This window comes from Pseudopodoces humilis, chromosome 8, assembly GCF_049639895.1.
Source record: "Pseudopodoces humilis isolate 2021_Gansu_Grassland_sample_001 chromosome 8, ASM4963989v1, whole genome shotgun sequence".
NCBI classification, from domain to species: domain Eukaryota; kingdom Metazoa; phylum Chordata; class Aves; order Passeriformes; family Paridae; genus Pseudopodoces; species Pseudopodoces humilis.
In genome coordinates, this window is record NC_142207.1 from 37,205,191 (window position 1) to 37,274,179 (window position 68,989).

The 68,989-nt window shown below is 46.1% G+C and overlaps 2 protein-coding genes and 1 long non-coding RNA gene across 5 annotated transcripts; all 3 read left to right on the top strand.

Moving 5' to 3' along the window:
- Positions 1–761: 761 nt before the first annotated feature.
- Positions 762–25,193, top strand: USP40 (ubiquitin specific peptidase 40). 2 transcript variants are annotated; one of them, XM_005532696.3, is made up of 32 exons: positions 762–830; positions 2,472–2,688; positions 2,918–2,985; positions 3,752–3,865; positions 4,653–4,817; positions 5,251–5,397; positions 6,931–7,074; positions 8,063–8,191; positions 8,445–8,546; positions 9,116–9,223; positions 9,755–10,070; positions 10,489–10,570; positions 11,377–11,548; positions 12,030–12,114; positions 12,889–12,959; positions 13,766–14,085; positions 14,575–14,701; positions 15,038–15,095; positions 15,388–15,441; positions 15,849–15,937; positions 16,351–16,437; positions 16,879–16,915; positions 17,408–17,472; positions 17,568–17,642; positions 18,035–18,161; positions 19,259–19,353; positions 20,492–20,610; positions 21,103–21,168; positions 21,384–21,594; positions 21,718–21,813; positions 22,586–22,680; positions 23,181–25,193. In XM_005532696.3, the coding sequence occupies exons 2-32, from the start codon at positions 2,490–2,492 to the stop codon at positions 23,284–23,286; spliced, it is 3,729 nt and encodes a 1,242-aa protein (XP_005532753.2). In that variant the 5' UTR covers positions 762–830; positions 2,472–2,489; the 3' UTR covers positions 23,287–25,193. The 2 variants fall into 2 exon arrangements, with proteins under 2 accessions (XP_005532753.2, XP_087915142.1); XM_088059016.1 differs by lacking the exons at positions 21,103–21,168; positions 21,384–21,594; positions 21,718–21,813; positions 22,586–22,680; positions 23,181–25,193 and adding an exon at positions 19,449–19,483.
- A 3,001-nt stretch (positions 25,194–28,194) lies between these two features.
- On the top strand, positions 28,195–55,140 carry IFT54 (intraflagellar transport 54). 2 transcript variants are annotated; one of them, XM_088059270.1, is made up of 16 exons: positions 28,195–28,425; positions 29,297–29,365; positions 30,704–30,865; positions 31,696–31,833; positions 31,967–32,343; positions 32,374–32,479; positions 33,139–33,216; positions 37,586–37,661; positions 39,589–39,687; positions 41,353–41,434; positions 41,776–41,859; positions 42,176–42,287; positions 42,796–42,832; positions 43,360–43,436; positions 52,913–53,136; positions 54,593–55,140. In XM_088059270.1, the coding sequence occupies exons 1-16, from the start codon at positions 28,303–28,305 to the stop codon at positions 54,756–54,758; spliced, it is 2,010 nt and encodes a 669-aa protein (XP_087915396.1). In that variant the 5' UTR covers positions 28,195–28,302; the 3' UTR covers positions 54,759–55,140. The 2 variants fall into 2 exon arrangements, with proteins under 2 accessions (XP_087915396.1, XP_014116705.1); XM_014261230.2 differs by having other exon boundaries at positions 31,967–32,479.
- An 8,517-nt stretch (positions 55,141–63,657) lies between these two features.
- Positions 63,658–68,974, top strand: LOC106628693 (uncharacterized). Its single transcript, XR_001332142.1, has 3 exons — positions 63,658–63,742; positions 64,271–64,451; positions 68,739–68,974. It is a non-coding gene; the product is annotated as an uncharacterized LOC106628693 (long non-coding RNA).
- The last annotated feature ends 15 nt before the right edge of the window (positions 68,975–68,989 follow it).

The window sequence follows — 68,989 nt, forward strand, 5'->3', positions numbered from 1 at the left end:
TTGGATATGGTACAATTTGTAACTCATTTTAGCTCCTTGTTAGTGCAACACAGTCTATTAGTTTTGCACCGCAGAGCTTGTAGAAATAGTGGTGTGATGAATGTATTATATCATAGGCCTTAGCAAAGCACGAAATGTTAAAATGCTCCTATGTAACTAAGAGAATAGTGTAAAGAAATTATGTTGTTTCCCCCACATCTGCTGACCAACCTCTCTAAGTGATAACAGTGACACAAACCAGGGCAACGGAGAAGAATTATAGAAGAAATCCTTATCAGGGAGTGTGAAACAAGACAGAAACACAAGAAAAAATTAAATATATAGACTTAACCCAGAGGATGTCTGCAGATAAATCAGAGTGTAAAATCAAACAAAAGAGCTCCTGAAACATCAAAAAGCTCACAAGAATGTTTGAATAGTGTATGAAATAGATGAATATGCATGTACCTCAGTATGTAACAGTATAAAGATAACACTGTCTTAATCTGCCGGTGTGCTCTTTGGCCAATAGCCAGAAACACCCCAGCGCTGGACATTGTCCCTTACTAAACGTTTAAAAATTCTAAAGAGTCAAGTCTGTTTTTCACATACACTTTCCACCATCCCAGGTTGCTCCAAGCCTTCATCGAGTGTGTCCTGGGACACTTGCAGTGACGAAGGTCCCACAGATTCCCATGACAGCCCCTGCCCACACGCCGGGAAAACTACAACTCCCAGCGTGCTCCGCGCGCCCCTCCGTGGGCCGCCGGTCCCAGCGTGCTTTGCGCGGCGCCACACAACAAATATGGCGGCGCCGGAGGGCCCGTGGCGGTAGGGCCTGGCTCGGCACGGTGAGTGAGGGGCCCTGAGGGGCCGGGGATCGCCGGCCCGGGATAGACTGTCCGGCTTGGGGGGCTCCTGGCACGGCTTTGTTAGAGGGGCTTGGGAATGTCCCGCCGTGGGTTTATTCGGGGGGTTTGGGATCTCCTTTCACAGATTTATTAGAGGGGTTTGGGATCTCCTGCCATGGGTTTTTTGGAGGGCTTTGGGATCTGTTCTCATTGATTTATTAGAGGGGCTTGGGATCTCCTGCATGGATCTAGGAACTCCTGGCATGGGATTATTAAAGGGTTTTGGGAACTCCTGACATGGTTTTATTAGGGGAATTTGGGATCTCCTCTCACAGATTTATTAGAGGGGTTTGGGATCTTCTGTTGTTGGTTTTTTTGAGGGCTTTGGGATCTTTCGGCATGGGTTTATTAGAGGGTTTTAGGGACTCTGGGCATGGGCTTTGGGAATCTGAGGGCTTTATTAGAGACTTTTGGGATCTCCTGCCATGGTTTTATTAGGGGGATTTGGGATCTCCTGTCAGATTTATTAGAGGGGTTTGGGATCGCTTGTCATTGCTATCTTAAAGGGTTTGGGGGATTTCCTGTCATGGATTTATTAGAGGGTTTTGTGCTCTCCCGCCATGGATTTATTAGAGGGCTTTGGGAATCTCATGGGTTTAGTAGAGGGATTTGTGGATCTCCTGTAATGGAAATGTTAGAGAATTTTGGGATCTCCTGTCATGGATTTATAAGAGAGGTTTTGGGATCTCTTGCCGCGGATTTATTTCTGGATTTTAGTTTCTCCTGCCATGGATTTATTCCAGTTTGAGGCCCTGTGCTCTGAAAGCACTGGGCCATCCAGAATCCTTTCCAATTGCTATTCCTGTGTGGTTTTTCAGGGAGAGAGGGAGGCTGCCAGCAGCAGTGCTCTGCTCCCAGGCTCCAGAAATAAGGAGCGAGGGAGGATTTGGCACTCTCTGGAGTGCTGGGTGGGTGGTGTTTCCTGGATATGGCCCTTTTTTGGGACAAACCATCCACTCAGGAGCTGTTGGGCATTCAGGGAGGAGAAGAATCTAAATGCTAAAGTGCAACAGGCCTGACTGGAAACAGGAACAAGGACTGGGAGGCAGCTGGGAATGAGTGCCAAGCCCAGGAATTCCATCCAGCAGCTTGGGAGGAGGGGCCTCTACAGAGATTTTAAGGCAGTCAAAAGCTGCATTCACAGGGGAAAAAGCTGATGCAAAGTGATTTATTTCCTATTTATGTTCATGGGGAAAGTAAAACTTTGAAATCTTTCTGCTTTAATGTCTCAGATGAAAAAGTTCCAGGGGTTTGGAGGAGGTGGATATGGATATTCCAAGGTAGGGGATAGTTCACTTGTGGGAATAAACAGCTTTGTGCAAAATGGAATTGTGGTGGGTTTGATCCTGGTGAGAAGTCTGCTCAGATCTGTGGTAACAGAAGTGCTTTTAATTCACCCTTTTTTTTATTACATTAATTTACACTTTGACACGGATTAATTGTTAGAATGACCAGAATAAGGTGGAAAAAAACTATAAACATATTTTTCAGTCAGGGCTTCCAGGTTTATCTGGGGGGATTTGAGGTGGGTGGGTCCAACTGCATTTTTTAATAGTAAATGCTTATTTTGTCTTTTTAAAGGAGTCTTCTGCCTTCACAATGTTTGGGGACTTATTTGAAGAGGACTTTTCCTTTATTTCCAACAATCATTGTGGGAAAGGGAAGAAATCAAAGCCCAGAGAGTCTGAGCCTCCAGCTCCCAGGGATTTCACCAACCTCAGTGGAATCAAAAACCAGGGTGGGACCTGCTACCTCAATTCCCTTCTGCAGACTCTGCTTTTCACACCTGAATTTAGAGGTGAGGTGCTCAAAACCTTCTTAAAATGTTGTTGGGATTGATATTTCGGTAAGAGTTGCACTTCTGGTTATTTATTTAAGAAACATGGTGAGCTCAGGTGATTTTGGGACACACTTAATTTTACATAAATTATTGCAGAATAAAGTCATAGTGTTTGACATTAAAATACATTAAATTTTTAAAGAGGGGATGTTGTCTTTTTAAATAATATTTTTTTTACCAATTGCAGAGGCTTTGTTCTCCCTGGGACCTGAAGAACTTGGGACTCTGGATGACAGCAGGAAACCAGATGCAAAGGTGCTGGGAATTTTCTTATTTGCCACTGTCTGATGTTGATTTGGAGGAATATGGTTCATGTGGAACTGATGAAAATGAGTAAAAACCTGAATTTGACACAGAGAGGCAGTTTGGTCTGGCTGATACTGGATTTTTCACACCATTCTAAGCTTTCATTGCTATAAGGTTTTGCTTCAGAAATCAGATACGGAGTCTCTTTCTGCTGAGATGTTCTCCCCCCCACCTCCTTCAACCACACTGCCAAGCCCTTCAGGAGAGCTGGGGAGGAACTGAGGACAAGGGATGGAGGGACAGGACACAGGGAATGGCTTCCCACTGGAATGGCTGCCAGGGGGCAGGGATGGATGGGATACTGGGAAGAAATTCTTGGCTGTGAGGGTGGGCAGGCCCTGGCACAGGGTGCCCAGAGAAGCTGTGGCAGCTGCTGGATCCCTGGAAGTGTCCAAGGCCAGGTTGGACACTGGGGCTTGGAGCACCCTGGGACAGTGGGAGGTGTCCCTGCCATGGCAGGGGTAGGATGGGATGAGCTTTAAGGTCCCTCCCACCCCAAACCATTCTCCTTGGCTGTGTAAGGTGAGGCACTGTCGATTTTTGGGAAGGAAATGTGATTGCTTGGTGTGAGCTGAGCAGTGTGTGTTATGAAATAGTCAGGGGTAGTTTATCACCAACTTTGTACTAAATTGCTTCTGGTTTTGTTGAAATGACTGGTCTGAAGGCGAAGGCTGTGCCTGACGTGCTGGCTGTGTTCCCTTGCTGTTGTTCCCAGGTTCGGATAATCCCGCTGCAGCTGCAGCGCTTGTTTGCTCAGCTCCTGCTCCTGGACCAGCAGGCTGCATCCACCACAGACCTCACTGAGAGCTTCGGCTGGAGCAGCCACGAGGTGCCAATCCCCATCTCCACACTCTTCTCCCTGGATAGAGATGGGTTCTGGATGGCTGACATTTAGGAAATATCTTAAAATCCTTCACACTGCGAGATGATGTTGAATTGGGTCAGATCTTGGTGTATATTGTTGGATCTCCACGTGGAGTCCATGGCAGTTGTTTACAGGGAGGAACAAAAGATGATTTCTCTCTTAGATACAATTCCCGTAGCTTTTCCTTTGTTTTTCCAGGAGTGTTTTTCCAACAGGCTTCTTGTCCTCAGTTACATGGATTCTTACTCAAGTTGAACTGTGTCAGTCAGAGATTAATCTAAATCTAGGGAGTGGCTTCAAATTGACAGAGGGCAGGAAATTTAAATGGAATGTTAGGAAGGAATTCTTCCCTGGGAGGGTGGGCAGGCCCTGGCACAGGGTGCCCAGAGCAGCTGTGGCTGCCCCTGGATCCCTGGAAGTGTCCCGGGCCAGGCTGGACATCGGGGCTTGGAGCAGCCTGGGACAGGGGAAGGTGTCTCTGCCCATGGCAGGGGGTGGAGCAAAATGATCTTTAATGTCCTTCCAACCCAAACCATTCTGGAATTCTGTAATTACACCCAAGTGAAAGTGTCTTAGGTGGGTTGTAGCATAACCAAATTACAAATAACAATAATAAAGGTAGTACTTCACTACTCAAGGAGTAAATGTATGAGTAGCCATTGAGACACTGGGACACTTGAAATCTTATTTTTAAGCTACAAGACAAGCACAGCAGTGTTGCAGTCCTTCCTGTTCGGTTTTTCTCTTGCAGGAGATGAGGCAGCATGATGTGCAGGAATTGAACAGGATCCTCTTCAGTGCTTTGGAGACTTCCCTCGTGGGGACATCAGGCCATGACCTCATCAACCGCCTGTACCATGGCATTGTTGTCAACCAGATTGTGTGTAAGGAGTGCAAGAATGTCAGTGAGAGACAGGTAAAGCCAGGGATCTTCCACTGGGGGGTTCTCTTTGGGCTATTGGCTTTAAATGTTCTTGTTTTTAAAGTCCAAAAATAATGTCATCCCTGTTGAGTGCCTTGTTGAATCCAGGTGGTGAGTGTTGGACTTTGTCTTTGGCTGCATTTTCTACATGGGAAGTAAAAAACCCAAATGTTTTGCATCTTCTGAGTTCACAAGTCCTGCCTTTGATAGATGTAGTTAGCACAGAGTGCAGTGAGGTAATAGCAAAATATATCTTTACAGTCTGTTATGCTCTTTGTAGTTTAAAACAATCAGTTTTTAAAAATCAATTTCTGTGACTGTACAGGGGTTTTTTGCCCATCAGTGTGATGAGTAGGATGGGTATCTTTCTAATCACCACAAGCTTAGACCCCTCGGAACCTTGTTTCTTCTTGTCCTTTCTGCACAGGAAGATTTCTTAGACCTCACGGTGGCAGTGAAAGGTGTGGCTGGCTTGGAGGAGGCCCTGTGGAACATGTATGTGGAAGAAGAATACTTTGAGAATGACAACTTGTATCGATGTGGAGCCTGTGATAAACTGGTTGAAGCTTCAAAGGTAACACTTTGGGGTGGGATGATGTAGGGCTAGATGGGATATTTGGAAAAAATTCTTCCCTGTGAGGGTGGGGAGGCCCTGGCACAGGGTGCCCAGAGCAGCTGTGGCTACTCCACCCCTGGGAGTGTCTAAGGCTGGGCTTGGAGCATCCTGGGGTGGTGGAAGGCCCCCTGCCCACGGCAGAGGGTGGCACTGGATGGGTTTTAAGGTCCCTTCCAACCCCCAAACCATTCAGGGATTCTATGGAACTTCAGCAGGGATGTCAAGGAAAGCTCCTGTGGCTCATTTTCCACATGTTGCAGTTTTTTTGTCCCTAACACTGAGTCTGGTGTAATTTGAAGAGCGTTGACTCATTCAACACCTCTGCTACACCTTGCTCTGGGCATTTTGGGGGATTGGCTAAAAGATGAGTTAAAGCATAAAGTAAAAATATGCAATGAGAGAAATCATGGATGCTCACTTCTAGAGAACCCAAATGAGAGAGAAGAACAATGAGCAGCTGTTGCTCTGTGCAGGGAATGGGATCTGTTGCTCTGTTTTTGTGGAGGGAGGCAGACTCAGGCTGCTGGTGCACTCTGCCCTGGTCACAGCCCCTTGGCCTCCTGCAGGATGGGTGAAATCCAAACCTGGCAGCCTTCTGGATACTGAGGGAGTAGTCCAAATGGAAGCTGAGGTCAGGCCAGGTTAATCAGTGACTTGAGAGCTCAGGAACACTCAGCAGTGCCTCACATGTCTTATTGCAAGAGCTGGCTGGGGTTTAACTGGACTGGGTTCACGGCAGTACAGGATAAGTTGTCTGCCTCTCACAAGTGCTCATCCATGCAGGAGGAGAATGGGAACTCTGAATTTTGCTAGGAAATCACAGAGATGAGGGTTGCCAGGCTGTGGATGCAAATGGAATTCCTAATTCAGGGGATTTCTTAAACCTTGTGTGTGTTCCTATTATGCCTCTGCCAGTGGAGGGGAGGATGGAGATGTTGGAAAGACTTGGAAATGTGGCCATGGAACCCACACCTGCTGTCACAGGTGGTAGAAGGTGGTTAGTTTTATTTCTCAGGAGGGTTCTTGATGTACTCACTCATCAAGTGGTTGGATCTGGATTAATCTGGAGTCATTCAAATGGATTTTCCTGACTTTCCTGTCTGGAGGGTGCACCCCTGTGGAAATGAGGGACACTTTAGCTCCTGGTTGTTCTGTGGCTGCCTGTATAGAGCCCATGGGCTAGGGAGTTGTCATTACTGACTGGGTTTCACCAATGTCCTTAATTTGCTGTGGCAGGATCAAGTATGGGACTGGTGATCACCAATCAAGGAGGATGTGGGGCTCAACAAGGAGAGAAGATCTGGGTGGCTTTCACGTTGTGTATTTGGAAGGGAAATTGAGAATCAGGGAAGACATTTCAAAAATGAGGGCACTGTTCTTGTCTCTCTGGTGATAACAAAGCTTTGGTGGAAAAGGATTTGACCACAGCAGGGTGGAAGCACAATTTTGTTCTAAGTCTGTGCTTAAAGTGTTTTTTAAATCCCTTCCCAGTCTGCTAAACTACGCAAGCTGCCTCCCTTCCTCACCATTTCCCTCCTGAGGTTCAACTTTGACTTTGAGAAGTGTGAGAGGTATAAGGAAACGAGTTGCTACACATTCCCCATCCAGATCAACCTGAGGCCTTTCTGTGAGCAGGTGGGTACTGGTAACGTTTGTTAAAAGTTTCTGTATGCTCAGCAGAGAACCCACAGCTCAGGGTTATCTCTTATTTTGCATTTTGTCAGGTATTTGAGTAACTCTGTGGTGTCCTCCTTCACTTTTGAACTGAGCTACCTTGTAGCTACAAGGGGGAAGGGTAAAATAATTACCCAAAAGTTATCTAACCTTTCCTTGACAGGAAGATTATCTGGAAATGGAAATTTATTTTTGTGTGGTTATTCTCTGATAGCATCATGTATAAATTGAGCTATATGTGCTTTAGGTGCCTGTAGTTATTCCATTTTTCTCTGTGTTTGCATTCATAAATATGTTTCTGGTTATGAACTGAGTTATGCCATTGCTCAGTGACAAATTTTGGTCCTTCAACAACATAACAGAGGCACTGTTATGGAACAGACATTTTTCTTCTTGAAGTGTTGCAGTGCAAGCTTGGAAATTTCTCAGTGTTTGCATTTGGGGAGGCATTTTCTCCCCCTCCCCAGTTTTAGTGTTTCCAGGTGTTGCTGCTTCTCTCTCTCCTCTTTAAAACAAAATAAGCTTGGTTGTGGACAAGCATTGAAATTGAAAATATTTTGAATTTCCAGAATGGTTCAGAATCCTACTTGTTGAATAAACACAGATTGCCCAGGGAAGTGGTGGCTGCCCCATCCCTGGAAGTGTCCAAGGCCAGCTTGGACAGGACTTGGAACCACCTGGGCTAGTGGAAGTTGTCCCTTCCCTTGGCAAGAGCCCAGATGGTCCCTCCAACCCAAACTGCTCTGAGGTTTTATGGTTTATCAGCCTGTGCCTTGCTCCATGGTTTGTGCCAGTCCTTCCTTGTGTCCCCAGCCCTCAAAAGCTGTTTCAGTCTCTGCACATGCAAACACACTGAGAAATGTCTGAAGTGATGCTGAAGGTATAAAGCTGGCCTTATGTGAGAGACTGACCTCGGTTGTTGTTACAATTATTGTTTTTCTTTTTAAAGACTGAAATGGATGATTCAGAGTACATGTATGAGCTCTTCTCTGTTATTATACACAAAGGTGGCTGCTATGGAGGACACTATCATGTTTATATCAGAGATGTGGATGAATTAGGAAACTGGCAGCTCCAAGTAAGTCCTAAACATTTTTCTTCCTTGCTTTTAAGATTGTACTTTTAAGAAAAGCATTAAGAGCTACTGGATGAATCTGCATCCAGACTTAATTAATGTTTTGAGGCTTTGTGTGATTTGCCTCATTGAGAAGGGCAGTTTATTAGAATGTCCTTCACACTCTGAAATTGTGCATCACGATGTCAACACAGAATAATCTAACCCTCTAATTGTGTGTGGAACCACAATATTTGTGAGTGTCTTTCTTACCCAGGAGGAAGAGGATGGGCTGATTGAAGAGAGGGCTTTAGGAGACACTGAGAATGCCAAAGAAACAGAAAACCCACTGGCAGTCTTGAAAAGGATTTTATCAGAGGTATGGTATGTAAGGAGTTCATTGCTTTGGTTTTGGAGCTAGGGAACCTGCAAGGGGTTGGTGTTTGGGAGAGTGGGCAGGCTTAAGTGTCCAGAGCTCTTCTGAACTTAGTGTGAAGCATTTAAAACTTGGCTTCAATATTAACAGTGACTCCTCATATGGAGAAAGGTCCTTTTGGAGCATTCCTAAAGCTGCTCACCAAAGCTGTTGCAAAAGAAATCAGAATATGCAGAGTTGGAAGGGACCTACAAGGATCATTGATTCAGCTCCTGGCCCTGCACAGACACCCCAACAATCCCACCTGTGCATTCCTGAGAGCGCTGTCCTGGAGCTCTGGCAGCCTTGGGAATGTGCTCATTCCCTGGAGAGCCTGGGCAGTGCTCCACCACACTCTGAAAGAAGAACCTTCCTCTGATATCCAACCTAAACCCCCTCTGACACAGCTCCAGATGATGCTACAGCAGCTTACTAAAAACCAGGAATGATTAAAACACTTCAAAATTGGCTTCTTTATGTTGACCCCTTGACTTCTGTAGCTTATCTTACCTTAGATTTTCGTTTCTCTGCAGGAAGAAGCTAAACAAATTCCTGTAGATCAATTAGGGCAGAAATTACTGGAGAAGAAAGGGGTGTCCTGGAATAAGAAATACAGAAAACAATATGGAGCATTACGAAAGGTAATCACAGGTTTGCTAGTTTTGGTTTTAGATAACTTTAATAATCATTCATTTTCTTATTGAATAGCCAGGAGGATGATAATTGAGAATATGGACCCTTGGATTAGCATGTGCAAGGAGAGGTTTGTAATGTGAATTAGAAGGCTGGTGAACATAAGATTACCAAGGAATTGTCTGCCTGAGACTTTTAGTATTTTTTTTTCCCAGTAAAACAAATTTTCCAATTGGTTGCTGTATTTTATGATGTCTTAAGGAAAAGGCTTCAGCATTTGTGTTGTAGGTAGGTGGAAAACTGATGTTAGCTTGTTTTTTGAAGGGACCTCCCTGCAGTTTCCAAAAGAAATATTTAAATGTAGGCATGAAGTGTGGATGTGAGGCTTTTACAGAGGTAAACATTAGGAAGCACCATAAAATGAGGGTTGAATTAATGGGGTTTGTGTTTTACTTTGAGGAGAATCAGGTGGAGCAGCTTCCTGCAGGCTGTTGCATTTAACACTTGGCATCTTCATCCTGTTCTTGCTTCTCTTTCAGTATTTGCAGAATCATCCTCAGATATTTCAGCTCACTCCTGATGGAAGTAAGGTTGGCCTGAAGGAAGCACACAAGTTCAGGCTGGATTCTCATGGACAAAATCTCCAGAGCCCTTCCCAGAAAAATGATGTCCAGTGGAACTGTGAGAAGAACCCCCCAAGGCCAAGGGCTGCTTCTCTTGGGTGCCACTGGTTTGATCTGAATGATTCCAAAGTCCAGCCCATCAAGGAGAAGGATATTGAGAAGCAATTCCAGGGTAAAGAAAGTGCCTACATGCTGTTCTACAGAAAAGCTCAGCTGAAAAGGCCCCCCGAAGGTACAAAAACTCTTATGATTCTGAGAGGGCTTCCTGTTTTCACCTCTTTTTCTAGGGGGCTTCTTTGTCCTTTCCAAGCTTTATTTTCCCCAGTTTTCCTTATAGTGATCATTTGAAAAAAGAAGTAAATGAAATACGAGGAGGTGGTGACCTCTTAATTGGCTGTAGCTGACTAATTTGTTTTTAGCATGCTCCACAAATAATGGCAGACCACCAGCTGGAACAAATACAATTTATTGTTAATGGTATTTATGTGTTATGTTCCCTTAAGGAAAGGTTGATTGGAAGGAGTAAAAGCATTTGTTTGTTCTTTATATCATCTTGCAGTTGAGCTTTCAGTGATTACTGTAATGTCTCCTCTTGATCACTTTTCTTGTTTGCCAAACCACATTTTAAGCCTGTATTATTTTTGTTGCAGCACGAGAAAATCCAAGGTACCAAATTCCTGAGCACCTGCTGAATGAGATGAATGCTGCTAATACAGAGCTGCAAAAAAAGAGGTGTGTTGGTGTCACTGGACTCAAACAGCTCTTACCTGCAGGACTCCCAAGGGATTCAAAAGGAAAGAAATTCCTTGAGCAGAGTCAGAACCCAAATGGTTCAATGTCATAGAGGTTAATTGAGGAATGTAATTTCTATATCCATATTCTGCTGGTTCCCTGCCTTCCCTGTTAGCAGGCAGCCTACGGAATTTCAAGGGAAACATACAGTTTCAAATTGTACCGTTTTCTGCTGAAAATCACTGCAATTCTGGAAAGAGAGTGGAATGCATTATCTTAACTGTGTTCACACAGGGAGTTCTGCACAGGGAGAAGGGGGGAAGGGCTTGGTTTATGGTGAATTTACAGGTAAGTGCTGTTCTCTGCCAGAAAAGTGAAGAGCTTGTGTTATTCAGGTTGGACACACAAGTGCAGATACACCTGAATCACAGTTAAGATATCAAAATACAGACACAAGAGTGACAGTTGATGGGATATTTCACACAAGATGGTGGCTGCCCCTGGATCCCTGGAAGTGTCCAAGGCCAGGTTGGATGGGTCTTGGAGCAACCTGGTGTAGGGGAAGGTGTCTCTGCCCTAGGGGTGGAGCTGGATGAGCTTTAAGGTCCCTCCCAAACAAAACCATCCTGGGATTGTGTTTCTGAGTGAATTCCACTCCTTTATTGTTTTAAATGTTTGCTGCTAGAACTAGGGACAGGTATAAAGGAGAGGAATGTAGCCCTGGGGGGGGATCAGTTCCAGGACAGCTACACAAAAACACCTGTTTGGTGTTAAATTCACCAATTTGTTGTGCTGTTCTCCCAAAGAGCTGAATGTGACTCAGCAAACAATGGCATTGATTTACATCTCCACCTGAGCTCCTGCTACAAATTCCACAACGGGGCTTTGCATCCTTCACTTTCTTGGAAAGAGAGTGTGGTGGATTTGACCATTGACAGAAGGAAAACACTGGGAGAACTTCGGCAGGCAGTGTTCCAGGTACCTGCTCTTATCAGATGAATTCAAACATCATTTTTACTTGAGCCACTGCAACCTTTGCAAATATATTTATGCTGCAATCTTTGTGTCAACAAGAAATTTTCGACAGCAGATGGAGCTTAGGAGACTATAAACTTCATGTGGGTTTACACAGGAGGAAAGAGTGGTGTGGGGTCTGTTCTTGAAGCCATGAAATTGGTGGAATTTTAACTATGGAGACTTCAAAGTTCACATGAGCTAATTAATTATATTTGGGCAGCATGTGCATGGCCATGGATTGACACTTGCAGAGCTCCAGGCTTATTCTCAATATTTCATTCTGTGTCAGAGTTGTCTTTGTCTTTTCAAAGAGTCACCAGTTAAATGTCAGCAAGTGAGCTTGGGAGCCAGGCTGTTCAGCAGATTGTAATTATTGTGAGTGCTGTGAGTTACTGCTCACTGTCATTTTACATAATTTTTCTGGTTATTTTTTCCCAATTAGATGTTGGAATCTTGGGAAGGTGACATGGTTCTCAGCATGGCCAAGCCTTTACCAGCAGGATTACACCTGTACCAGGTGCTTGATGGTAAGAGCACTGCATGCCAGGCTTCCATGCTATTGCTGTACTTTAATTCCTGCAGGCATCAAAGATTTCATCTATAAACCATCCTGGAGATGTGTATTTCTGAACACTCTTCCGGCTCATACTCATGTTATAAGTTATTTAAATTACTTATTTCGCTCTTATTAGTGGAATGAATGATTTTGAGACTTGGCTGTGAAATCTTTGTTGTGAAATGCAGTAAGACTGCAGATCTTAAGCAAGTTAAGCACATTTGCTGATGAGAATGTATCAGTCTGTGTTTCGCCCTTGATTTGCTTGTGGATGTTTGCTTTCATAGGATTGGCCTAATAGGTGGAGGAGAGGATAGAAGAGAGGAGCCAGGGTGACATCAAAGGAAAATGTAGGTTAGACTTCAGCTGAAGTAGGAATTTTGTAAAGGGAACTGCTCACATAGAGTTCATTAATTTATTAAGGGTACATCAGTTTTTCAAACTGTCATTTTTGTCTCCAGCTTTGCTTTGTTAGGCAGTTCTAAGTGTCAGTCGTTAAAAACTTACTCAGGAACTTTAAATTTTATGTTCTCTGTGGTCAGCTTCCGAAAATCAGTGTTGAACCAGAACATAACACAACTCTCTGTGATGGTGACATCAAAATAGAGAGTCACTCAGAGCTGCTCTAAATATTCCTCCCCCTGCTTGTACAGTTCTTTAAGTGTAGTGACTTTTAAAAAGTTGCTGACCCTGTTTGTGTGTTTTGTGAGGAGCAAGAACTTGATGATTTGCTCCTCATTTTTAGGAGATGAGCTGACCCTGGATGGGATTGGGCTGGCTGATGGAGCAGACATCTTCGTCTGGAATGGGAAAGAGGTAAAGGAACCAAGCACTTCCTTCCCTGTCAGCTCTGAAGAGATAAGACTGTGCAAGGTCTCCTGGAAATCCTGTGCTGCTTTTGTAGTTTTCCATCTTCCTTTAAGGCTTCTGCTTAACCCGGGAGTGGTTGTCAAGCACAGCATTTTATTCTGTCTCTCTAGTGGAACAAAATGCTACTTTGGAATTATTTTTATTGTAAAAGTATCCATTTTATTTTGGCTTTCTCACAAAAAAAAAAAAAGACCCCAAACCAAACAAAACCACCCAAACATGAAGTAACAGAGTCAGGTTTGTCTTGGTTTTATTTTGGTATAGTTTTTTTTATTGCGGTTTTTGTGCCATTAAATTTTCTTCAGCAAAGAACTAGGGTTGAATATCAGAAAGACCAAGATTTTAAAATGTAAAGTCACAATGTTCAGTAACATTTGGGCTAAATTCCTGTGTTCTAGATTTTGCCAAGTGTCCACTGGATTCCCAGCTGCTGTTACCATGGAATGGTTTGGGAAGGGACTTAAGGATCTCATTCTCCCCCTGCCATGGGGGTAGAGCCTTCCACTGTCCCAGGTTGCTCCAAGGCCTGTCCAGCCTGGCCTTGGACACTTCCAGGGATCCAGCCACAGCTTCTGTGGATAACATTTTGCCATCTCTTCCCAACACCTGTGGTTCCTCCGGTTGTTTGCTCAGTACAAATTTGGTCTGAGATGGTTTGTTTGTGAGGGGAGAGTCTCAATCTTCTCGCTGCCCGGTCTCTCCTGTATTTCCTGGATCACACAAAGCTGGCATTCCTTCCTCCTTTCCCTCAGGTTGGAGGCACAAAGGTGCTGACGGGCCCTGAGCATGAGCCCGTGGTGCTCAACGTGCTTCGCTTGGCCGAGCACAACGAGGGTGGCAAGGGGCAGCATTTCAGCGAGACCCAGCTCGTCGTCCCCTGCAGCACCAGCCTGGGGCAGCTGCACTCGGCCTTGGCTCCAGCAGGGGGTATCATACTCAAAAATGGCTCAGGAGCAGACAGAGAAGCCAAGAACTGGGAAGTTTTCCATGAGGAAGACATGAAGGAAACAGCCCGAAGCGTTGGGCTCAGGGATGGGTGCTCCGTGCTGATCTTAGACAGCCATGACCAGAGGTAAGGTTTTTGATTATGACTATGATTAAACAACAACAACAAAAAAAGCAATTTTGGCAAAACCTTTTAGTTCAAATGATACTAACAGCAAGTAAATGATGCTTACAGCAATATTCTTGTAACTAGTTATCACTTTGAGCTTATAAATACAAGTATTTTCATAAGTTTTGCAGACCAGCTATTTTTCAGCTGTTAGATTTTTCTTGCCCTCAAAATGTAGCACCAGTCACAACTTTTGATTTACACTTGTAAAGGGGGGAAAAAACCTGGTGGGGGCAACTCATGCTTAGTGAATCCAAAGGTGCCAAGGGCAAATCTGGGGTCTCATGACACTCTGTGCTCCCTGAGGCCTCTGCTCTGTGGGATGGCATCACCATGAACAGCTCTAGCATCATCCATTTATTTGGGAGCTGTGCTGGTGAGTGATGGAGCCCTGCCAAGGTTTGGTTTTCCCATCTCTGACTGTCTTTGCATTGCTGGTTCCCACAGCTTTGTCAACGTGGCAAGTGGGAATTTGACTGCCTTCACCTATGACATCAGCTGGCTCCAAGTGAAAAACTTCTGTGGGGAGGAAGATGAGGAGAAACACGTTAAAATCACTGCCACTATTGACACGGTAAGGACTCTGCTTTCCTGAACAGCTTGGCCACTGCACTTGGCCCAGCTCATTTGATTTAAGCCTCAGGGATGAAGTTTTTCCCTGCAGAAATTAGTGTTGAGCTCAGAGTTACAATCCCTGGGATATTTGCAGGCAGTGCAAAGTGCAGTGCAGTGTTTTAGTGTCAAACAGTTTTCTCTTTCTCTTTCTTCCATTTGTAAATGGAAGTTTGAGGTGGTGTCAGTAGCCAAAGCTAAAAGAGAAGGATTATCTTTGTGCACTGCACTTGAACAAGCAGGGGTGTTGGTGGCATTCCAGGCTGTTCATATCCCTTTTAATGTCCCTGTCTTTTAGGTGATGTCAGATATCAAAATTAAAGCGATCCGGGAGCTTCAGCTGGAGGAGGAGCTGGGTAGGTGTGCAGCTGCTTTGTCAATCTGCTAATGTTACAATTTGCTGGCTTTTGAGCAGGTTTAGTGGTATAATTCTCCTTTCAGTGAAAGAATAAAAGCTGAGGCTGTTGATGGAGACGCGAGGAGTCTCTCTCCAGTAATATTTTTGATGTCACAGAGAGAGGCCTCTAAGATAAACCTGTTGTAATCAATCTTAAAGGTGTTACTTGTCTGAAATTCTGAGCCAAATTCCTATTTTATTCCTATTTGAATTACTTAATACTTCTCTCTTTCCTGCCCTTTTTGCTGCAGCAACCGAGAGCTGTCTTAGACCTGTTAGTGGCAATGGGAAACTTCTGTCTCCAGGTAAATTGATTTATTGCGTAACTGTTCTGTAAGAAATCCACTGGGGAGATTTTGAGCCTCTGTTTGTCCTTTCCTGGCAGAAGTACCTGCACATAACTCCACTGTTTCCCAGGCTTAACTGAACCAGTTCTGTGGGGTTTGTTTTCCCCCAGTTTAAAGTTAATTAAAAGTACCAATACAGATGTAGGGGTTAAACTGAAATGTCCAGCTTGGTTTTACTGCTCACATCCCTAATCCACCTGTGCTTCTGATGGACTCTGGGAGATCTCCATGCCTTTGTTCTCCTCATAGGACACTCACAGATCTGCTGTCAGGGCTGAGCAAGTTAAGCTCTCCAGAGGGTACTGAAGGTTTTTAGCTTGCTCTGAGGATGATAAAACTGATGTTTTTATTTGTCCTCCCTGAAGTGCCTGAGGATTACACAGTCAAGGAAGCAGAACTGAAGATGGGAAGCTTGCTTGGGCTGTGCCGTGGGAAAGCTCCAACTTCCACTCAGGTACAGCAGTGTGGGATGGGAGGAGCCTGGTGCAGGGACTTTGCTAAAGAGAGTAAAGGAAAAAAAAAGGGGGATACTGCTCTTTGACTGTGCAAGTTGTAAATATCCCAGAATGGTTTGGGTTGGAAGGGGCCTTAAAATTCATCCAATTCCACCTCCTGCCGTGGGCAGGGATGCCTTCTACTAGCCCAGGATGCTCCAAGCCCCAATGTCCAGCCTGGCCTTGATGTGCAGGGGAAGGAGTAGTTGTGCATTTCTGGAGACCAGGGGTGGCTAATGAGGATCTGCTGATGGCCATAACTCAACTATCTTGGCTTTTTGTGCTGTTGTAGTGCTGTTTGATGACATTCTTGCCACAGGAATTGTTCTTATACTTCCATATTTATTCTGATAGTTAGCGTTTGGGTTTTCAGCTCTTCCTGTACTTCGTGGTTGGGAGTGACCAAAGCTGCAGCCCAGAGATGGAGATAGTTGTGGAGGAGACTGCCTCTGTCAGAGAGGTAAGGCTGGCTGCTCCCAAGCTCCTGGACAACATTCCTTGCACAGAACTGGAGGCTGAGGAGTTGGGAAGAGCCATGCACAGAGTGAAGGGAACTTTGGTACTACCAGTCCTGTGTTGAATTTGCAGCTTTAACCTTTAAAAAAGTTACATCTGCAAACTCCAGGGCAGAATTTATTCAAGTCAAGGAACAAACTGACATCACCCATTTAATTTTTTACCAGTTTGGGAAAGCTGGCTCAGCTGATGTGGTGAATTTTTTGCCTGAAAGCCATCTCATCTGTAAAGCCCAAATACATCTTGTCTATCCAATTATATTGTTTTAAGAATTGACCAGCAATCAGTCACTCTTCATGTCAGAAAATTCTAACATAGATTTGCTGAAAGATTTATTTCCCATCTTCAGCATTGACAGCACTCTCCTCTGTGTTTATTTTTTCAGTGTCTCAATTTAATGCTAGAGAAATCTGGATTGTCAGGTTAGTTGTGCTATTTACATATTTTAAAGGAATTTTTAATATTTTTAAGACAGCTCTTTCTACCCTAAACCTTGTAAGCGTGTTTCAATGATCTGTGTGCCATTGTAATGTGAGGAGGGGAAAGAATTCTAAATGTGAAGTCTTTATAATATAGTTTTTTAATCTAAGGAGCTTGTCATAGATTCAAATGATAATTTGACACATGGGAATTCTCTTCTGAAACCATGGAAAATAATTAGATAGGTGAGGAAAATAAAAGATTATTTTCAAAATAAAATATAATAAAATAAAAAGATTATTTTCATACAGCAAAAGGTCTGGGAAAGATGAAAGTGATAATTCATTTAGTCAGAGTTGTGTTTAAAAGGCAAATAAAAATAAAGAAGAAAAGAAAAAGGATCCTTGATGCTTGTTAAGAGTTTTGTAATATTTTCCCACAGTGCCATTATTGACTACTTAGTTTTCTGTGTGTGTCTTTTTGGGTTTTGGTAGGTGACAACTGGCATTTGAGAAGGCTTGACTGGTGCTACGAAGCAGGGGAAGCATTAAGTCAGGAAGTAAGAGGAGCCTGTTTTAATCCGTTGGTTCTTTGCTCCCTGGGGACAAAGGCAGGTGTGGGCTGATAGGGATCCTGTGCTTTCTCTTCCTGCAGAATGCCACCCTGAAGGAACTCAACGTTTGCAGAGGAGACACTTTGGTTATAACCGAAGGGAAGCTTCCAGGAAAGGTAAAAGGAGGTTGGGCAATGTCTGCAGACTTGGAATTTCAGAGTGCTTTGGGTTTGGAGGGACCTTAAAGCCCATCTAGTGCCACCCTGCCATGGTAGGGACACCTCCCCCTGTTCCAGGTTGCCCCGAGCCCTGTCCTACCTGACCCTGAGTCCCTTGCAGAATTGTAGCATTGTTACTTTTGCACCATCACTATGTTCCCCGTGAAATCACATCCCCAGCTCATTCACATCCACTCATCCTTTGGACACTTCCAGGAGTGGTGACTCCTCCACTTCCCTGGGCAGCCTGTTCCAAAAGCTTAGTTCTAAACAAATCTCTCTCTTCCTGTGCTAAAGGTGAAATTTCTCCTTGTCTGCACACTTGAGCCACTTGGTATTTTCTATTCCAGGGTTTCCTGAAAATCCCCATCTGGTGGCTGAAGCCTTCAAGCCGTAAGAAACATGGAGAAAAAGCACATGACCAGGTGAATGGGATCACCTGGAAGATGGAGGCTTTGCAGGTGTCTGCTGCAGCAGGTGAGCTTGGCCAGGCTTTGAAAGGAATATTCTGTGCTTGCTCTTTGAGTCAAACCCAAATTTTAATCCAAAGCCTTAAAAACCTCCTGAAATCTAGGAGGGGCTGCATGACTTGCATCAAGGTTTTGGTGAAAGGACCACTCAGGAGACAGATGCAGTTTTGGACGTAAATGCTGGATAATCTTGTTGTGGGGATGTTCCTCATCTGGGTTTGCTCAAAGCACCACTAAATCTTGTAGCAGGGGCTCTTTATTTGTCAGTCTCTGTACTGAAGGCAGTGGCAGCATTGTAAAGCATCTCCTTCATGAGCACAGATGTGATTGGCCTCAAATGCCAGACTCCTGAAGGCACATTTAATTCCCTTCAGGCTGTGTTGCTTTTTGGGAAGCTGTAAAAGGAGGGATGGGTAAAATTTGCATAGTATCCAAGACCTGAAATGTAGTGTTTTAACATGTTTGTTCTCCTAAAGGTCAAATCCAAATTCAAAACAAGCCAGGGCAGCAAAATCAAGTGAGGGTTGAGAAGGGAGAAGAAGATGAAGTGGAAATAAGAGAATTGGAAAATGGGGAACAAATTGATTTTTCATTTTGTATTAAAAGTAATTTTCCTCTGGTGCTGAGCTGTGCTGCAGGGCAGGACCCCTCTCTTTGTAGAAGTTTTCTTTGCATTTTTCTCCTTCTGCCTCAAACCTTTTCTCAGTTTTCACTTTTTCCCCTGTTGGTTTCAGTAGTGGAGCTAAGAGAAATTCAGCTCTGCTTGCAGTTGGTTTAACCAGTAAATAACACTGTTTATAGATGGGAATAACTGCTTCTAGTCCTGAAATTTGCAGGATTGGAGCTGTGTAGGAACTGTTGGGAAATTACTGGGATGTATTTTGTGTGCTGGGTATGGCCATGGCAGGGGGTTGGAATGAGGTGACCTGTAAGGTCCTTTCCAACTCAAACCAGTCTGGGATTCCTGGATATTCTAAGTGGACTCCAGACTCCTTCTCTAAGTCAAATGTGACCGTGAAGTGACTGTTATCTCTCAGGACTATACAAATCATGTTGACTCTTCTGTTATTTGTTTCTTCCTCTTCCCTCTCCCCCATTTCAAAGCTCCACCAGAACCTGCCCACCCAGGCCTGGATCTCTGTTATGCTGGCAGGATAGAGATAGCAGGAGAGGCATCTCTGGAAGACCTGAAGATGCAGGTTAGATGTTCTCCTGTGTTGGACTGTGCAGCAGCGCTATGATGACTTGAGCTCCATTAACAGCTCTTTTTTATTTCCTTTTCCCCTGTCTCCAGTCTGTTGTGCCATGGCATTTATGCCATGGTCACTGGTAAGTACCAAGAGGCAGCTGGAGCACGTAGCTCAGACACTTCCTTAGTGTCCCTGCTGTCCCCATCCTCCTGTCACGTGTCCTGGCCTGCGGGAGCCTCGTTGCACTTCAGCTGGAGCTCTACCTTGCAGCTTTTTGTCTTCATTTCAGTGTAAAATCTCTCCATGGGAAGTACACACATAACAAGCACCTTCTAAAAAGCCACTTTGTCATTTCCACATTGTTCCTGTATTAGTTTTATGCTTTTTTTTTTTAATTTCTGTATGTGGAATCTGATGAATAAAGAATTGCTTTGGGGTGCACAGGTTTGTCAGCCAGGGCTGTCTGGCTCATTTTGTTTGGCCAGAAATTAAAATACCTTTGTATGATTTTAATAAACTAAAAACCAAACCAAGCAAAACACCCCAAAAGAAAAAACTAAACCCAAAACCCACCCCAAACCCACAAAAATGTCCTCCACCTCGTCCTACAAAAAGGCTTTGTGTGGTTTAAGCAGTTGATTTTCTACTTGGACTGCATGGGGAAGGATCTCTCACCTGATTCTGCTTCATACCAACACTGATTTTTTTTTGGGGGGGGTATAACTTCAGTTTTGGGCTCTGCTGGGCTACTGCTGTGGAGAACTGTTTGCATCTTGAATGAGGAGAAATTGGCTGAGCATGGGAAGTGCTGTGTCCTTGGGAAGAGTTTAGAGGAGCTCAGCACTTGGCCAGAGACTGGGGCAATGATTGCAACAGCCTCATTCCCTCCCAGTTGTTCAGATTTTGGTTAAATAAAGAAATTGGGTACTTTGGAAATGGAAGTTGAGTTGAGAATTGTTGAGAGGGAGGGAAATCAAACTCCCTTTGAGGTTGAGAAGTGAATATTTTGCTTATAGCCACAAGCAACAGCTGGTGTGGAATAAATCTCAATACCTTGCCCTCTTTTTTGAGAGTTAATCTAGTGGTGTTCTATTTTTCCAGGGAGACTGGATGCTAAAATTATTGATGCAGTATTTCTGTTTTTCAGGCTCTGACCTTACCCTGCTGCCAGGAGCAGGTTGTGCCCCTGCCCTTGTTCCTCAGAGCTTGGACGATGGACAGCAAACGCCCTGGGAAGCTCCTCCGGGACAACAAGCGGAAACTCAGGTGGGTTTCCTGGGGAATGTGCAGCAGGCTGGATGTGGGATGGATTGGGGTGGGGGGGTTCATCAGCTCAGTCTGGGGTAGAAAGGACCTTAAAGATCAGCAAGGATCTTAAAGACCACCCCCCTGCCGCAGGCAGGGACACCTCCCACTGTCCCAGGCTGCTCCAAACCCCGGTGTCCCACCTGGCCTTGGACACTTCCAGGGATCCAGGGGCAGCCCCAGCTGCTCTGGGTGCCCTGTGCCAGGGCCTGCCCACCCTCACAGGGAGGAATTCCTTCCCAATATCCCATCCCTGTGGCAGTGGGAAGCCATTCCCCCTTTTGCTGTCCCTCCATCCCTTGTCCCCAGTCCCCCTCCAGCTGTCCTGGAGCCCCTTTAGGCCCTGGAAGGGGCTCTGAGCTCTCCTAGGAGCCTTCTCTCCTGCAGGTAAGCACCCCCAGATCTCCCAGCCCGGCTCCAGAGCCACGTAGACAATCTCTGTTCTCTTTTCAGTGACTACAGGCTGGGAGCCAGAGTGGAAATCTGCATAGAACCCTTGCAAGAAGAAGAGAATTTGGGGTAGGAGCTCAAGATCTTTATTTCCCTTGTTTCTTACAGCTCTGCATTTGAGGGAAGCTTTAACTGAGCAGCATTTGACTTCAGGGCTCTCAGGATGTGGGAAAGCCTTGGAGGTTGTTTATTGTTTTCCACAAAGTGAGGGAGGAGAGGGGGGAAGGCTGGGAATTCTGAAAGCATAGTTCACAAGAATTTCCATTCTCTCATCCTACTGCCAGCCCCCACGAGCTGCTGCTACGAGTCCAGATGGGAATACCAGGAGAGAGGGACTACTTCGACTCCCGGGATTTGGTGTGGGATATCTCCAAGGAATGCACGACCTGGGCTCTGAGGCAAAGAGTGGCTTCTCACTATTGCCTCCCTGTAGATAAAATTGAAATAGCCAAATACTTCCCTGAGAGATTTGAGTGGCTGCCAATATCTAGCTGGGTAAGATCTGAAATGACAGAATCCAACAGTTGTTGGAGAGGAGCTTGTGTTGCATGGACTGCAGTTACTTAGGGATTTAATTTAAGGAGAATTCCGAACTCTTCTGCTTTTGATTTTATTCAGACACAGCAAATCTCCAAGAGGAAAAAGAGGAAAAAGCAGGAGAGTTTGCAGTCAGCACCTTATCACCTGAAGGATGGAGACATCATTGGGGTGAAGGTAAATTTCCCTGGATTTAATTGTTGCATGAGGATTGGGTTCAGGCAATGTCCCCTTTACAGAGTCTTCATTTCTTCCTGGTTTTCTCTCATCCTTCTGCATTTCTAAGAGTACTGGGATATGGGTTTGGACATTACATTGTGTTGATAGGAAATTTCTTGCTGCTGCTGCTTTTCCTTTTTCTCCTGGGTCTTTTTTCTTGCCCTCATTTTTAGACTTTTTTTTTTTTTTTAATTCTGAGTAAAATCCAAGGAAGTGCCCTTTAAAAATCACAATATAGATACAAACCTTTTACTTATTACGGGTTACTGTACTGTGACAGTTCTATTTTAATGTGTGAAAAGGAATTATTCAACATTGAACTCTGAGCTAGAAGTCAGGCTTAGTTAGAAGGAAAGAACGTTCCGGCTGGGTTTTAGAGCAGTAGGAGAAAAATGTCATGTTCTCTCCTGCTGTTTTAGCCTATTGGAAAAAATCCATCCCTGGAAGTGTTCCTGGCGAGGTTGGATGGGGCTTGGAGCAACCTGGAATAGTGGAAGATGTCCCTGCCCATGGCAGGGGTGGGACTGCATCATCTTTAAGTTTCCTTCCAACTCAAACCATTGCAATTCTAATTAACTTGAAATGAATCAGTGCAAAACTGGTCAAAAGGAACAATCTGGAAATTTAATGTGTCAGTCAAGGAACAGCTGGGAGATAGTTTGACCTTCTGACTTGGATCTCTCCAGTCCAAATCTCCAACCTAATCTCTCCAAACTTTTTTTCATAACAGAACCTTCTCCTTGATGACACCAAGGACTTCAGCACCATCAGGGATGACATTGGGAAAGAGAAGCAAAGGCAGCTGGCTCTGGAAAAGAGGAAAAGGTAGTGAGCACTTAGTTTCATTTTTCTTCTGAAATACCCAAAATGTATACAGCTTCTCAGAGGATCTGTGGCTGCCCTGTCCTTGGAAGTGTCCAAGGCCAGGTTAGAAGGAGTTTGGAGCAACTGGGATAGTGGAAGGCATCCCTGCCCAAGGCAGGGGGTGGCACTGGGTGGTCCTTAAGGTCCTTTGAAATCCAGATCTTTCTGTGATCCAGGCTAATTGGATAGTTTTTGAGGCCAGTGGTAGCTGGGTGCTCTCAGAGCACACGGTTCCAGTAATCCTGCAGGGAGCACTTGGATAATTCAAGCTCCTGGCTCTCAGTGTTCCTCTCCCTGGTGGTTTTTCTTCCTGGGATGCACCGTGGAGGTGAAAATGAACCCTTGGCTGGCCTGGCCTTGCACAGGCTGTTTTCACAGCTCACTGGAGCTCAGAGTTCAGGCCAGGCTCACCCTGCTAAGGCCCAGCACTAAACATTAACCGTGTCATTTCTGTTTTCCAGCCGGCAGGAGCGTGTCCAGGATCCCTTTTTCCCGGAGGAGAAGCTCCCCACGAAGCCCCGCAAACCAGAGGTCGCTCTTTCCATCAACGTGGGGGTTTTCAGATAGCACCATGAGCTGCTCTGCCCACACCACCCTGTACTAACCTGGCCTGCAGGGCCTCAGCTCCAGCAGCAAGAGGGGCTTTCCCCAAGTGTCTTCAAGGATCCCTGAGGCACAAACTGGCTGTAGGACTCAGGATAACTCGGATTTTCTTCTGCTCTCTCTTGGGGAAGTGCTTTAAGGTCCCTTTCTCAGTGTGGTACTTACTCTCAGGCTGAGTAAATGCACTTTATGGAGGAGGAAAAGGATTGATATATTGTATAACCCCTCAGTGACTCTTTTGTAACCACCCCAAACACTTAGTTGGGTCAGATGTGATCTCTTGCACCATCACTACTGAGATTTAATGCAGTCATAATCATCTCTTTTTAGAATTTTTTCCCATCTCTGATCACTGAAGTTGCTGCTGATAACAGAATTTGCTTTTCCCTCTTTATCTCTAAACCTAAGTCTGTAGAAGCTGGAGTCAGCCATAAGATTGAAGGGAATATGGAAATCTCTGAGCAAAGTGTAAGAAATTGGCTCAAAAAGAACAAGTCCAGGATCTGTCAAGATGTAAAACCTGGAGAGACCTGTTGTGATATGGAATAACAGGGACAAAATCTTAGATTTTGCAGTTTCTGGGGCTTGTTTTGTTGCCCAGAAACTTCACTTTTCACTTTCTAGGGTGTTTTTTTTGACCCTAAACTTCATTAACAGACAAAATGGTTGGAACAAATGGACAGATCTGATGTTTGTTCTTCAGTGGATTTTACTGTACTCAGGAAAAAGGCTTGTGTTTATTTTCAGTGCTCCTCTTCAGAGGAATTTCCCACATTTCTCATCTTTCCAGCTGTCCTGGTACCCTGTTACGCTGGAGAACCTGTTTCTCTTGGTGTCCTGAGCTGACTTTGAGCAGCTCACTGAACTGGGCTCCAGGTCAAAGGCTCTGAAGTATGAACTCCAGAGTGAGGCTGATTATCCTTAATTAAATCTGTGCTCATGACAGGACAAAACAGAAGCTTGCTTTTGGGGGTGGCAGTAAATATTTGACCTATTTGCTGTATGTGTAGATTTTGTAGCAGGAGCTGCCAGTTGAGCAGATTCCTCAAATTTTGGCTAACATGAGATTTTTTCATGTACCTTTTATAGGTTAACACTATTCTGGTATTTCAGACAGCATAAAAATAAAAAGTGACACTGCTATCAGCAAAAAAAGAAGTGAAAAACACCGTGAAACACACAATTATTATTTATTTCTCTGCATATCTTTAGAGTTCAGCAGGTGCTCCTGTGCTTGATGCTGTGCAGAAGGGGCTGTTTGATGTCCTCACTCACTTGAATCCTGAAATCCCAGTTTCATGGATACATTTTCTGCCCGAGGGAGGGCAGTGGATGTTTTCCCATCTTAATTTGTCGCCTTCTTTCCATATCAGGTGTTCTTGGGAGCCTGGGTTTACAGTAGGGATCAGAGGTGCTGATTCCAAAGGTTTATGTTCCCATGTGGTTCCAGCCCATTAGATTTATTTACTGTCACTTTAGTTCCTCTGGTTCTTGCTGGACTCAGCTCAGCCTTCTCCTCTTGAATAACTCTGGCCTCTGCTTGAGAACACCAAGTTTGGTGAAACTGAAATGCAAATTCCAAGTGGGAATTTTGTGCCTTTTGTTCAAGTGTAATGTAGCAGCGCCTGCACTGAACCAATCTTTGATCATTTCTAATGTTGGCTCAAAATGATTTTTGGGTTTTTTTCTTAAAACTCTTGTGGGCCATTCCACAATGAGAGAGTTCATGGAAAACAAGGCTGGGGAGAGGAAACACCTTTTGGAAACTGAGTCTTTGTGACTCCGTGGGTTCTGATGGTTATTTGCAAAGCCTGGAAGAGCTTTCATCTTTCTTTTTCAAGTGTTCTTCACAAAATAAAATGTCATTTTTATCTGCCTAGTTGGGTTGTCTCTGGATGTCTTATTGCTTGGGAATGGTGCAGAATGGTTTCTGACATTGAGTATTAATTAGCTTAAATTTTCTAATGTTCCTGAACCAACATTCCCATCTCTGGGGGAGGATTCCCCATTCCTTGTGTCTGTTGTCTTTTCCTGAGGCTCCTGGCTTGGTCCTAGCTCAGGGCTGAGTGCAGGAGCAGCTTTGCTTTGTCCCATGTTTCCAATCCCTGTGGAGGAAGGACTGAGGATGGCAGGGAAGGTTCCTCCATCAGGACACAAATTAAAGCCATGCTGGAGACTTAGAAAAAGCCTTGGAAAGTTTTTTTTTTTATCCCAATTTTAATGTATTGTTTGGACTGGTTATTTTGAGCAACAGGTTTTGACTGAAATTAGCAGTTAGCTGCTAGAGACTATCAATCCACTTTCTGGGAAATTAATTCTTTTTAGGGTTCTGTTTGTTTCATTTTTTTTTTTCTTTTTGGTCATCTGCTCATCCCATCTTGCTCAGACCTTTCTGGGATTCTAGACCTTAAGACTGGGGATTTCCAGAAACCAGGAATTTCTCCCAGGAAATCTCCCAGAGCTGAGCTGAAAGATTCCTACATTTCTCTCAGCATCCTTCCAGACAAGGGTGATGCAGAGTTCATGGCATTTCCAAGAGGTTTAGCAGGGTTAAATGGGATATTGGGAAGAAATCCTTCCCTGTGAGGGTGGTGAAGCCATGACCCCTGGCTTTTGGCTCTTCAGTTAAATGGAGCTGTGCTTCCTTGGGGTGCCTCTGCAGGACAATGGGCAAATGAGGCCAAGTTTAAACTTCCCCCCCAAGATTCCTCCTCAGGCATCTCAGATGCTTCGTAGAGAGTCAGTGGAAAAAGATAAACCACACAAACCCAAAATAAACGTCCCTCTTTGCCAGAGCAGCTTCTTCCCACTTGTTCTTGCTTCCTCTGAGGCTTCTTCCGCTGCCCTCAGATGTGGAAGCTGTCAACATCTCCTGTCCTTCCCAGGATCACCAGATCCTGGAGTCACAGCCTGTCTGGGAACCTCAGCAGCGGTGGCCTGGGGCTGATATAAAATTCCCTTCTCTCGAGCACCTGCTGGCAGGAGCCCAGCTGAAATTACCTATTTGCCATGGAAGTGTCTGCTTCCCTTTTGCTGGAAAAATTTCAATACCTGCACCACAGCCAGAGCGATTTGCTTTGTAATGCCTCTCTTTATTCCCAAATCTGATTCTTTAAAAGAAAGGTGTGGGTTGGAATGAACAGGTGAACCAGTGCCCCCCCCCTGCCATGGCAGGGACACCTTTCACTGTCCCAGGCTGCTCCAGTGTCCAGCCTGGCCTTGGGCACAGCCAGGGATCCAGGGGCAGCCCCAGCTGCTCTGGGCACCCTGTGCCAGGGCCTTCTCATCCTCCCAGGGAACAATTCCGTCCCAATATCCCATCCAGCCCTGCCCTCTGGCAGTGGGAAGCCATTCCCTGGGTCCTGTCCTGCTCCAGGCCCTTATTCAATTCCCTCTCTATGTTTCTTGCTGGCTCCCTTCAGGTGCTGGAGGGCCTTCTCAGAGTTGGAAGTGGATGGCGTTGAAGGTCTGTTCCAACCCAAATCTGGGTCCCAAGTCTGGGGTTCAAGGATTTTAAGTCTTAAACTGCCTTGAGAGCCACCTCTTCCATTGCTTTCCCTTTTGTTGTTATTCTAGTTCCTCTGTGCCAGGGTCTGCCCACCCTCACAGGGAGGAATTCCTTCCCAATCTCCCATCCATCCCTGCCCTCTGGTACTGGGAAGCCATTCCCTGTGTCCTGTCCCTCCATCCCTTGTCCCCAGTCCCTCTCCAGCTCTCCTGGAGCCCCTTTAGGCCCTGGAAGGTTTCACTGGAGCCTTCTCTCCTCTCCATGTGAGCACCCCCAGCTCTCCCAGCCTGGCTCCAGAGCCTTGGAGCATCTCCCTGCTCTCCTCTGGGTGTGCTCCACGTGGTCCCTGTTTCCCATAGAGTCACTGTTTAGTGATAAAGCAAAAATAATAAAAAGAAAACTTTTCCCCATGTGATTCACCTCCCACTCACACGCACCATTTCTCCCCAACACATTTTATCCGCTGCCTGTTGTGTTGAGGGGCGGGCAGGGCGGTTTTGAGGCTTTTTCCAGGTTTTGGGGCTGTTTCCAGGGGAGGTGGAGCTGTTTCCAGGGTTTTTTGGGCTGTTTCATATTGTTTTGGAACTGTTTCCAGGCTTTTGGGGCTGTTTCAGGCGGTTTTGCAGCTCTTTCCAGGGTTTTGGGGCTGTTTCCAGGGCACTTGGGGCTGTTCCTGGGGATTTTAGGGCTCTTCCAAAAAGTGCTTGGGCTGTTTCCAGGGGTTTTGGGGGCTATTTCCAGGATTTTTGGGGCTGTTTCCAGGGCATTTGGGGCTTTTTCTGGGGATTTTGGGGCTCTTCCAAAGAGTTTTGGGGCTGTTTCCAGGGGTTTTGGACTGTTTCTGGGGGTTTTGGGGTTGTTTCGTGGGGTTTTGGGGGCTGTTTCCAGGGTTTTGGGGCTGTTATTGGGGATTTTGGGGCCCTTCCCCAGCGTTTTGGTGCCGTTTCTGGGGATTTGGGGGCACTTCCAAGAGTTCTGCAGCTGTTTACAGGGGATTTGGGGACTGTTTCCTGGGGTTTTGGGCTATTTCCAGGGGTGAGGAGCTCTTTCTGGGGATTTTGGGGCTCTTTCCGTAGGTTTTGGGGCTCTTTCCGTAGGTTTTGGGGCTATTTCCAGGGCGTTTTCTTAGTGTTTCTGGGGGTTTTGGAGCTGTTTCCAGCGGTTTGGGGCTGTTTCCGGGGGTTTTGAGGCTGTTTCTTGGGATTTTGGGGCTGTTTCTGGGGGTTTTGGGGCTGTTTCTGGGGGTTTTGGGGCTGTTTCCCGCATTTTTATCCCCTGAGGGCGGAGCGGGGCGGGCCCGTTGCTATGGCCGCTGTGCCCCTTAGCAACGGGCCGCGCGCACGCGCCGCGCGGGGCACGCCGGGAGCGCCGGGCCGGGGCCGGGCGGGTCCCGCCACGATCCCGGTTCGAGTCCGCGCCCGGCCCGGTCTCGGTCCCGGTCCGGTCTCGGTCTCTGTCCCCCTCCCACCGCGATGAACGAGGCGGTGTCGCGGCAAACGCGGGAGACTCTGGGGCAGGTGATCCGCAAGCCGCCGCTCACCGACGCGCTGCTGAGCAAGCCGCCCTTCCGCTACCTGCACGACCTGATCTCTGAGGTGAGGTCCCCCCGGGCTGGGTGGCAGCGCGGGGGATCCCCGGTGTGCTGTGTAAATCACGGGAGAATTGGGGCATTTCTGGGGTTTGGGGTGGGAAAGGCGCGTGTAGTGGTAGGAGAAGGGAGTGAGACTGACAGAGGCAGGGTTATTGGGATATTGGGAAGGAATTGTTCCCTGGGAGGGTGGGCAGGCCCTGGCACAGGGTGCCCAGAGCAGCTGTGGCTGCCGCTGGATCCCTGGCAGTGTCCAAGGCCAGGTTGGACATTGGGGTTTGGAGCAGCCTGGGACAGTGGAACATCGCAGAATCAGAGAATCACTGAGGTTGGAAAAGCCCCCCGAGATCACTGAGTCCAAGCTGTGCCCATCACCTTGTCACCAGCCCAGAGCACTGAGTGCCACATCCAGATGTTCTTTGGGCACCTCCGGGGATGGGGACTCCACTCCAAGGCCTGAGCACCCTTTCCATGAAGAACGCATTTCATGCCACACACACAATTGACTTTACTTCATTTATCTGGTCTTTTATTATTTATTTTAGTAAAAAATACTTCTGATTTTATGTAATCACTGGAAGCCATCATCTTTATTGAAGGGCAGTTGGGGCAGGTTATTTTTAGGGTATAATTGGGGAACTAAAACAAATATGATAATTGAGGAGGTAAAAATATCTCTTCATTGATATTCATTCTATTCTTCATATCTATTCATTGATATCAAGATAAGGATTGCAAAATCAACTTCCTTCAGAAGGCCATTGATGCAGTTCTGATGGTGACAGGAGAGCCACTGTCAGTGAAACCTGTGCCACACAAGATTTGTTGAGCAGAGGCTTTAAATGTTCCTAACTTACCCCATTTCTTCTGTTCTTTAGGTGATCAGAGTAACAGGCTTTCTGAAAGGACTCTACACGGATTTTGAGTTGAAGTCAGATAATGTCAAGGTGGGCATGGGACTTATTTATTTGGCTCTGAGTGTTCTGTGCAACTTGCCACAAGGTTCTTTTGCTCTTTTCTGCATTCAGCACCAAGGACCTGTTGTTATTTTTGTGAAGAAGTTGTAAAAGCTCCTGCCTGTGGGTTATATTATGCATTCCATGGGGTGAACACCTATGGATTTGTGCACAGATAGGTTTTAAATTATCTTGTGGTCTCTCAAGAGAATCCATGGCCCTAAACTTACTGCTTTGTGTATTTGTGTGTATGTATAAATACATATACAGGTGATATATAAATACATACCTTACATATCGTTTTTTAATATCCCAGGACTAACCTGTCTAGGATTTGCATTCCACAGTAGCTTTACTGCAGTATAAAACTGGCTGATGGCTGAAAGAAGAGGTTAATATTATTACTGAAAACTCCTTTTCTTACATCCAAGGGTGACTTTACTCTCTGTTTGCTGCTTTCCCCTGATTTTTGGCTGAGCTGATGCTGAGTTCTCTGACTCCCAACCTGATTTGGGAGCTTTGGTTGCTGATTCTTGGCAAACAAAGCAGTGTTTGTGTGTTGCCACTTAGGCAGCTGATCCCATGGTGTTTGTTTAACGTAGCAACTGAAGTGTGAGCTCTGGGAGCCTGACTTCTCATCCCTCCAGCCAGTTTAGCATGTTTTAGTCGCTGATTAATGCGTGTGTTTATTTCTGTGACTGCTCCTACCCCTGTCAGGATAACTAAAATTAAGTCATTTATAACCAAATTGTTGTTTGTTTTGGATTTATTTTTATAGTGTCCTTTGACTCAAAAAGCAAATTTGTCAGCAGTTCCTGATCACGTCTTTGTTGCATCTGCATGCTGCTGTCTCTCTGAGAATTTCTTTCATAAATTTCTTTCACAGCCCATGAGTCTGTGGGGTTTTCCAGAGATCAGGCAGAGGAGATCAAAATCCTGGAGTGTGGGGGAAGATGTCTCAACCTTGAGTTCCTCTTCCCAAAACTGGTCAGGAGGAAGACTTGGCTGCTTCCTTACTGTGATCTCTCTTGGAGTTGTAGAAGATCAGGAGAATAATTTTTATCTGAGTAATCAATAGGAAAGAGCTGTAATTAGGACTGAAATCGTGAAAGTTCCTTATTTGTGAGGACTTCTATAAAATTTTAATTGGCTTTACTTTGTTTATCTGGTCTTTTATTTTTTTTTCCTTCTGATTTTATGTAATCACTGGAAGACATCATCTCTATTGAAGGGCAGTTGGGGCAGGTTATTTTTAGGGTGTAATTGGGGAACTAAAACAAATATGATAATTGAGGAGGTAAAAATATCTCTTCATTGCTGTTTCACCAGGATAAGGATTCCAAAATCAGCTTCCTTCAGAAGGCCATCGATGCAGTTGTGATGGTGACAGGAGAGCCACTGTCAGTGAAACCTGCACGAGTTGTGGCTGGACACGAGCCCGAGAAAACCAATGAATTCCTTCAGGCAATTGGAAGGTGTTGCTTAAATAAGGTGGGACAGAGTTATTCAGATTTTATGCACACAGCAAACAGGGGCAGGTGGAGAGGGAATGACCTCAGGCTGGGCCAGGGCAGCTCAGGGTGGACAGCAGCAGGAATTTCCCCATGGAAAGGGAGCTCAGGCCTTGGCAGAGGCTGCCCAGGGAGCTTTGGAGTGCCCATCCCTGGAAGTGTCCAAGGAACACCTGGATGTGGCACTCAGGGCTCTGGGCTGGGGACAAGGTGGGGATCAGTCATAGGTTGGACTTGATGACCTTGGAGGTCTTGTCCAACCCAAATGATTCTGTGCCTTAATTACTCCTCTGCTGTCATTAATTGCACAGTAGAGACCCTGTAATAGCAATAACAGCAGAGAGAGTTCATGATCTTTAGCAAGAGTTTGAGCCAACTTCCCACACAAATGCATTCTGAATATTAAGGATTTTAATGTTCACTTTATTTTTTTGTCTTTTAATAACACTTATTAGATTTGAAGCACAAAATGAAGCCTCAGAATCTTTAAAATTTTGGGGTACAGACACACCAATTATACACTCAGTTTCTCACCTTTGACTTTATCTCCTTTCAGTCAAATCTGTTAATCGTGGAATGAAAGTAATTTTTCCACTTTGTTTTTTTAATTATGGAAATTGAATAATGGGGAAATTTGATAACTGGTTGAAAACAACTGCAGGGGCTGTTCCTACACAGAATTATTGCATTCTTTCATGAAATTATTATGTTTTTACACTGAATTGTTACATTCTTAAAATAATAATTAGTGCATTAATTATTTAATGAAGCAGTTTGCTCATTTCAGTGGTGTTTTTCTGTTCCTTGCAGCTGTCCAGTGATGCAGCTGTAAAAAGGGTCTTGGCTGGGGAAAAAGCTGATGCTAAAGGGAAACCTCCACCCTCTAAACCTCGAGATAAAGAAAGCAGAGAGCCCAAAGCAGAACTAAAAAGCCATAGGGATAAAGAGGTATCATTTGCATTTTTGGGGGGTTACAGGGGTACCATGATTTATTTGTTTGGGGTTTTTTTAGCATTTTTGTGTTTGTAGAGTCACTGTGCCATGTGCTGGAATTAATTTTTAGTGTTTGCCTTCTTTTTAGAGCAGGAGAGACACTGAAATTAAAGAGAGAAGCTCCAGCAGAGACAGAAAACACAAAGGAGATTTGAAAGACAGCAGAGAAAGAGAAAAGGAGAGGGATAAGCAGAAGAATAATGAAGAAAGGCACAAAGACCCTGAAAGAGACACCTTGAAAGAAGCAGAAAAACAAGAGAGGGAGAGAAGCAAAAGTAAAACGACCAAGCAAGGAAGAGAAACAGAAAAAAACAAAGGCAAAGGAGACCCAGAGCGAGGAGATGACCTCGGGCATGATAAAGGACAGGGAAGAGAGAAAAGACATGAAGGAGGAAGGGAAAAGGACAGGCTGAAAGGAAGAGACAAAGAAAAGGCCAGGGACAGAGAAGGAGACAAAGATAAGGGCAGGGACAGAGAAGGAGACAAAGAAAAGGCCAGGGACAGAGAAGGAGAGAAGGACAGAGAGAGAGGAAGAGATCGGGACAGAGAAAAAAATGGGGAGCATTTCAGGGAACATGGAAAGGAGAAAGCAGAGAAAAAGGTAATTGAAATGTTATTTTGGGGAAGAACTTGCCCCATGCTGTGGTTGGGACTGTGTTTGTTCCAGTGGCCTTCCATGTTTGCATTCCTGCTCATTCAGCAGGAAGGGACCTCATTCCAAACCCCTGCCATGGGCAGAGACACCTTCCACTGTCCCAGGCTGCTCCAAGCCCCAGTGTCCAGCCTGGCCTTGGACACTTCCAGGGATCCAGGGGCAGCCCCAGCTGCTCTGGGCACCCTGTGCCAGGGCCTGCCCACCCTCCCAGGGAACGATTCCTTCCCAATATCCCATCCAGCCCTGCCCTCTGGCAGTGGGAAGCCATTCCCTGGGTCCTGTCCTGCTCCAGGCCCTTATTCAATTCCCTCTCCATCTTTCTTGCTGGCTCCCTTCAGGTGCTGGAGGGCCTTCTCAGAGTTGGAAGTGGATGGCGTTGAAGGTCTGTTCGAACCCAAACCTGGGTCCCAAGTCTGGGATTCAAGGATTTTAAGTCTTAAACTGCCTTGAGAGCCACCTCTTCATTGCTTTCCATTTTGTTGTTATTCTATGTCCTCTCCCTCTAAATGTTTCCCATTCGGTCATTCTATTCTGTTGGTAGAAATTCAGGATTGATGGACACCCAAATGCTTCTCTTGGATCTAAACCAGTTCATTTCTTTCCAGCCCTCAGATTTAGAGGAATCCATGCTTAGAAAACCACAGAAGCCAACTAAAGACAGCAAGTGCCAGCCAGACACTGAGGTTAGTAGTGGAGGAGGTAGGAATATTCAAAGTGTTGCATTTTGATTTGAGAATCCGCTTGAAAACAATGTAGGGTTGAAAGGTAGGGAAATGTCAAGTTTTAGGGCTGGGAAATACATGAGATAGATGTTTCCCTGGATTTTTTTGTTGTTTTTTATTAGAAATTTCTCTGTGCTTGGACCAAAAAAAAAAGTCTACTCCATTTATTTCATTTTGCAGATTTTATTACTGTATATTGATGTTTTGGACACTTCTTAGGATCACAGACTGGTTTGGGTTGGGAGAAAGCTTAGAGCTCATCTCTTCCAACCCCATGCCGAGAGTTTTCTTTATCCTCAGAATCTTTCCTGGAAATCTGATAGGGTTTTTGTATTTATTTTTGAATTTTAGCACAAGTTACTGTTTTGGAAAGAAACTGAGTCCAGTGTTGTTTCAGGGTCCATGCTTTGCAGCTGGAAGAGCAGCTCAGTGCCCCTGCACAGAAGCTGCTGCTTGTGACACCATTGTGCCTCCATCTGCTGCTTCCTGATGACCTGAGGCAGTTGGGGAATTATGGAGCCACGTGGCCAAATGTTTAAAGAGGGAGACTTCAGTCAATGAACCTACACAGGCTGAGGAGAAACAAGGCAGGATCCCAAATCTAGCAGGAGTCTCTGTACCCACTGACATTGTCTTGTCTTCCCCATGAGATGACATCTATGGCTCTTCCTTGACTCTTTAAGTTATTGGCAATGGGAGGGAGAGCTTATAAAAGAGGTTTTTATTTTTAGCCTCCAGCAAATATTCATGGCCAAGTCAAACTTCCTGCAAATTGGGTCCCTAATGGAAATTCTGAGCCTCATCCCAAACTCTCGTTGTGCTCTTGGGCACCAGAATAATGCAGCGGGGCAGTAAAGTTTCATTTCCCCTCCTAAGTGCTTTTGGGAGGGATTCCAAGGCTTTGGAATTATTACCTTAAATCCAGATGGCATTCCTGCCTCTGCCTGCTTGTGTAACAGCAAAGGTGCTTGTTTCTGAGGTGATAAAAACACAAACTTTAGAGCAGAGTGTGGCAAATGTCATAATCTTAAAGCTGTGGAAGGGAGAGGTGACATGAAAATGTGCCCAGTGAATTTTGGGAGCTGAGATAGCTGCAAAAAGTGATCTAGAGGGAATTCCAGCAGGAAATCATTGGGAATTACATCTGCTGGACTAGGGTTGATCTTCTGGTCCTCACAGAAGTTTGCCAGCCTTTATTTCCAGGATTTACCCTGGTTTAACCCCTGTGGCTCCATTTGAGTCACATGGCAGGGAAACAAATGTATTCAAAAGCAAGCAAACAACTTTCTGTGCACATGAAGGACATTGAATCATATTTTGTGGTCTCTGCTGCAGAATTAATAACTCTTCAGCAACTCTCTTTAGCTTTTTCTATGTATTTTTTCTATTGATAGTTACTGTATATATATATATATATATATATATATTCACTGCAATAGAAGTGAAACAGTTCGAGGCAGTACCCAACAAGTCAGCCACTGTTTTTTTCTCCTCAGGATTCACCTATTTTAACTTTTTACAGCATTTAGTGTAGAGAACAGATCAATTTAGTTTTTTTTTTTTAATATTCTACAAGTACAGCAAAACTGTCACTTCAAGTTTAGTCCCTGGCTTTGCTTAATGAGATTTTCTCTATTCATGCAAATCTCAGTTTTTCTTGCTGCTAATTATCGACAGCAGCTTTCAAATCTGCTTAAGGCTGACTTTTTTTTGTAATTTGAATGCATTTTTCTGTTGCCAAAGAAACTCTTAGTGTTACCCAGTGTGCAGTAGTCATCACATGGGTATCCATAATTTTCTGGAGCTAGAAGAAAGCAGGGATAAGTAGGAATTAAGAGACATTTGGCTACCACATGGCAATCAGAAGCTGCCTCAAGGCTGGCTTTTGCATCCCGCAGTTTGGGATCAGGGTTGAGTCGTGTTCTGTTCACTCTCAGTCCATCTCAGGGAAAAAATCAGATTTAAAATGGCCTTTTGGACGTTCTAAATAATGGAGATCATTATTATTTAGACTTGACAAGAGGTGGAGGAGGTCAGAGCATCTGGTGCTGGTTGTGGCCACGGAACAGGTAAATAATTTCCCCCCGAGGCCAAACACCTTGGAAAAGTCTCTTCCATGTTTCCCATGGCAGCTGGAACTCTTGGCTAAAGCTTTCTGTAATATCCTGTCACTTCTGGCCACTTGCAGAGTGGGTTTGATTTTTGCCCTGCAAACTCTATTGCTCTGGAAGTGGTCACTTAAAGCAGCCTCTAAGTCCTGCCTAATGAACTTCTGTTCATCTTGGAAGTTATTTTGGTTATGTAATGAAACTGTGGAATTAAAAAAAAAAAAAAAAAAAGATAGCAGAGAGATTCCATGGAAATCTGCAGGAAGTGGTTCAAATATTTCTGTTCTGGAGCTGGGAATGTCCCTCTCTCTGGTGTCACTACATCAGAAATCCATCATTTAAACTTGCTTTAGAGATTTTCCTCATCTCTTTGTGTTTGAGAAGTTTTAATTTGCAGAATCTAATACCAATAAATCATCATCTTGCGAGATTTCATGTGAGGAAAAGGTAATTGATCGATGTTTTCCTAATAAGTCCTATCAGCACAGCACTCAAGTTGGCCTTAGCAGGTGGAGATCTTTCCTTGTATGTGGTTTTATTTATATAAAATTATACCTGCACACTTTATATTGCAGAGATGGAAAAATACCTCTTGGCACTGTGGATTTAATTAGGAGAAAAGTACTGTGGAGCGTGGATGGAATAAAACTGCTGTTCACAGACTTAATTCTTATTTATTATTAGAGAACCATCAGCAGAGCTGATGAATTAGAGGGGGAAATCACAGTGGCTTATTTTATAATGAGCTTTGAAACACTAGCAAATGTTTTCTTCTGTCTTGAAGTGAGACTTGGCCTCTTTGAAGGTTAATAATGAGGACAGAGCAGCAGCCTGGATGGTTTGCAGAAGGCTCTGGATCCTCTCCACATGGAAACATAATTACTCAGGCCTGGGAAGCGTGCATGTATCCATCAAGGATTCCACTGTAATGTGTTTTTTCCAGGATGGTGTGAGATGAAGTGTAAGATTTCCCTTTAATGGCTCCAGTGGCTGCTTTTCAAAGCCTTGAAGGGGAATAACCTCTTTTATCTCCCTCTGGAAAGCCCCCCAGTCATAAATATCGTGGGCTTTCTGTTTTTGTGTGCTGCCATAGTGGGTAAACGTCAGCTTTCACCCTGCACCTGCTGCACCAGGCTGCACATGTGGCTCCACAAAAATCCTGTTTGTAGCCATATAAATAAATGACCAAATCCCCTCTTGCAGCAGCCTCAGCCCCTCTTGCCAGCTCCCTCCCCACCTGTGCTAATAATGACCTCACCCAGAGAGCTGCTGGGGCTGGAGTGTGCCAGATGTGCTTCTGACAGGGTTGGAGCTTTCTTTTCCCTCCTTCCATGGTGTTGGGCTTGTGGAGGTTAGTATGAAGAATTAAAATTAAGATGCATCACTTGAAGGTTGGAATTCTGCCTGGTTTTCCTTAGAACATGCCAGAATTTCCTAAAGAGGAAAACCACTTCCTTCTGGTGGAAGGTGTCCCTGCTCTGGGCAGGGGGTGGAAGGGGATGAGCTTTAAGGTCCCTTCTACTCAAACAATTCTTTGATGGCATAAAAATGGCAGAATTTGTGGTTCTCAGGTTATCAGTAGAAACATTGGAGGTCTTTTCCAACCTTTATCGTGATCAACAGGGCTGACAAAAAATCTTGGATGAAAACTGCAAAAAAAGAAAAGCAGATAAGGAAGAAGATCCGGGAAGGTGCTAAGCATATCTCAGGATTTTGGGTAATAGGCAGGATTTCTATCCAGGGAAGTTGCCATTTAAGTAATGGACTGTGCAAGCTTGGTAGCACAATTTTTTCAATCCTTGCTTCTGTTTTGGACTGAAGTCTAAAAGGTTTTTCATCAGGTTGAAGAGGAGCTGTGTGTCTGATGCAGCTGAAACACAGAGGTTTGAGAGATTGTAGGAATCTTCCTCCTTTTTGTAACCTTTTTATTCCGTGGGGTTGGATACTCTTAGTTTGGAAGTTGTTTTTCCATCAAATAAGTTCACATGAAAGAAAATAGCTGGTATTCACCCAGGAAAAAATATCCACAGGTTGTGAGGGAAACAAACTCAACATAAATGTGTGGATCAGTTATTTAGTCAACATTTGATATCTGTATAATACTAAGAAAAGCAACACAAGGAAGTAAATTTTAGATACAATATTTAAATCTACTGCTATATAAATTTGTGGGCTTTTATTTATTTTTGTTTTGTTTTGTTTTGTTTTGTTTTGTTTTCCAGAATGAGACTCCTGTGAGGATATCAAAGCAGCCTTCAGCAAAAGGATCAAGGCATCGCTCCAAGCCCGGAGGAGAAGGTAACCACAGGGAGGATATTGTTATTTCTGTCAAATATGCTGGAGGGTTATTGAGTAGGAATAGCAGAAATACTTAAATATCCTCGTTTATGATTGTCAGGGTTTGGTTTGTACTTCCAGCCTGCATTTGTGAATCCAAGAGGCAATTTTCCTGCCCGGATTTGGGATATAGGAAGTGAGACTCGGTTCCTTTTGCTCTCATTTTCCGTGCACAGTTGCAGATACAAATTCAGCCTGCTTTTGGTATTTTCTGTGTAATTACTCTCTAAATGAGCTTTTAGACTTGTCTGCAACTATTTCTGGCATTTAACATTTGTTGAATGTTTACAGCAGAGCAAAGTGAAGGTTTGAGCCTTGAAATGGCTTTAATTTGGTTTAATAGGCCGTTGGGCCAGGCTTTCCAAATATATTACTTCTCTGTGGAGGTGCTTCCTTGCAATTATGTCACCAACTTTTGTAATTCAGCCCTTAAATATTGTATTTACACACTGCCTGGAACGTGGATTGTCTTCAGGATATCCCAAATATTGCACATCAGGAAGAAAGGAATCTTAGCTTAGCACTGCCATCCCTTTGTGTAGGAAACTAGGAGGAAGAGCCTGGAGAAACTCCTGGATAAAGACTAAATGTGGCTGGTACCCAGAGCTCAGACAGCAGCAGTGGAACTGCAATTTCTGTCTGTATTTCAGTGCCTTTCCCCCTCCTCTTATTTCAGTGATTCATCCTAATTCCCTTTCAGTGCTTTGTGCCCCTGGTATTTTAATCCTAAAGAAGTCGTCATTGTACACAAATCACTTTAATGTCTCTGTTCAGAAGATACAGTGACACCTGTGAGTTGATGCCTGTTAAAACCAGCCAGCACTGATTAAAAATTGGTGCTGTTTAGACTAATGAAGATCTTAATGCACTTAATTAGCCAGTCTCATTATTATTAATCTATATAAAGAGATGGTGTGTTGCTGGGTGTCTTCCCAAGCACCCATGTGGTTTTTGGATTTCTGTTTTAGGTTTTCATGTGTCTGAGGCAAAATACTGGAGTTATAGCAGTCCTGCTTTCAGGATAATGAATAGCCCTGTTTGGGCACCTTGAATACCTTGGAAAAATGCTGGCACTTGGGATCTGAATGTGTGTTAATTTAGGAGCCTCATTCAAGTTGGTGCTAGAAAATAGAAATTTTGATGTCACATCTCTTGTGCTGTGAAGTCTGAATAATTTGGCAGCTGAAAAATCCCTGTCTGGATTCCATTAAAACTGCAGCCTTACTTTACTACTCAGTGATCCTTAGCTGATCCTAGAACTTCTTTTATTTCCCAAGATTTCAGTATGATTTGTTTTATATGGCACTAAACTGCAGTGACCAGACACACCCCATTTATAGGGTTATCCCTTTAAAACCAGAATCCAGTTTTCCTGATAAGTTTAATACATGGAACGACTTTAGGGTGAATATTTTAAAATACTCCTCCTTCCCTGATGCATCACTTAAATTTTAGTTTACCAGAGCCAGGAATATTTTGGGGCATTACTCCTCTTTTTTTTTTTTTTGACACAGTGGGGCTGCCATAATCCAGAGGGTAGGAAAACTTTCTGGAGCTGTGCTGATGCATGTTGCACACTGGTGATGATGATCAGAGCTTTCTATTTTATCTTCTATTAATTGGAAATAAATCAATGTACAACAGGAGGGAATGTCTCTTCTCTGTGGGCAGATAAATAATAGAGGTTTATGCTGAATATTTCAGGAGTTCAGTCAGCACTCATTTGAAAAGTCTTTGTGCACCTTGAATGTGATTTATTGACACTGAAGAGGGTTTATTAAACCAGGGTAGCCCTTAAAGAAATCCTAGCAGGTATTTAGCTTGGCTTTTTATTTTGAATTTTTATTGGCTCTTGGGTTTCATTTGGCCATAAACTGGTTTGTTACAGGAGCTGTGGACACGAGGAGTGTGGCAGATGGGATTTCAGAGGATGGTGCTGCTGAGCTACAGGAGAGAAATGAACCAGGCCTTGCAGAAAAACAGAAAGGTAGGGAAAGTGCCATGGAAAGCCCAGCTGGAGCATTTGGGTCAAACCATGCAGCTCAATGATGTAAGGAGGGTGATTGACACTTAATCCAACGGCTGCCATGCGTTTTAATCACATCTGATTCATATTCTGCCTTGAAAAATGTCCTTCCCCTGATAAAGGAATTCTAATTTCTTTTTCCTATTCTTCTTTCCTGTCCTTTTCCAAGAGGCAGATGCTGCACCTGAATCCCTTGGTGGCTTGTTCTCTGTAAGAAGTGAATCTTTGCACGTTGCCTTTTTGTGCAGTTCTTTGGGAGTCTCGGTGTTTGCATTTTACAGGATTCCAGAGGAAAATTCCACCATCCCTGCATTCTTACTCCTCCATTTCCCCCCCGCCCCAAGCTGGATATAGCTCCCAAAACATGGATTTGTATCCAGCTACAACACCCATGGAGCCATGGAAGCAAAATGCAGGAGGAGGAGCTGGAATTGCAGCAAAAAGCTGCATTTTTGTTCCCTCCAGATCCACATGCTCAAGCTGCTTGGGAGAATGGATCCCATGGATGTGGGAGGTGTTCCCAGCCCACCTTTTGGCCTCCAGGGCCTCTGGCTGTAGCAGCCTGATGAAATATGGATGGATGGCCAAGACATTTGTGTGACCTTCCCCAGCTGGCAGAACTTCCCTGCAAATTCCCTTTCATCTCTTGGAGCTGTCTTGTCATTTGGGATGCGTCTGGGATGGAAAATGAATTCATGTTATCATTAGGATGGATGTAAGAGGAGAACCCCCAGGTTCATTATTGATTTGGATTGGATCCCCTGCTGTATTCTGAATCAGAAGAATAATGAAGGTTGGAAAAGATCTCCAGAATCATCAAGTCCAACCTATATAGTCGACCTTTATTTTATTGACTGATCTTGATTTTCAGCTTTATTCACCAAGGCACTGTAAACCCTTCATTTTTTAGGTTCAGGACCTTTAAGTTCCCAAATCCAAGCCATTCCATGATCCCAGGATTATAAAACATTGTTTATTAGCTGAAATAAACTGATTTTCCTGGATCTTTTAGAGCACTATTTCTGTCTGCTTCAGTTATATTTTGTTGCAGAGCAATGAGGCTCTGTATCCCAATTTTCCTGGCCCTGGGAGTAGTTCCCAGGTTCTGGATGTAATTCCTGTTGTGTGCTTCATGCCTGACTTGATCAGATTGCAGAATAAATAGAACTTTTCTGAAAAATCAATATATTTGTCATTTACAGATTAATTTGCCAGAGACTCAGTAACATTCCAGTGACAAAAGAACAACATACTACATAGCTGAAAACTTTAAACACAAAAAAGTGCTTTTTAATAAATCAAGCCCTTCTCTAATGCTTTTTGTCCTTTTTGTGATGTATTATGGAATTTTCAAACATAATTAGGCTGAGTTTAGATGCTTTGAGTAGGCTTTACTCAAGGCGTAGCCACCACCTCAACCAAGAATCCCAGTAGGGGAAGGGAAACAAAAGCATTGAGTGAGATGATGTCATTTTCACAGAGGGGGGAATTTTACAATATTAAGAAACTTATAAAGAATTTTAACTGTTTTTTTCAGTGCAGTGCTAAGATTCCAAACGCTGACATAAAAAACCGAGGTTTTCCTGGCCCATCTATGCCCCAATTTTATGTTGTTCTGTTTAATAGAAAGAGAAGAGGAGAACATGGCTCCTGAAAAGCCTGGAAATGGAGAAGCACCTCCTGATGTCCCACCTCAGCCTTCCCAAAGGTGTGTTTCCATCCTTTATTATGTTCTTAGTCTATAAACTGTTTCCATGGAATGTTAGCAACATTTTTGAGGAGAATATTGCATTCCCTCTGTGCATTCCCTAAGGGTGGGTGTTATGGATAAGGTGAATTTGCTTTTTAATTTGAATGTTTGAATTTTATTTTATTTTATTTTATTTTATTTTATTTTATTTTATTTTATTTTATTTTATTTTATTTTATTTTATTTTATTTTATTTTATTTTATTTTATTTTATTTTCTCAGCAAAGACTTGTGTTGCTGTGTGAAATGAAATGTGAAATGTGAAATTGATTTTTTCCCCATTCCCACTGTTATTCCAGGCGGATTCCCCGTCCTGGCAGCGCGAGGCCAGCACCTCCACGAGTGAAACATCGGGAGAGCACCGAGCTCTTCATCCCAGAAAGGTGAGGGATGAGGGAAATGCAGAGTGGATGTTCCTTGGAGCACACCCTTCCCAGCTCCTCTGGCTTTACCAGTTTGGGGTGGTCACCTCATGGTGGGGACATGTGGAATTCCCATCCCTAGAGTGTCCAAGGAAGGCTTGGATGTGGCACTCAGTGCTCTGGCTGGGGTTTGCTCACAGGTTGGACTTTGAGAACTTTTCCAGCCTCAGTGATTCTGGGATTCTGTGATCTTTTGATGGCTCTTAGTTGAGTTTAGTTTATTCTGGACAGATCTCAGTATTTCCATTCATTCCCCTTTTCCTTGTGTCCCTGGCAGGAGCGGCAGCGCCAAAACAGCCCCAAATGTGATCAGGGAGCAGCAGGATTCTGATGAGGAGGACGAGCAGTTCGTGGTGGAGGCAGCAGTGCCCCTGCCAGAGATGCCAAAGGTCTGCTCCTGGTGCAGCTCACTGAACCTTTTTCCCTATTTTGTTTGGAATGTCCAGCCTGGAGAGGAGAAGGCTCCAGGGAGGGCTCAGAGCCCCTTCCAGGGCCTGAAGAGGCTCCAGGAAAGTTGGAGAGGGACTGGGGACAAGGGATGGAGGGACAGGACACAGGGAATGGCTCCCAGTGCCAGAGGGCAGGGATGGATGAGATATTGGGAAGAAATTGTTCCCTGTGAGGTGCTGGCACAGGGTGCCCAGAGCAGCTGGGGCTGCCCCTGGATCCCTGGGAGTGTCCCAGGACAGGCTGGATGGGGCTTGGAGCAGCCTGGGACAGTGGAAGGTGTCCCTACCCATGGCAGGGGGTGGAATGGGATGAGCTTGAAGGTCCACCCAAACCATTCCACAATTTCCTGCCTTGTTGAAATATCCCCCAGCTGAATATTTTTGAATAGTTCCATATTACAGCAATGCCAACTTTTTTGCAACTAAAGCTCTCTTCCTGCATGTGTAGGAGCCAGAAGTGGAGCTGGGTGAGGATCAAAAGCATGGTACGTTTGCTTTTATCTATATTTATACAGATCTAGAATCAACCCCTGGGTTTAAACCAAATGCTGAACACTTAAAATGCTGAACAGAGCAGTAAAATCCCTCCTGAGGGAAGGGGTTTGCAACGTTTGCAGGAAAACCAACTTATTTACCCAGGCTTGTTTTCCTGTGCAGCTGGATTGACAACTGTGTTAAGGACACATTTTCTATGCATCCTCAATGTCAGCAGGATTTAAAATTCTGCATAAAGCTCATGAATTAAAGTTTCTTCAAGTGTCAGGTACAGCTTGTCAGCTCTGAGATACGAGGCTGGATTTAAAGACAAGTTCTAGAAAAGTTTGGGAGAAAAAAGGTCAAATAACAAATACCTTGTGTGTCAGTGTTTAAAATACAAAATAAAACGCTGATTATGTTGCTCTAAAAGTTGTCTGCATTGAAAAAACAAACCAGTTGGGTTTTGTTTTATTGTCTGAATGTTAAAAACTGTTTAGTGTCCACCAATGCTTAGAAAAATCTGATTTTTCAACAGGTGGGCTGGTGAAAAGAATCCTAGAAACAAAGAAGGATTATGAGGCATCACAGAAATCATCCCAGACCACAGACAGGGTGAGGTGGCAATGGCCTTCAAAGAACTGGGAGATCAAATGTTGCAACTGTGACCTTTTTCTTTGCTTGAACTGTGTTTTATTCCAGTTATGATCAAGCTTTTCTCTGTCATGTCTTGTTTTGCTCATGTGATTTTTTTCCCATAGTTGAGACAGGGAGGGTGGATTTTGGTTTTGCTGGGTTTTGCAGGGTTTTTTGCTATTTTGATCACTTAGAAAGTGTGTGGGAAGGATCTAGCAGTGCTCACAAACCAGAAGCAAAAGCTTGTACCCCCCATATTAGAGTGTCTTCCTCTTACAGTGTAGAGCTCTAGCTTTGTCTGCCTTGCAGAGTTCCTGGTGTGAGAGGCAGCCAAGGCTGAGATGGACTCTTGTGATCCCTTGGCCCCATGGAAAATTCCCAGATCCAGTCTGATGTGCTGGGGAGAGGCACTGAGGCATTGAAGTGAAAAAAGTTTCATAAAATTAGACAAGTATGTGATGTTTTGGGGAGGTGAATGCATTTCATGAGTTCTTCTATCTTCCAATCACATTTATTTTAATCTTAATTCAGTATTGTAGGGTTTTCCTACATTTCCTACAATTCTTTTCAGGAATGGTCTGTGGTGTTTGAGACCAGCTGTTCCCAGAGCTCTGTGAAATCAGTGGTGATTCTGGAAGACTTCTGAAGCAGACTCCTGTCTGCCTCTTTTGGCTTTTCCTTTCTTTTCCAGCACGTTGGGGTGGCAGATGTGACTCTTGGGGGAGTATCCTCCTTTCTGGAGTTTGGGATTGGCTGAGATCCAGGCCTGGGAGGCAGTTCCTTTTATGTATTGCAAAGGCTGGGGTTGATGAGCCCAGGCAGGGCTAGGTGGGATATTGGGAAGAAACCCTTCCCTGGGAGGCTGGGGATGCCCTGGCACAGGGTGCCCAGAGCAGCTGGAGCTGCCCCTGGATCCCTGGCAGTGTCCCAGGTCAGACTGGATGGGGCTTGGAGCACCCTGGGATAGTGGGAGGTGTCCCTGCCCATGGCAGGGGTGGGACTGGATGAGCTTTGAGGTCCCTCCCAGCTCAAATTCCTCTGGGATGATTCTATACCTGAAGAAAGCAAATCCTTCTAAAAAGAAGAAAACACCTTTAGATTGATGCCCATGATCTGTTAGGAGTGGTTTTAGCTTTATCCAACTTGATGAATTGCATCCATTTGTTAGAAATGCGCTTCTTGTGGTCTCTGTGGTCACTGGAGCACCTCTGGCTGTTTGGCATGAGTTTATCCAGCGGGAAAATTTGCCTGCTTGGCAAAATTCTGCCTTTTGAGAATTGTTTGGATACAAAGAAGGGTTCTAGGTTGAATCTGCTGTTTCTTCAGCAGCTCCAAAGCTCATTCCTGAGCTGGCACTTGAGCCCAAGCCATGCTGCTGTCCCTGTTCCCGGGTTTCTAACTAGATGGTGCTGTTGGATCATCAGTCCCCAGGCTCAGTTTAGGAGCAGCATTAGGAATTCATTAATGCTCAGCACTCCCTCACTGTGGGCTGCCCTGTTTGGTGGTGTGTCCTGTCCAGCACTGGGCATGGGACAGGATGGAGGGGGAGGATTCACACAATCACATGGATTTCAAACTCAGGAAACTTCCTCTGGTGTCGGTGCTAAATTTTCAGGTTGGCTTTTTTTCCTGACTGTGAGTAACAAACTAAACCAGCCCCTTTTTGACCCCTTCAATATTTTTAAATGGCCAGTTGTAACCCTCTACAATCACCATCGAGTCCTATCCTGGTTTTCAGCCCCTGAAACATTCATTCAGTGCTTGTTTGGCTTTTGTTGCACTCTGGAAGCCCTGCTCTGCGTTAGCAGTGCTGAGAATAGACAACTCATTCTGGAAAAAAACCTGCTGACTTCCTAATCCGTCACGTGGAAACCTGCCCAAGCTCCTGGAATACCATGGGATCGCCTGTCCCAGCAGCTGGCTGCTACTGCAGGAGGCTCCTGTGCTGCTTCTGCTTTTCAGATTATGGTGTGGAAGTGCTTGGGAACCAGAGAGGGAGTCTGGTTCTCCTGAAATTGTGATCCACAGAGAAATGTGGTTCTCCTGGAATTGTGATCCAGAGAGGAGTCTAGTTCTGTAATTGGGATCCAGAGGGAAGTGTGTTTCTCCTGAAATTGGGATCCAGAGAGGAGTGTCATTTTCCTGAAACTGTGATCCAGACAGGAGTGTCATTTTCCTGAAATTGTGATCCAGAGAGAAGTGTAGTTTTCCTGACAGCAGAGTTGAATGGAAAAGATGATTAAAAATGCTTGGAGTGTGTGACAGGCACTTGACAGTTCAGAAAACAAGAGCTGGAGACACAATTGAATCCTGGGAAATGATTTTAGAGAAATTACTGTGACAGTAAAAGTAAAAAAATCCCAAATTTCCAATGTGGCCTTGCCTCTGGGGATGTTTCTCTGTTTATTTAATCTGTTTTCCATCAAACTCCCCAGGAGAAATGTCTTCTGCATTGGGGTACAACTGTATTCCAAACTGTGTTGTGCATCACAGAGTGAAATTAAGGGTACTGCCATATTTTTGCAGTAAGGTATCCAAAAATCCAGGGAATACTTGAAAGAAAAGTGGCTTTGGGAAATTGCATCTTCCTTCTATCTGTCACTAGAATGTTCATCCTCCCTCATTTTATTAAACAATTCAATACTTCCAAATGAAATGAAATAGTTTCTCACTTCTGTTCATTAGTCTTTAAAGCCTTGATCTTCTGCTAGTTGGGAAAATGAAGAGGGAAGAAAATAGCAGGCTGAGTGCTGCAACTTTTGTTTAATACATTATTAGCTCCAGTATTCAGCAAAAAAAAATGATCAGTGGGTATACCTGATTTATTTGGGATTAATCAACCAGAAATGAGGTGAAGTTGGTGGATTAATACTTAATCCAAATGTAACACTGGTGCCCTCTCAGGGATGTTTCACACCTTCCAGCTGCTGATGGCTGGGGAACATTTATTTATGTTTAAAACATTCCTCTAAAACCCTTTCTGTGCTGTGTTTCCCAAACATGCATTTGCTTTTTAAGGAGTTTTAATAAAGGAAAAGAAGGGAGAAGGAAGGAAAACTGGGACTTTCATCATCTAGGTTTCGCATGTGCAGAAACTTAAAATAATATACACAATTTTGAGGTCAAACAAAGAGGTCACTCTGGAAATACACAAGATTTTTGCTGCCTTGATTAGCTGTGTTCAGCCTAACAAATTCCTAAAAAAACTTCCTAAATGTATTTGTTTAGAATCTAAGCCTCTAATGTTAACCAGAGAAAGAAACAGATGTTCCATTTTGTATTCCACTTCATTTATTTGACGTGTGGAAAAACGTAGGCAGGTTATTAAATAGCTGAAGCAAGTGGGGAGAACAGAATTCCCATCTTTGCACTATCCAAAAGGGCTTCAGAAAAGCAGCGGCTTGGAGGCTTCTGGGAGGAACAAGTGGGATTGAATAGCTCAGCACCTGGGCAATATTAACTTGAATTACCAGTGTGGTACATTATGCACTTAGAGCTTAGGACAGATCTAATCAGTGCTGATTCTGTTTGTTTGAAGAGCTGCAGGTCATTGATTTTGACATTAAAAAATCACGTTTTTACATTACAGCTCTGGGGTGCCCTCCAGTCCGTGCAATTAATGTGCTGTGTTAAGCAGCTGGAGTCAGAAATCCCATCATTTAGGTGTTTGGAGGAGGCTCATCATTCCCACCACAGCATCCTGCCAGCTTGCTGTGTCCTCAGGAATGCTGACAGGGAAATGGAGGAGTTACCTATGGAAGGGTTTTCTCCTCCGTGACATCTCTGCTGATGCTGATGTGATGCTAACTCAGCGGGAAATCGCGGCTGCAGGCCCAGAGCTCCTCAAAAGCAGGATTTGTAAGCCAGCAGCCGAGCAGCACAGGAGCTCAGATGGAGGGAGTGTGTGCTCCAGGCTCCTCACACAGCTCCCAGCTCGCAGGGAACAAAAATGTGGCCCCCAAGCAGTCATGCTAGAAACTGTGAACACAGGAACAAGGCTCTGGCCACTCTTGGGATAATCCTGGTGTCAGAGCTCCTTTGTGTCCCAAACCACAGAATTTCTGTCCTGTGGGTGCAGTATAAATCCAAGTGAGCCAGCAGATGGATCTGTGGACACAAAGGATGTGTAAAAGTGGTGAGGCAGCTGTGGTTGCCCCCCAGGAGGGGTGCAGTGTGTAAAGGACACAGCACAGGGCCTGTCATGTCTTTCAAGGTGCTGGGGCACAGCCTGGGGGGAGGGAAGTTGTTTAACACAAGGAGCAGGTTTATTCCAAGTCCTTTTTCACCAGGAAAGGCTGCTCTTTTGGGAGGAAGAGGTTCTGCACACGGAGTGTGAGGAGGAAGGGAAGGCTGGGCACAATTGGCATCAGTGTGGCATCGTGGGTGAATGAATGTGCTCTGCTGTCACTGATTACAGCTGGAATAATCTCCTGGCTTGTCTTCTCTGGCTCAGAATTCACAGGGCTGGAGCCCCTCTGCTCTGGAGCCAGGCTGGGAGAGCTGGGGGTGCTCACCTGGAGAAGAGAAGGCTCCAGGGGAGAGCTCAGAGCCCCTGCCAGGGCCTAAAGGGGCTCCAGGAGAGCTGGAGAGGGACTGGGGACAAGGGATGGAGGGACAGGACACAGGGAATGGCTCCCAGTGCCAGAGGGCAGGGATGGATGGGATTTTGGAGAGAAATCCTTCCCTGTGAGGGTGGGCAGGCCCTGGCACAGGGTGCCCAGAGCAGCTGGGGCTGCCCCTGGATCCCTGGACGTGCCCAAGGCCAGGCTGGACACTGGAGCTTGGAGCACCCTGGGACAGTGGGAGGTGTCACTGGAATGCCAGGGGTGGCACTGGATGGGCTTTAAGGTCCCTCCCAAGTCAGACCATTCCATAATTCCATTATTTTGTTTTGTGTGCTGAATACTGCCCCAAATACAGGAGATTTTGGGAACTGACTTCTCCCCAGGAATGCAGGGTGGGTGTGTGGGCTGGGGTGGGTGTTCATCAACAGGTGAAAATTCTAGCTCTTTTTTTTTTGGAAGGATTAAATATGAACTGAAGGGAAAACCACCACCCTCCAAAAAATAAAAAAAAAAAAAAAAAAAAAAAAGAGAGAGGAGATTGAAAAACCTCTCTTGAAAGAGCCATTCTTCTATTTTCTTGTGGATCCTTCCAGCTCAGGAGCAGGTCAGACTGAGTCTGGGAAATGTAGTGATAAAGAACATTGTGTCTCCAACTCCTTGGCCTGTGCCTGAACCCCATACCTGGCATCAGCAGAAAAAGCATCCTGTTCATTTGAAATGCTTTAACATTTACTGTTTCCCCCCTGGTTCTGTGAAAGAGTTTCTTATGGGGATCCCTGGTGGATAGTTACAATCTACTTAAAACACAGACTCTGTAAAAACCAGGAAAAGAAAACACCCTTTATGATCAAAAAATATATTTTATACTGTAAAAACAAAGGCCCCACCTTGTTGGTTTTGCACTGGATATATCCCAGTTACTTGTCCAAAATGAAGTTTGTGCCCTCTCCTGTAGAAAGAGGTGGGGGGAAATGGTGGAGCTCAATAAAATTGTGATTACTTGGGTCTGTTTTCCTAGTGGGACATAATAATAGAGTTAAAAGGGGCTGTAGAAACTATTAAAATGCTTGATGGATGCTTGTACTAATTTGACTCCTATTTAAAAAACTGTTAATTAAAAAAAAGAAAGGGGAAGGTCTAAAAGTAAGCAAATGCTGTTTCTTGAAATTCTGGTGGTTTCTGGAGCCTTGTTGATAATTTCCCTCTTCTTGATTAAAAGAGAAAATTCCTGCTTTCAGATTTCTCAGGTCCCTGCACCCAAGCCCACATTGTGTTCTGCTCACATTGAGGTAATGGGAAAAGCAGCCTTTTTTTCCCAGGAATCCAAAGTAAACATTTATCTTGGTGCCTTATGAAAAACATGGAGGAAAGGAAACGTGTTGGGCCTACAGAAGTGATCCAGCCTTTTATACAGGGATAATTTATTGATTCTGGGGCTGTTGTGAAAGGGGAGTTGGTTGAGGTGTAGGGCCTAATGAAAAAGCCTGGAACAATTCGGATTCTGGCATTTTTCTCCCAGCTGAAAATCTCCTGTTACGCGTTTGTGCAGAGCGAGCAGAGGTGGCACTCGGGGCTCGTACCGCCCACGTTGCCGGCTGTAGGGAACCATCTGCCATCATTCCCGAGATTTTAACCCATAGCTGCAACTCTGGAGCTGGGAACAGGCTCTAATGGATTTCTCTCCCCTTGAATTCTTTAAAATCAGCATGAGTTGGCAAAGCTCGAGAGTGTCACGGTGATAATGCTGAGCCTTGCAGGACCTGGAATTGCGGCTGTCCTGTCCCTGGAATGTCCGAGGGCAGCTCGGACGGGGCTTGGAGCATCCTGGGGTAGTGGAAGGTGTCCCTGCCCATGGCATGGCTTTGAGGAACTGGATGGGCTTTGAGGTTCCTTCCCACCCAAAGCTCTCTGGGGTTCTGGGATCCTGGTAGCACAGGTGTTAATGAGCCAGAGGAAGAATGGATGGTGATTTCTGACTTGTGGGATGAGGGACACAACGAGCCCCTTGAGCTCCTGAGCCTTCAGGTTGGGAACTCTTTCTTGGGAGGAAATTTTGCTTGGATTTTTCTTGAAACTTGGGAGCTCTTACACCACTTCAACATCATATGAGTGTTTCAAAGACAGTAATTTTAAATTTTTTTCCTGTTTTTATTTTTAAACAAGCCTGTTGATGAACCTGTATAAATACTATTTGCTAGATTTTTATTTCAAATAGCATTTAATAGATTTTTAGTGGTGTTATGTTTCAGTTCTTGCAATACCAGTTGGCCTTGATGATCCTAAAGGTCTCCAGCCGTGACAATCCAATAATTCCATGACTGACTTTGGATGGGATAATATTTTCTCCTCTTAATCTCACTTTTAAAGTATTCAACTCCACAAAGAACATGCTGGAATTACAGGGACACTAGAATTAATTTTCAGTATTTACTAATACACTTTAAGGAACTTATTCATCAAAAATATTCCAAATTTTTTTTTTTTATTTTGCTTGAGCTTTTCAAGCTGCTGTGTGTTTCAGCCTGGAATATTTCAGATTGTGAGCTGGACCTGTGTTTACAGACCTGTGTATTTGTAGATCTGTATATAGATATGTTCTGTATCTAAAGCATACAATTCTGTCTCGCTTCTTTACTGAATTGTGGGGTTTTCATTTCTATTTTATTTTTTTATTTCTATTTTATTTTGATCCTGTGCTTCCCTGTGGAGGGGAAGTGTGGCTGCTTGGTCTGTCTAGGTATCATTACAAGAATGAGAAGTAGAATCACAGAACCATTTTGGTTGGAAAAGGTCTCCAAGTCCTGGGGAACCCCACTGGTGACCAATCCCAGCTGGATGTGGCCCCATTTCCCTCTCTGGGCCAGTTTTTATCCCATGAAAACTGCACTTATCCAAGCCACAGACTGCCAGCATTTCCAGCAGAATGCCTTGGGAAACATTCCAAAACTTGGCATTTGGAAAGTAGAAGTGAAGCAGGTTTTCACACACCAACCCTCAGATAATGGCCTGGCTGAGTCTTCTCCCTTCTGAGAGAGCTGGATTTGAAATAAATTCCTTATTTCTTGGCTGAGCCTTTGGATAATGGATGGTGGGGAGGAGAGGGGTGAGGGTTTGGAGCACTTAGCCAAGAAAAAACAAGGGAATGGGATTTTTTCCTGGGAAGCTGTTGGGTCTGATACAACTCTGCTGATGGACTGGACTTCCCAGTCTCATGTGGAAAATCCAGTGCTGTGGATTGAGCCTCTCCTCTGGCTTTGATGAGCAGAGAGTAGGAAAAGGAGTAGGAAAAGAGTCAGGATAGAGAGAGAAGGGCTTGAAACGCTGTGAGATTGCAGCTCTTCCATTCTAAAGGCCACCAAAGGCAGGGCTGGCTCCGGGAGAGCTCTGGGTGCCAAGGTTCTGTGGTGTGCTGTGGAAACACCTGCTGCTCCGAACGGGAGCCAGTTCGGGCCGTGTTGTTTTTAACAGCTGAGCCAGCGCTCCTCAAGTGACTTGGGCAGCAAAGGGACGGGGTCAGCAGCATTTGCCAGCCCAGCCCAGTTTATTTGCCAGCTCTAATTAAACCACTCAGACATAAACCCCCAGTAAAGTCAGAAATCCGGCGTTTTCCTGCGCCGCGTGTGTGGCACAGCACGGGCAGCAGCCCCGAGCGAGCCTTCGGATCTTGGGCAAAGCATTTTCCTCAAACACATCTCTCCGTGTCCCCGAGTCCTCCAGCCAGCCCAGGGCTGCTGAAATGTGCTTGGCAGGAGGCCCTGCAGCCTCCAAGAAGCCAGCTGAGCAAACAGCCCCTGGCTCGCACAGGAAGCCAGGCAGCTGGGAGGAGGGCAGGAGGGGACAGCAGGATGGATTCCCTGTCCCAGCACTGCCACCTCCGTGTTTAGCAGGAATTGTGCCTAGGAATTGGCTCATCCTCTGTTGGGGTGGCAGGGAAAGGCCTTCCCAGTTGTCTGGCATGTAATAAACAACCAGAATGACTTTAAATAAACTCTACTTCAAGCTCTGCGTGTCTGGGTTTGAGGATTTGACCTGCAGGAATGTTGGAAAGAAAGAAAAACAAGGTTGTTTTTTCTGTGTGGGGGAGAAAATCCCATTGGGCTTTTCCTTAATGGCATTGCTGGAGTAAGATTATTCCAGTGTATTAGCAGCGTGGCATCACTTTGCTCTTTTTCCAGCATCCTTTTGCTCCTGCTGGCTTTGCCACTGGAGCAAACCCTGAGTTTGACTTGCAGTGAGCTGAGAGGCCTCAGGAGCTGCACCACAGAGACTCTGCTGGCTGCACATGAGGGAAGTAGCACAAGCCCAAATTCCTTTGGAGTAGTGGAGTTTATGGAGGGCACACCTGCAGGCTGTGTGGTTTTACAGCCGTGAACAGGAGTGCAGGCAGGGGATAACCACGGGCTGTGTCAGCTCCAAAGTGCTGTTGTTAGGAGCAGCATTAGGAGCTGGAAATCCAGATATGGAGAGTGGAGGGAGAGAAGCATCTCGAAAGGGCCGATGCAGAGGACTTTGGGATGGGTTGGCACAAAGAGGAGGCTGTGCCCTGGAGCTCCCACACAGCAGCAGAACTTGCTGCTACTTTCAAAGCTTGCCCAGAGAAGCTGTGGCTGCCCCTGGATCCCTGGAAGTGTCCAAGGCCAGGTTGGACAACTGGGGCTTGGAGCAGCCTGGGACAGTGGGAGGTGGGACAGGGGGTGGCATGGGATGAGCTCTGAGGTCCCTCCCAACCCAAACCATTCTGTGATTCCATGAATCTTCTCTTCCATTTGAGACTGTCATAAACACTTCACCAGCTGCTTCCCAGTTTGCAGTCTCCAAACATCCATCATTCAGCCTGCAGCAACAGTTTTCCCTAATTCTGATGCTTTCCCTGTTCGTCCCTTTTGTTAGGAGAAGCCAATTGTCTCGGAAGCATCCAGGAAAAGGGAGAGAGACTTGGTAGCCAAAGAAATCGAGAAGTTCCAGGTGTCCATTCAGACTGTGTGCCAGAATGCCTTTAGGCTGGGCAGGATTGTGGATTACATCCAGGAGGACATGGATGCCATGAGGAATGAGCTGCACACGTGGCGCCAGGAGAACAGGGAGCACGCGGAGGCTTTGCAGAGGGAGCAGAGGTGAGTGTGGCCAGGGGCAGCTGGGGTTCTCTCTTGAGGCAGATTTTAGGGGCCCTTAAAGCTTATACTGAACCCAGAGCAGGGGTGGATTCCTAAATCCCAGCCTGCTCTCTGTGCCATGAATTCAGCGTGTTCTGGTGTGAATGGCAGTAGTTGAGACAGCTTTGGCCTTCCTTGTCTCACCTCTGTGTCTTTATTCTCCTTGAAAACAGAACATCCCTTCCAGCTGTGTGTGCTGTGATCTTAAACATGGAGTAGAGATCCCATGGTTGGGATCCATGTTTTTGGAGCCATACTCAGCCCAGAGAGATTTGCTGCTCCCTGAATCCATGTGCAGAAGCAGCATGGAGGGATTTTTAGCTGAGCCCTCTCCTGGTGCACGGCAACATGCCAAATGTGAGCCCCACATCAGTGCAGTGAGGCACTTCCAGTCCTTCAGGACAGGATTACAGAGCAGCAGCTGTGGAGAAGACAGTGCTTCCCACATGTCCTGGCATTGGGAAGCTCATCCCTGGTTGCTTTGCTTCTGTGACAGACACTTGCAGGGTCCCAGTGAGGGAATACCTGTGCAATTCCTAGCGATGCCTTTGGTGATTTATGTGGTAGAAAGGAGGGGAAAACCAAATGATTTGGAGATCTGGACTTTAGCTGGTGAGCCCTTGAGTGACTGGGTAATTCAGAATGGCAGCAGGCTCCTGCAGACTGGCATTTCCTCTGGCTGTCCAGTGTCCTGAAGATAAGCAACATTATGGAAGGGGACACATTTGTTTGAAAACCATTTCCTCATTCCATTAAGATGCAACCTGTGTTCATTAATGTAGGATTCATGAAATTCCCTGTTTGTGTCGCATTGCCTGTCCTTGTCAGCAGCTCCTGATGGCTCCTTCTCTGTATTGTGGAATCATGGCATAGCTTGGATTGGAAGGGACCTTAAAGCCCATCCAGTGTCACCCCTGCCATGGCAGGGACACCTCCCACTATCCCAAGTTGCTCCAAGCCCCAGTGTCCAACCTGGCCTTGGGCACTTCCAGAGATCCAGGGGCAGCCACAGCTTCTGTGGCTCTTGTTCCAGAGTTTAGCAGAAGAACCAGATGAGCCAAGAAGAGATTTTTACTGTTGAATTATAGGTGATCTCATCAACAATATTTACCTCTATCCATATTATTAGCTTTGTCTTTCTGCTTCTTATTCCAAACTTTCTTTCAGGAAGGGTGGGAACAACTCAAAGGCCAGGCTGGACGAGGCTTGGAGCACCCTGGGTGTCCCTGCCCAGGGCAGGGGGTGCAACTGGATGGGCTTTAAGGTCCCTCCCAACCCAAACCATCCTGGGATTCTGTGATTCCATTAAATACTTTGCAGACTTTCAGGTATTGAAATGTACTTTCTTGGAGGATGAAATAACCTGAAGCAGCTTGAAAGTTTCCAACAACATCCTGCTTCTTTGTGTCTCTTCCAGCATCACAGACAGCGCTGTGGAACCACTGAAAGCTGACCTGGCTGAACTGGAGCAGCTGATTAAAGACCAGCAAGACAAGATCTGTGCTGTAAAAGCAAATATTTTAAGGAATGAAGAGAAAATCCAAAGAATGGTTCTTAGCATAAACTTGTCTTCAAGAAGGTGAAGAAGAGGGAAAAGAAATGGAAGAGCCTTGGGACTCACTGACTGACATTGCTACCAAAAAACCAAAACCCAAGTAGCAGATATGCCTTGTTCAGATATAAAATGTTTAGGGACCAGAACCCTAAAGATGATATAAAAACCCCATTATTGCATTGATTTTTAGATGTTGATATTATGCAGGGTAAAATTACATTCATTTGAATGCTCAAGTTGCAGAGCTATTAAAATAACTTGTTTGTTTAAATGTGAGCTGCTGGTTCTCACTTCCCTGTCCCTCCCTGGCCACTTCTCCCTTCATCTCCTTCTTATCTCCCCTGAAATTCCCTCTGAGCACACTGTCCTGATAAAAATAACTCATTTTCCCCCTTAAATGTTCCAAACTCCTGCAGGTCAGAAGGTCCCTGAATCCTGTTCAGGGCTATCAGGAATCTGATTAGGACCAAGTGAAAATGCAATTCAAGCATCACCACATAAGGGAGCTGAAGTGTTTTATCTGCACAGGTGTTAATTCCATTTTTATTGCATATGTTCATTTGGAAAGGATTAATTTAAGTACCTGTTTCCTCCCCAATGTGTGTCCTTGTAGCTTTTTCTACGGGAATAATTCCACTGATTTTTCTTTAGTGAACTGCAGATGTCTGGAGTGTTTTCCTAATGACCCTTGGAGTGTTCTGCCCATGAGAGTCCAGCCTTAGTGATTCCTAAATCTGCAAAGAGTGTTAGTGCAGACACAACTGTGTGACTCTGTGCTGGGTGCAGAGGCTTTAGTCCCCTGCAAGGCTCTTGCCAAGGATTTTATGATGTTGTTTGGGTTGTGGGTGAAATGTTAGTGGCCTTGTTTTTCCTTCCTTGATTGGTGTATCTATGTTTTTTGGGGTTGTTTGGTTTTTTGGTTTTTGGGGTTTTTTTTTATTTATTTTTTCTTTGTGGTTTCTTTATCTGGTGTCTGGACCTAAAAATCTACCAAATCATCATCATAACGTGAGTGTTCAGGGCGTTAAGTACAGACATTTGGAAGGGTGGGAGGCTTTGCTGTGTGGGGTTTTGGAGGGGGTGGAGAAGCATTTTGGGACTTGGGAAGGAAGAGGAGAAATGTTTTAGTCTCTTGTAACAACAGCCTGCGACACTGAGCTCTTTGTGTTTGCATGGCCCTTTTCCAATACCTGAACTGCATCCTGGGTCTCAGCACATGAAGGAAAAGGGGTTCAGGTTGTCCAGCAGCACCCCCAGAGTCCACAACTGTGGGTGAAAGCCTTTTCCCTTTAAATACTTGGATTGTACAATGCAAGGTTTGGTAGGATTGCTCGGACTCCTGCTTAGGTGGTGTTTGCCCCCATGAGCTTCCCGCTGCTCCAAGCCACCCCTAAAGGGCACAGAGAGATTTGTCACCTGTCCCCCAGCCTTTGTCACCCTTTGTTCCCCTCCCGCACCCCCTCTGCATGCACAAAATCCAACGTGGTGCTGCTGGAGCCTGGCACTGGCAGGAAAGCAGGGTGGGAGCACCAGCAGGTGTTCTCCAGAGAGAGAATGGAGGGATGTCTGGGTTAAACAGGATTTCAAGCATGATTTTTTTCTTTCCCTCAGCTGCTCCATGACGTTCCCTTCAGCCTGCCCTCATCCTGTCCCTGCTGGGCAGGCTCTGAGTGGTCTTTGCCTGGTGGCATGACCCTTGTGTCCATCTGTCCTAGTGTTAGAAGAGCCTGTCCCTTCTCAGGGTGAGGAGTTTGGGCTTGGAGGGCTGGGAGAACTCAGGGATGACTTTTTTTGCATCTTTGTGTACCCATTTTCTTGTGCTTGCTGACCAAATACCACTTCAAGCAAGAACTGGTCGGTATTAAGGTTTAACAGCATTTTAACATCACGTAGCCTTAACTCCCTGGGTTTGTTCTGTTTTCCAGGGATGGAACAAAGCCTCGGAGCTGAGGCAGGCTGGGGACACAGCACCAAAAAAGCAAAGGGAGCAGCTGTGCCTGGAGGAGGGGATCGGGATGTGTGTGCACAGCCAGGACCCGGAGTTGTGTTTCAGCCTGCGGGTGGTTCATTAGCAAAGGAAACTTTGCCGGAGCGGAGGTTTGGGATTGAAAGCCCTTCTCATTGTCAGCCCCGGCGGTGCTAAGGGAGCCTGACAGTTCTGGGAAGCAGGATTTGTGTTTCACGGCATTCCTGACATTCCTCTGCCAGCCCCTCCGCCTTCGGGCTGGGAATGTTCCTCAGCTGGAAATGGTGGCTTGGCAGGGAGGGACATGAGGGGTGACAGGACCTTCCCAGGCCAGGAGGACTCAGGGACAGGAGGCTGGAAGGAAGGGGACAGCAGGGTGAGCTCAGAGGTCTCCACTGGAACTCAGACATCCATGAGTGCTCTGGGTGGTGGGGGCTGTTCCCGAGGGTGGGAACGGCAGAGGTTTTGTTTTGTGTTCAGGAGTGCAAGGGAAGGGAAGGCTGGAGGGCTGAGGTGTGTGCCAGGGGATTTGAATGGAATTTAGGTACGAGAGGGTCCAGCTGGGGTTGTGAGGGACCCTCTGCTCACCTGGGATGTCACCAGAGACATCAGTGCCTGGTGTCCCCAGTCCAGCTCCCCTGGTTACCTGAACTTCTCCTATCTCCACCTGATTTCTTGAGCACGAGGACCTGAGGGAGCAGCTGGAGCTGTGTCAGGGCAGCCTTGGGCTGGATTTAGGGAAAGGTTCTTCCCCCAGAGGCTGCTGGCACTGCCCAGGCTCCCCAGGGAATGGGCACAGCCCCGAGGCTGCCAGAGCTCCAGGAGAGTTTGGACAGGGATGCCCAGGGTGGGAGTGTTGGGGTGTCTGTGCAGGGCCAGGAGCTGAATGATGATCAATGATGCTTATGGGGCCTTTGCAGCTCTGAACACCCTTATCCTCAAATTCCCACTCCCCTGGTGCCCTGCAGTGGGGACAGAGCTCCCTCTCGTTGTGGCCCTGCTGGGACATGGTCCTGCTGGGAAGTGTGTGGCTGTGGAAGGAAGATGTGTGGAGTGGTGTGGAGGTGTTGTGGAAGCTTTGACCTCTGAGGTGAATGCTGAGGACTTTTGTGTTTTCCCAGGCTGTGGCTCCAGGCTGTCTGCTGACCTGGGAAAAGAGCTCTGCTGTGCTCCTGTCCCATTATCCTCACCTGCATTGCTGTTTTGGCCTTGAAATTGGGAATTTCCCATGTGTGTGGAACATCCCATGTCAACTCAGCCATGATGTCCCCCAGCCCAGTCTGGGTTTCTCACTCCCCTGAGCCTGGTGCCTGCTCTTGCTGGTCTTGTTCCAACAGTTTTGCTTAAAATACAAAATATTCCAGTGACTTTTTAAAATTTTTTTCCCCCAAAAACAGCTTGGATCCATCCACTGGGGAAGCAACCACCACAGACTGATGCTGTAGGAGAGAAAGGCAGGACTGTGGCTTGTGTAGAAGTGCTTCAAGGATTTTTGGGATTTGGATTCTCCTCACGCAGAAGAATCCAAAGGGATGGTTTGGCACTAAGACTTTACTTACCTAAAACAGCTGGACTCTGCCTCAGATGAATTTGTGCTCTTTCCTCCTCCCAGATTTACCCCTGTGGAGGTGAACCACTCTAGCACGAGGGATGGATTTGGGATCTGCCAGCCATGGAGTCTCCTTCAGCTCTTGGAGAGTCCCAGGGACCCCTCACAACTCCCTGGAAAACTCCCTGCGACACCAAGGCCCGTCTCTTCCCTGCCCTGTTTTGTGAAAAAACACAGCAAAATAACATTTCCGTTTTCCAGGGAGAAATTTAATTAAAAGGAATTAAGAGGTATGGTTTATGGTTTAATTTAAGGTGGTGAAAGAGGGATTAGCTCCCACCCCCTCCTACCCAAATCCACGAGCCGATGGCGGCCGAGAGCCACAGGAGGGAAACGTTTCCCAGGAGAAAAGGGAGAGGAATTCTGCCCCCCCCAGCCCCAGATTTACGACTTGTGAGGCAGAGGTTGCTCGGGTTGGCCTTGTTTTATGCCCTGCTGGCTCCCACAGGCTGGGCTTTGTTGTGTGCCCAGGAATGGGCAGAGAGTGGATGGGTTTGGCTGGTTTTTGGAGGTCGCTGGTGTGCTCAGGTGCTGGCTGGGTCCCTGAGGCTCCTGGCTGGGTGTGTTCAGGTCTGGGGGCAATGTGCAAGGTGGGCTTTGCCCTTCCAGCTCTTTTCTTTCCCCTTTTGGCATTTTTTGTCTGGTGAGGAGCATCAGGCAGAAGGCAATGGACTTACTCTGCCCTGTGCAGCATCAGGCAGAGAAGGAAAAGGAGAAACTATTAAAGTGCCTGAAGTAACAGATCCAGCCCAAATACGGACACAGAAGGAATTTCCTTTCTCTGGGAAGGACAGCAGATCCTGCATGGCCAGGACATAACAGGACCTGTCCCCTCTCTGAAGAAGAGACATCCAGGACAAAACTCCAGCATCCCACCTCTATCCCACGCTCCTGGACAAACCTCAAGGTCCTACAGAGAGCTCTGATAGCAAATAGGGGACAGAGCAGGTCCAGAAGGAAGGGGATGGGAGGTGGGGTGGGAGCTGCCCATGTCTCCTCATTCCTGGGCTGGCAGCCCAGCCACAGGGATTGCTTCTGTGCCAGCAGCGTTCCCTAGGATTAGCTCGGTGGCAAGAGGTGCTTCATTTCTCCTGTGCTTTCAGATTTTCTCTGCTTTTTGGAGCAGCATCTGCTGCTGCTGGAGCCCAAGTGTTGGCTGAGCTTGGGAGGAGCTGGGGATCCACGTCTGGGAAGAAGAAGCTGTTTGGATAAGCAGCAGTTGCTCCAGGCTGGAGGTTCCAAGCTGCTCTGGCTTTAACCCTGGGAGGGAGAAAGGAAGTTTTCCTGTCCAATTCAAATAAGCTCAGCAGAACTTCCAGTGCACGTTACAGGGCTGGAAATTGGAGTGAGCCCGAGGTGGGGCCTGGGTCAGCATCAGGGGCTGGAGCTCAGGAGGGGACGGTAACGACCACGAGTGGCACCGATGGCCAGAACACAGAGACCTGGCTTCCATGGAGTCCCAGAGGGATCTGGGCTGGAAGGGACCTTAGAGATCATCCCATTCAACCTCCTGCCATGGGCAGGGACACCTTCCACTATCCCAGGTTGCTCCGAGCCCCGTCCAACCTGGCCTGGAACACTTCCAGAGATCCATGGATCCAGGAACAGCCACAGCTTCTCTGGCCACCCTGTGCCAGCAGCTTTGTCTCCTCACATCCTGCTAAAGGCAGACAAACAGCCCCTAACTGCACAATGCTGTTTGACTTTATTTCACTTTATTTTGTTTTAACTGGAGAGGTGGCCTTGGGCAGAGAAAGAGCAGGAGATGCTCCTCTCCACAATACCCGAGTTACTCCCCTGACCATCGTGGTGGGTTAACCCTGGCTGCCCAGAATTCCAGGTGCCTGCCAAAGCTGCTTGATCATTCCCCTCCTCAACCAGACAGGGAAAAAAAATGCAAGGAAAGGCCCAGGGCCTGGGATAAGGGCTGGGAGACACCACTCGCCAATCACTGTCATGGGCAAAACAGACTCCACTTAGGGAAATTGGATTTATTTATTATCAGTCCCATCAGAGTAGGGCAAGAAATAAACCTGAACCTTAAAAATACTTTCTGCACACCCTTCCCTTCTTCCCAGCCTCAACTTCACTCTGTTTTCCCCTCCAATGGCACAGAGGGACAGGGAATGGGAACTGTGGTCAACTCATCGCTATTGGGCTGTGCTGCTGCTCCTCCTCCTCCTCTCTTCCCTGCTCCAGTGTGGGTCCCTTTATCCATGGGGTCAGTCCTTCAGGAACTGACTGGTGTGGGCTCCTCTCTCCATGGGGCCACTTGTCCTGCCAGGAACTGCTGCAGCACAAGCTTCCCACGGGGCCAGAGGTTCCTTTGTGCATCTCCTTGCTCTGGTGTGGGGTTTTCTTCCCTGTGGAGGAGACACCTGCAAGGAGGGATGGCATTATTTAGGTTGGATAAAGATGCAGAGCCCTTGGTGGGATGTGCAGCTCCATGCACAGGAAGGTTTATCTATTCTGGTCTCACTAAGAGCTTTTCTCCCACTTCTTGTTGCTCCTGGCAGGGAGGTAGCTAAATAAAAGTCTCAAGTTCGGGTCCAAACACCAATGTCCTGACAGGAGAGCAAAGGGACATCAGTTCTGGAGGGTGCTCCAAGAGACCTGGATTTAAAGTGAGCACAGAATCCCAGAATAGTTCAGGTTGGGAAGGACCTTAAAGTTAATCCTGTGCCATGGGCAGGGACACCTTCCACTGGACCACGTCGCTCCAAACCCCATCCAACCATGATCCTGAGCAGCCTGGATGGGGGGAAGCTGCTGAGCAGAAGAGCCAGTGGAGAGTTTCCAACAGTGTCGGGTTTTCTGTGTGAAAACCGCGCCTGTCCCCACGCACAGGACGAGGAGAGGAGAGCAAGAGATGGTCTCAGCATTCCTGCAGGGGACCAGCCCTGCAGCCAGGAGGAATTCCAGGCCACCCACCATAGCTCTGTGCTGCTCAGGTAACCTGGCAGAAAGGGAAGGTGTTCTCCTCCAGTTTCAGTGCTCCCGAGCTCCCGGCATTCCAGTGAAGTGTCAAGAAAGGGCTGGTTTTATGTTTAATCCCGCTGGGCTGGGAACTGGGAGCTCCCATTAATGGGATCCTTGTCTTTGGAGCAAGGTGGGAGCCCCAGGTCTCTCACACCCAAATACTGTTCCATTGTGCTGGCTCCAAACCTGCTGGTGGAGCCACCGGGAGCCGTGTGGGAACGCGCTGAGAAGGTGGGATTTTGTTCAAATGTCACTTTCTCAGGTGTCAGGGGCTGTGTTTGCTCTCTGTGTGTGACTGCCCAGAGCTCCAGGAGCACGGGACCACCCCAAGGCATCCAGCTGCTTCCAGAGGCGGGGAATATGCGGGAGCTTCCACTGCTGCCCTCAGCATCAGGCTGGGCTTTGTGGGGAGCCACTGTGGGATGGCTCCCCAGGGGAGAAAAGTGTGCTTGGAGCTGCTCCAGAAGGCAGGAAGCCCTTCCCAAATCCATGGAGTGATGGCTATGCAGGGCCTGCAGGAAAGGAGCTGGTGGGCAGGAGGTTCTGTTGCACTTTTTGGGACGTGTTGGGTTATCAAGGGAAGGTTTTGGTGCCAAAATTAACCCTGAAATTTGCCAGGGATTTGTGTGAAGTGTCTGATGCCCACTGGGTTTCACTTCCAGCTTATTCCCAGCACCTGGCCAGAAAATGTGTCTTTATTTTGTGCAAGTGCAAACTGCCCTTTGTTAAATCAAATAGTAAAGTGTGGACCTGTCCTAGGTGACCTTCACAGTGCTCCCAGTGCTCCCAGCAGGGATTAATCAACGTGGACATGTGTTTATATGTGGTCAGCTCCCACTCCTTTTGATTGGATATTGGGAAAAATATCCAGCCTGGGCTGAGCCGTGTCTCTGCACTCCAAGAATCACAGAATCCCAGACTGGCTGGGGTTGGAAGGGACCTCAAAGCTCATCCAGTCCCACCTCTGCCGTGGGCAGGGACACCTTCCACTGTCCCAGGCTGCTTCCAAGCCCTGTCCAACGTGGCCTTGGACACTTCCAGGTTATGGATTTCCAAACTGGAGCTCAGAGTGAAGCTTGTGCCACTGGGAATTAATCCATGGAGGCAATTAGTGGGACAAGTCTCCAGGGCAGGAGGAGGAAAATGCTATTGGGGGCAGGCAGAGCCTGGGACAGTGTGCTCTGGTGACAGGAATGAGGACAGACTCAAAGAGGACAAGCGATGTGTTTGTCAGCACCAGGGAGAACACCAACGGCTCAGGGAAGCTGAGACATTATTTCTGGAGCAATGGAAAGCTTTTAAAACACATTTCCTGATTGCTTTCACTGCTTGATCTCACAGCCCACTATTATTTCTCTGTGTTCCATTTCTCAAAGTGCCCTGAAGAGCAGGGAGTGAAAAATCCAAGGAAAACCTGCCAGCTTTTCCCCCAGACCCCTTGAACCTGCCCAGTGGCCGATGCCACTGGCAAGCTCCTCCTGACCTCGGGGCACTCTGAGCCCACCCTTAATTAATGATGGACTTGCCAGCATGATTAAAAAAAAAATCTATTTTTATGGAAAGTCTCCCACTGGCTCCAGGAGAGGCTGGGGCAGAGCCTGGCCACGGCTGTGCCAGAGGAACCACAGGCTCTGTACCACCCACGGCCTGACAGCAAGGCAAGGAGAAGCACCTTGTTTTCGAGTCTTAGGGGTGGATCAGGGTTTTCAGACCATGGCTAGGCTCCAGTCTTTTTCCTACAGTGTTTGTAGCAACTCCTGAGCAGAATTTCTTTCTTTTGAGTTCCACAACAAGAAGTGAGGTTAGAATTATTTATTTTTTCCTTTATTTTTTTAGATTTTTTAATAGGGAAAGTTTCTTGCCTGGGGCCAAGCGCAGAAATGTGGAATGGATTTGGATCAAACTTACATTTTCTTTTGGAATTATATTTAAAGTAAAAAAAAACAACAAAAAAAAAACCAAAACAAAAAAACCCCAACAACCCAACAAACTAGCACCTCGGGCAAGAGCTGAAGCATGGAAAATTTTATCCCAAAAAGGTGGATGCTTTGTGAAATTATGAGCGTGTGAAAACAGGTGGTTAAACCGAAATGGTTTCGCAGATTGAAGTACAGAGGGTGCTACCAAGAACCTGCTATAAATCCTGGAGTGAAGCCTTCCTGAAAGGCAGAGGCAGGAGAACAGGCCATCAGCGAGTAACCTGAGCCACCACCGAACCCACAGGCGGCTGCGGAGCCGCGGGAGAAGCCAAGGAAAGCGAGGAGAGGTTTGTGGAGAGGTCAGCAAGGGAGCCAAGCCTGGGCTTAAAACTGAGGCTCCCAAATGACACCCCCGTGGTGGGATCTGGCTGGGACAGGCTTCACTGGAGGCACCTGATTCCAAGACCTGCTCGAGTCGATGGGAAGCTCCTCAGAGGGTTGGATCAGGGCCTGAAAAGTGCAGCCAGGAGGAAAAATGTGTAAGGACAGGGCTGCAGCACGTTGGAGGGTGGAGGAAGGGAAGGATCGGTGAGAGGACAAGGGGGAATGGCTTTCAACTGGAAGAGATGAGGTTTAGGTTGGATTTTGGGAAGGAATCTTTCCCTGGGAGGGTGGGCAGGCCCTGGCACAGGGTGCCCTGAGCAGCTGGGGCTGCCCCTGGACCCCTGGAAGTGTCAAAAGCCAGGCTGGACACTGGGGCTCAGAGCACCCTGGGACAGTGGAAGGTGTCCCTGGAATTGCAGGGGGTGGGATGGGATGGGCTTTATGATCCCTGCTAACCCAAACCATTCCAAGATTTCATGACCTGTGAGTGAAAGGCCATTTTTGGTGGATGAACATGCCCACATGTGTTTGTGCTCCAAAGGACTCATGACTCCATTTTCTGCCCTGGAAGACTTTTACCTTCACACACAGATCATTCTCCTGCTTCCCTTCACACACAGATCACTTTCCTGGGTGTTCACGACACAAAAGGAGGAATCTTGTTTTTCCCCTCCTGTCCACAGAAATGCAGGACCCTCCACAAGGTGCCTCAGCTCATCCCAGTGGTTGCCACAGAGCCCTGCCAAGAAAACCTGCAGTGGGAAGCATCCAGCAGCCCTGCTGGGGCTCAGCAAGGAATGAGATGCTGCTCCCAATCCCCCTGGATCACCAGGAAGGAGCTGATTTCTGTCAGGTTACTCCAGTGTAAGTGTGATTATGAAGTGTTACGACACAAGGTCTGCGGCGTTTTACAGCTGGGTCTTAAAGGGATCAGAACGGGGTGGGGGAAATGAGCGAGGGGCTTAAACTGGAAGCCAGGAGTGTGCTCAAATTAAGGAGTGCAGTGGCAATGCTAATTAAAACCCCTGGAGAGAAGGATGGAGGAAATGGCCTAAATCCCTGCGCTCTCACGGGGTGGTTCTTACCCAGGGACAAGCCTGGGAGATGGGACATAAAACCTGGACCCCTCCAATGCCCCTGGCACAGAGCAGCTGTGTGTCCTTGCCTTGCCAGGAGACCCAGCAGGGAAGTATCAGCCATGGGAAAAATGGTGTTTGAACCCTTTGGTGCATGGAAGCCTTCAAAGAAGGCCTCAGCCAAGGGGGAGAGCCACAGCCTGCTGCGTATCCCAAGGATTTCTGTGATTTCTCCTCACATTAGGCACTGAATGGTTTCACTGTCTGCAGGAGGAGCTGGTTAAAAGCACAAACCTGAGGTGTCCCCTGTGGGGTTGGTGTGAATCTCCTGCAGAAGGATGGGATGTTCCAGCCTTGCACTTCTCACCCATCTGGAGACCTTTGGCCCCAAGATCAGCTTTTTCCTTCAGACCAATCCAACTGGAAAGTGTTTAGGAAGTGCCAGCCTTGCTGTTCTGTGCTCCCTCTGTTCATCACAGCACCTTCCACTCTCCCAGAGTTTTAGGAGTTATTCAGCTGAGTTGATCCTTCCTGTAGCCATAACTTCTTCAAGGGGAATGGCTTTAAACTGAAAGGGCGTGGGTTTATTTCAGGTACTAGGAAGGAATTCTCCCCTGTGAGGGTGTTGAGGCCCTGGCACAAGATGCCCAGAGAAGCTGTGGATCCCTGGAAATGTCCAAGGCCACGTTAAACAAGGCTTGGAGCAACCTGGGATAGTGGCAGGTGTCCCTGCCCTTGGCAACAGTGGAACTGGATGAACCCTTCCCACCCAAATCCCTCTATGATTCCGTGTTTCTCCTGCAATATTGGCACTTGCCTCACATTTCCCACGTGTGTTTGGCAATTTTGGAAATGTGGCAGCACAGTTTTGTGGCATTGGGAGCCTGAATTAAAACTGGTCCTTGCAGACTCATTTGTGGTACCACTAATGCACTGTCTGGAGTGAGAAGTGGAAACATTCCGTCACCACAACGAGGAAGGAACCAGGACAGGGTTTTGTAGCTGGCAAAGCTGATCCTCCCTGCTCTGCAGATGGAATTGCTGAATTCCCTGGATTTTCTTTAAGTTTTTTTTGCCTTATGCCTGAAACAGGCTTTCATACGTGGACTTTAAGGCCGTGTAGGTGTGGCACTTGGAGACGTGGTTAGTGGTGCTGGGAAATGGCTGAACTCGGTGGCCTTAGAGGGCCTTTCCATCCCAAGCAATTCCATGATTCCATGCATGAAGCCAAGCTGATTTTCCAGTCCTACAGCCTGGGAAGGCCAGCTTGGTCACACGTGTTCCCTCACCAGCCAGGGCATACACTGGACACTCTGGAGTGTCCAATTCCTTGTTATCTAGAGGAAAAGCTGCTTTTGCCTCCCTTTGGAAGCCAGGCCCTTTTCCTCAGGGGAGGGAAGCTGATCCTAATGCAGCTCCCAGGGGATCAGGATGAAGTCGGAAGGTGGAACAAGAGCAGAACCCAGGAAGGAGGAATTTAAGGGTGACAAAGGGGCAGTGGGCTAGAGTTTCCAGCTTTGTCACTTCCTAAGGGAGAGAAATAAACACCGAAACCTGAGCAAATGTATCCTGGAGGATACATTTCCTGGGAACTGGGATGACTGGAAAATACATAAAGTTTTTCTCCTTGGAGCTGGGAGACTCCAACCAAGCCCTTGGTTAAAGAAATGACAGTAAAAATAACTCACAACACCCACACCTGGAGCAGCCCTGAAGGTGAGGTGCCCCTTTTGGGGGGGAGGCGTGTCTGTGACCCCCACTGTGAGGGAATTCCAATTAAAGGGAAGGTCCCATCAAGATACAGCTCCCAAATCCATCAGGAATTTCATTTCAGGAGGAGATACCAGGATTTTACTGTGGCTGTCAGCAGCGTTCTCCAGGTCACGCTGCTGCATGAAAGAGTGTTAGAACCTGGGACTTAAACTAAACAGATTTCCTATAGGAAACACACACAAAATTACTTTGCTTCTAAAGTTACTTTTATAGACGTTTTCCCTGAGAAATATTTCTCCCTGGAAAAATAAATTCACAGGATGTAATTAAAACAGTTCTGTGCATGCACTGGGCTGGCCCCCTTTAAGTGCTTCACCAAATGCACCAGCGAGGAAAGGAATGAAAAGCAGCTTTGTTGGGATCTATTAGTGACAATCTGCATTAATTAGAAAATGAGGCATTGTTCTCTTGGTTTATGGCTATGAAAATGGATGCAAATGAGGCTGAGGCTGGAGTGCCCAGCTTTTGGCTTGTCTGTGCCATTATAAGGCCCTGAAAAATCTAAATAATATCTGATTTGTCAAATCCTGAGCTGATGAAGGCAATGGGAATGAGATTCCATACCCTTGGATTCTGGCAATAAGCAGAATTTTTATGGTGACTGGGTTGGTTTCTTTTGTATTGTTTTGTTCGTTTTTTTGTTTTGTTTTTTTTGGCCACGTACTTTAGGTTTAGCTTTTAATTAAACAAACATAAGTAAGAGTGAACTGCATTGTATTAGAGCTTAACTTTCATTCCTTGAGGAACAAAACCTTAATAGGTTTGTATGGATTCCTAATTAGACATAATAATTATCTCTGCTCCTCTGCCCCAGCCCAGCCACGTGTAGTAAAACTACTCACCCCCCTTTGCAAGCTTTTTTGAGTGCAGAAATAAAGCATTCTGTGATTCTGAAAGCTAAAATCACACTTTTCTAGCAGCACTTAAAATTTTTATTCTGTATTGCTGTCCTGATCACAAGTAAAATATTTTTATGTCCTTCGGGCATGACTGGCTGTATTTTCTGTGTCTCTCAAGCACAGCAGGGTGACACTTCTAATGCATCTCCGCTGCATGATCTCTTTTTGAGCGGAGAAGCAGGAACTCGGGGTCATTTGATAAAAGAAATGTTGCATCACCGGTGGGAGAGATGCTGTAAAAAGGATCATCAGAGTTATTTTTTCCACAGAATCATGGAATTTGGGTTGGAAGGACCTTAAAGCTCACCTCATTCCATGGTCAGGGGCACCTTCCACTATCCCAGGCTGCTCCAAGCCCTGTCCAGGCTGGCTTTGAACACTTCCAGGGATCTGGGGGCAGCCACATCAGCTCTCCGAGCAACAAGACTGGAAGCTGAGTTTTGGTAACTGAAACATTTTAAGTAACGTCCCTGGAGCCACTTCCAGTTAAGAAAAAGAGACAACATAAGCAGAGAAAAGTGGCCTGGAATACCTTGAAAGAGAAATCCCTTTCCCTGGGAGGGAATGTGTGGAGCTGAGGGCTCATTTTAATTTCTTAATTGGCGTGTGGCAGCCAGGCCAGGATGGGAGCGGAGCAAACAACAGTGGGAATGTTTTGTGTTCACACCCCACCTCAGAGGTGGGCCAGCATCCAGGACCTGCTGGAAAGCAGGAATGCTGCTGCCTGAAACCCTGCTTGGAATTCCTGCACCCCTCCTTCCCAAAGACACCTTTCTTTCCTTCCTCAGGGAAGGGTTTGGAGCCCGCGGCGTGCTCGCGGAAATCGTGGCTAAAAAATGACTTTGGGGGTTCTTTTTTTAGCGCTGGGCTTTGAGTAGGGCGGAGGTGGTTCTTGTTTTGTCGGGTTTCATTAAATCCCCCCTCAGCAGAGCAGACCAGGGCTTCTTTCCCCCCCTTTTTGTTTCTCTGAGGGCTCCATTCAATAAATACACATCCGCTGCAGCCCGGCTTAATGAAATTGTGCGAGGCACTTCCAAGAGAAGGATGTTTATTTTTCTCTGCTGGTTCGCTGGGGCTGCTCCAGGTCCTGTGAGCCTGAGGAGCTGCTCCATAAAGAGACCCTTGTGCCTGGGGCAGCCCTGAGCGCTTGCACTCGGCGCTGGGATTCTCTAGCTGCGGAGCAGGCGGGTGGGCAGCTGTGTTTTCAGGGCATTTTGGGGGGAAAAGGAAAAGTGTGCTGAGAGCACGGTGTTAAGGTGGGAAAGTCAAGCACTTGCAAGGCTGGAGCTGCTTGGAGAGCCGGCTTAATTCAACTGTTTATGTCTCCTATTTTTGCACAGTCCCCTGCTTGCTGTATTTTCTCCTTTTTGACAGAATTTGTCGCCTTTGTGCTCTCTCCATAGATGTCCGTGGAGCTCCTGATGGCTGTTCCTAGCTGGATGCAGCTCCCAAGCCACCTCCTCTGAGGGAATGTGGAGGTGTAGATGCTGCTGTGGGGTTCTTGATGAGCCTTTTGTCACTAATGCAGGAAGGAAGGAAGAGTTACTCAGTGCTGATCACACCAAATTTTGCAGCAGACCTCATTTAAAACCTCACTCCCAAGGCACTGGGAGCTGCAACCCTGGGCACGGATCTGGACTGCCTGAAATGCCTT

Bases quoted from the DNA above. Each gene is read 5' to 3' on its own strand.
- USP40 (XM_005532696.3), top strand. From the start codon at position 2,490: ATGTTTGGGGACTTATTTGAAGAGGACTTTTCCTTTATTTCCAACAAT. The intron at 9,224-9,754 runs GTAATCACAGGT...CTTCTCTTTCAG, and splicing joins AATATGGAGCATTACGAAAG to TATTTGCAGAATCATCCTCA. The intron at 15,442-15,848 runs GTAAATTGATTT...TCCTCCCTGAAG, and splicing joins TGGGAAACTTCTGTCTCCAG to TGCCTGAGGATTACACAGTC.
- IFT54 (XM_014261230.2), top strand. From the start codon at position 28,303: ATGAACGAGGCGGTGTCGCGGCAAACGCGGGAGACTCTGGGGCAGGTG. The intron at 28,426-29,296 runs GTGAGGTCCCCC...TCTGTTCTTTAG, and splicing joins TGCACGACCTGATCTCTGAG to GTGATCAGAGTAACAGGCTT. The intron at 39,688-41,352 runs GTAGGGAAAGTG...TCTGTTTAATAG, and splicing joins CCTTGCAGAAAAACAGAAAG to AAAGAGAAGAGGAGAACATG.